We start from the raw sequence: 72,089 nt of genomic DNA, 5'->3' as shown, positions 1-72,089 counted from the left end.
AAGTGAGAGAAAACACGTAAAGGAGAGAGAGAGAGAGAGAGAAAGGAGAGAGTGCTGGTCCCTTTGGGGGCCGTCCCAGACTGACTCATTTCTGCCAGATCTATCTAAATGGATCTGGTCTCTGTGAAAAATCCCCGGTCTGATGGGAGATGGGAGGCACAAAAAGGATGAGAAAGAAACCATAAATACAGAAAATAGTTGAGGCTGAAAACTAGGCTGGCTGAGAGGATCTAAACCGATTGACCTGACTGAAATGCAAAGGTGTCGTCAGAGTCAGTGCTGCGGCAGTTGAGAACATAATTACTGGTACTGACACAAACTGCTGACACAAACTGCTTTAAACTAGGCCTATCTGTCAACATGGCTTACTGTAGATACTGTAGCTGTCCTGTTTAGCAACATGGGTACTATATCACAGTTGGTACAGTATGTGAGCTCAGGTATAATTTCTTTGCTGTTAGAGATAATATTACGACATAAGAAACACTCTACAATAGCAGGTACACTTCTCTGGCAACATGCTGTATTGAGAATCATTTTAAGCTAGTATTTCTCTATTTCGTTGTTCTTTAAAATAGCACTATAATTAAAGGGAGAAGTTATTCAGGTCTGAGTGCAAGGTTATGAGGTCACGTCTCGGCCACTCATCACACACATAGAACCAGAGGAGAGTACAGGTACTCAACAATAATGTCTCATTAAAGAAATGGCTCGTAATGGCTTATTAGAAACATAGTTAGTGGTTGACCCAGTGTGGAGAGTGCAATGTGAAGAAGAAAAACAGGGATATAAAATACCTGATCTGTTTCTCTGATGTAAAGAGAAACAGAAACTTATTCTTAATAACAAATATTTAGAGTAAATATTGAGTTTCTGAAGTAGTCATCAAATATTGATATATGCAAATATCAGCAGAGGAATACAAGGGGGTATGGACAGCTTCTGGCAAGGGTATTGCTAAGGGAATGAGTCATTCTGAGAAAATGAATGGTCTGACCACCAGAACCATGGTATGTACTGGAAACGACACCGACTGAATCACATTCACACCAAAGCCGTTAGAGGCTGACCACCCTGTCTAAACATGAATGTAGGACTTCTCCGCACCTATTACTAACTACATTCTCTCTCCTCTAGGATTTCCACCCTGCACCTATCGAGCTGTCTGACAGATCTGCTCAGGCCTGGCCTCCAAGGCTGTGGAGATCAGATGCTGTGCAATGCTCCCTTAGCATCTGCTTTGAAAACAACACATTATTGCAAAGCCTCATAAATGATGTTGTTTACTTGCGTAAGTCCAAGCCAGAAGCAACTACCAGCATCTTTTCTGGCTTACATAGAGCTGTATTGGCGAGAGAGCTAGTGACTCAATTGCCTCAGAGCTATGGTTCCAACAAGTGAGGACCACTAGAATTGGATAGGGACCGATCTCAAACCGTCTCCAGATCCATAAATGAATGATGAATGGCATACAAGTATCAATACCAGTTTTTTTTACTAGATTAGGGCCACACAGAATGAGAGGTTGGAGTGAGTAGCAGATGTGGCAAGGTCTTTGGGCATTGTGAGTATTGTCTCCTCCTAGACCCCCCTTTAAAGCCTCCTCAGGGGGCCCTTAATGGAACAACAGCTGTGCCGGCGCTATTTCTCATTTAGTTCACTTAGAGGCTGCCTCCTTATCAACGGCTCAGAACAACAACACAAGGTTGCCCTTCCTGCTCTCCTCTCTTTTCTCTAAAGCTCCCCTAACATGATTGTAAACTTTTTAAATTACATTGTGCTTCTGGAGAGTTGCGACATTGAATTTGATAAAACCCTCTAGAAACCAAATGCAGCGTTTTCTCTGAGGCAGCTCCCTGATCTCCCCAAACCAACGGCACACACGCACACACACAGACCACACAAAGGAATGCGTGCGCACACAGCAGCACACACACAGCAAATAAAGTATGGATCTAAATGTATAGAATGGTTAGCTGGAGGAGAATGGGAGAGTGTCATGCTTTTTCAATTTCAGACAAGGGGGGTTTAGTTTTTTTTGTTATCTAGTCCAGGGGAGAGTCATGTAATTTGTAATGAATGAAATGTCAATATTTCTCAGTTTAAAAATTGGTAACTTATTAGGCTATATATCGATGTGTGCTCAATGCTGACCCTCGTCTCTGATTTTCCTCTGGGCCTGCAATATCAAGTGCACCTATAGGCTATTTATTGTGGTCTCAATCAAATTATCCATAGCCTATAAGCTATAGGCTATGAAGTGAATGATCGGAAAACCACAGAGCAAAGTTATATTTCTAAGACAGCTGCTGGAATGGTGTAAATACAACTAGGCTGCATTATTCCAACCCTGAGCCGCAGCCTGCTCTGATCTTGCTGATCAAAACATGTTTTTGTGTGCTGCCTTTCCAATGCTGTGCTGTGTAGGCCTACATTGACAGTTCAAGAGGAGAGACAAATAGTTCATTTTTTTATTTTTTTATTAGGCCTATTCCCAAAAATGAAATAGCTTGTGTGCGGACTAGACTATAGCCTATGTTCTGTTACATTTTAAAAGGAGAGGGTGCAGCAGCCGTGGCACCATCGATCAGATATTGGACAGGTCATGGTGCTGAAATTTGAAGCAGCAGCCGTGGCACCATCGTTCAGATATTGGACAGGTCATGGTGCTGAAAATTGAAGCAGCAGCCGTGGCACCATCGATCAGATATTGGACAGGTCATGGTGCTGAAATTTGAAGCAGCAGCCGTGGCACCATCGATCAGAAATGGACAGGTCATGGTGCTGAAACTTGAAGCAGCAGCCGTGGCTCAATCGATCAGATATTGGACAGGTCATGGTGCTGAAATTTGAAGCAGCAGCCGTGGCACCATCGATCAGACATGGACAGGTCATGGTGCTGAAACTTGAAGCAGCAGCCGTGGCACCATCGATCAGAAATGGACAGGTCATGGTGCTGAAACTTGAAGCAGCAGCCGTGGCACCATCGATCAGATATTGGACAGGTCATGGTGCTGAAATTTGAAGCAGCAGCCGTGGCACCATCGATCAGACATGGACAGGTCATGGTGCTGAAACTTGAAGCAGCAGCCGTGGCACCATCGATCAGATATTGGACAGGTCATGGTGCTGAAATTTGAAGCAGCAGCCGTGGCACCATCGATCAGACATGGACAGGTCATGGTGATGAAACTTGAAGCAGCAGCCGTGGCACCATCGATCAGAAATGGACAGGTCATGGTGCTGAAACTTGAAGCGGCAGCGTGGCACCATCGATCAGAAGTGGACAGGTCATGGTGCTGAAACTTGAAGCGGCAGCCGTGGCACCATCGATCAGAAATGGACAGGTCATGGTGCTGAAACTTGAAGCGGCAGCGTGGCACCATCGATCAGAAATGGACAGGTCATGGTGCTGAAACTTGAAGCGGCAGCCGTGGCACCATCGATCAGATATTGGACAGGTCATGGTGCTGAAATTTGAAGCAGCAGCCGTGGCACCATCGATCAGATATTGGACAGGTCATGGTGCTGAAACTTGAAGCAGCAGCCGTGGCACCATCGATCAGACATGGACAGGTCATGGTGCTGACACTTGAAGCAGCAGCCGTGGCACCATCGATCAGACATTGGACAGGTCATGGTGCTGAAATTTGAAGCAGCAGCCGTGGCACCATCGATCAGATATTGGACAGGTCATGGTGCTGAAATTTGAAGCAGCAGCCGTGGCACCATCGATCAGACATGGACAGGTCATGGTGCTGACACTTGAAGCAGCAGCCGTGGCACCATCGATCAGATATTGGACAGGTCATGAAAGTAGCCAAGGCATAATTCATTTCAACGTCTTCATTTTAATCAGACTTTACTAATGAAAAGAGAGCTTTTGTTGGAGCCTATTTCTTCTTATTTAAGAAAATAAGAGGTAGGCCTACAGAACAAATTAGGCTATAGGCTGCTATATCCATAGATTTGTCTGCCAATTCCTCCACCCAACATGCACTCTTTAAGTAGTCTACCTCAATGTCAGTGAAGGGTTGTTAAGTTAAAACCAGGACTTGAATTGAGTTGTGATAATAGGGTATGCCATAGAACTACCTTTTATTAAAGTAAAGAAAATGGCCTACCCAGAGTTAGGTTAAGATTTAGAAGAAAATAGAACAGATCCAATTATTTAAAGAGATCTATAACAGCGCTTTGGTCTGCGATGCTTTATGCTAGACACATCTAATTTTCGCTATCGATTGATTAAGCTATTCACTTTGTGTACAAAATAATATGCTTAAACCCACTTGTGACCTCTCGTTGGGTTAAGCCACGGAAAAAGAGTAGCCAGCAGTTACATTTTTCTGCTTTGGTAGGTTCTCCGTCTGGGGTGGAAAGGTAGGCCTAACTTGTTAAGTACCATGCTCAGTTTACTAATGACGTCTCAGATTAAACCATTTGCAAACAGAGACAGTTTCGTTACAAAAAAAGCCATACTGATTTGGTATTGGAGAAATAAGATAAAATGAACACGTAGGCTAATACAATGCAAATACAATGATATTCTTGCAATGCTTTTACTATAAATGAAATCTTTCCACTCCTACTCTTGTTCACGGTGGTCTGTGAACCTACAACCTCCTGGCCCACTGTCATGTGCCTATCAAATGCCTGTGTTGCCATGCAATGCATACAGGACGAAGAACATTTTCCAAAACATAAAATCTAAAGCTCTGGTCTGTCCAAGAAGCGAGGGTAAATGGTAGGCATGTTCTCTGCTATCTACTTCATGTTTTCATTATTATTTGGGGTATAGTAGAGGGTCGCTTTTTCAAGGGTTCAGGGAGTGTTTAGGTAAAATGTATTTTGCTGAAGGGAGGTCCATCAGAGGTCAGATTTTCTCCTTGTAACCCTTATAAATTATATATTATAAATCCACTGTTCCCCGGCAGGCCGTCATTGTAAATACAAATTTGTTCTTAACTGACTTGCCTAGTTAAATAAAGGTTCAATTTAAGAAATGTTTAAAAAAAAACATTCACTCCCTAAGCATACCCACACAAACCCAAGAGGACACTCTAATACAATTAGCTGCAAAGCAATTATTCAAGCACTGAGTTTAGGTTTGATGATGTGTCAAAATGCTTGTCAATGCTTTTTCCCTCTCTCATTCCCCAGGTTGCAGCAGTGATCATCCAGCATTCTGTTCCTTCGATATCACACATTGCAGACCTCCTAGTCTCCTAAATCCGTATACTTATAGCTGCAGCAGATGGTCCGGTGGAGAAGAGGTCAAACATTTCCTAAGTGAATATGATGACACAGCAGATTTATCACAGGAAGCATTGAGGAAACTATATTGGCTATGAAGTGTTCCATTCACAATTAGGATGCAAGTCTGCATGACTAAGAGGCGGACAGAAGAGAAGAAGAGAAATATACTGGACATAAATATCAACGCAACATGCAAGAATCTCTGAGATTTAACTGAGTTACAGTTCATATAAGGAAATCAGTCAATTGAAATAAATTCATTAGACCCTAATCGATGGATTTCACATGACCGGGCAGGGGTGTACCCATAGGCCCACACACTTGACAGCCAGGCACACTCACTGGCGAGCCAGGCCCAGCCATTCAGAATTAGTTTCCCCCCACAAAATGGCTTCATTAACAGACAGAAATACTCCTCAGCACCACCCCTCCTCAGATGATCCCGCGGGCGAAGAAGCCGGATGTGGATATCCTGATCTGGTGTGGTCACACGTAATCTGCGGCTGTGAGGCTGGTTGGACATACTGCCAGATTCTCTAAAATGACTTTGGAGGCAGCTTATGGTAGAGAAATGAACATTAAATTCTCTGGCAACAGCTCTGGTGGACATTACTGCAGTCAGCATGCCAATTGCATGCTCCCTCAACACTTGAGACATCTGTGGCGTTGTGTGACAAAAATGCACATTTTAAAGTGTAATGATCACGCTGTTTAATCAGCTTCTTGACCTGTCAGGTGGATGGATTATCTTGGCAAAGGAGAAATGCTCACCAAAGGTGATGTAAACAAATGTGTGCACAACATTTGAGAGAAATAAGCTTGGAAAAGCTATTGGATTTTTTATTTCAGCTCATGAAACATGGGACCAACACTTTACATGTTGTGTTTATAGTGTACAGTGTAGATAGTGCCGTTTGAAACCAGGACAGTGTAGATAGTGGTGCTTGAAACCAGGACTGTGTAGATGCTGGAGTTTGAAATCAGGACATTGTAGATCAGGCCTGGAAATATATTTCTGCCATCGCGGGCCAGAATCATATTACAGGATTATACATCATGTGTATGATTGTGTTGACAGATATATCTACTGTAAATCATGTCCAGAAATAACAATTATTTTACTTTTTTAACATGCCACAGAAATAAACCACATCCATGTTCTCCTTTTGGTATGGTAGGTATTTTCATTATTAAACATGCAATGAACTACACAGAGAGAAAAGTAAACTGTGCATTCATCACCACGGACAGCACTCTTGTTAACGGGTATGCACAAAAACACAATGAAGAGAGAGAGCTCAACATTACATTTAAACTACTCAATCAGTGTGAGGAGTGAAATCTCTGATGGGCATTGACTAGAGCAGCAAAGTCAGGTATTGTATCCGACTATGCGTCGGAATGCTGAGAGGTGAGAGTCAGTAAGAGATGATCTGTGCCTTGACTTGTTATATTTCATCACTGAACATGTCTGTTCACATACATAGGTTGACCCAAACATCTTCTGAGCATGACTTATAATCTTTGAAATGTTTTGTTCATTGAGAGATGCATAGAACCTGGTCCGTGACGTTGTTTTGAATAGTTCTCCAATCACTGCATCAGACTGAAGATCGATATGCTCAAGTTGCAGGTCAGTGGGAGCGTTATCCACATTGAAGTCGGTTAGGACATCTAATCTGTGCATGACACAAGTAATTTTTCCAACAATTGTTTACAGACAGATTATTTCACTTATAATTCACTGTATCACAATTCCATTGAGTCAGAAGGTTACATACACTAAGTTGACTGTGCCTTTAAACAGCTTGGAAAATTCCCAAAAATGATGTCATGGCTTTAGAAGCTTCTGATGGGCTAAATTACATCATTTGAGTCAATTGGAGGTGTACCTGTGGATGTATTTCAAGGCCTACCTTCAAACTCAGTGCCTATTTGCTTGACATCATGGGAAAATCCACAGAAATCAGCCACAGAAAAAAAAGACTCAAAAGAAAACAAATTGTAGACCTCCACAAGTCTGGTTCATCCTGGGGAGCAATTTCCAAACACCTGAAGGTACCACGTTCATCTGTACAAACAATAGTACACAAGTATAAACACCATGGGACCACGCAGCCATCATACCGCTCAGGGAGGAGATGCGTTCTGTCTCCTAGAGATTAACATACTTTGGTGCGAAAAGAGAAAATCAATCCCAGAACAACAGCAAAGGACCTTGTGAAGATGGAAACAAGTACAAAATTATCTATATCCACAGTAAAACGAGTCCTATATCGACACAACCTGAAAGGCCGCTCAGCAAGGAAGAAGCCACTGCTCCAAAACCGCCATAAAAAAAGCCAGATTACGGTTTGCAACTGCACATGGGAACAAAGATCGTATTTTTTGCAGAAATGTCCTCTGGTCTGATGAAACAAAAACTGTTTGGCCATAATGACCATTGTTCTGTTTGGAGGAAAAAGGGGGAGGCTTGCAAGCTGAAGAACACTGTCCCAACCGTGAAGCACGGGGGTGGCAGCATCATGTTGTGGGGGTGCTGTGCTGCTGGAGGGACTGGTCCACTTCACAAAATAGATGGCATCAAGAGGAAGTAAAATTATGTGGATATATTGAAGCAACATCTCAAGACATCAGTCAGGAAGTTAAAGCTTGGTCGCAAATGGGTCTTCCAAATGGACAAAGACCCCAAGCATACTTCCAAAGATGCGGCAAAAGGACAACAAAGTCAAGGTATTGGAGTGGCCATCACAAAGCCATGACCCGAATCCTATAGAAAATGTGTGGGCAGAACTGAAAAAGCATGTGCGAGCAAGGAGACCTACAAACCTGACTCCGTTACACCAGCTGTGTCAGCAGGAATGGGCCACAATTCACCCAACTTATTGTAGGAAGCTTGTGAAAGGCTACCTGAACGTTTGACCCAAGTTCAACAATTTAAAGGCAGTGCTGCCAAATACTAATTGAGTGTATGTAAACTTCTGACCCACTGGGAATGTGATTAAAGAAGTAAAAGCTGAAATAAATCCTTCTCTCTAATATTATTCTGACATTTCACATCCTTAAAATAAAGTGCTGATCCTAACTGACTTAATACAGGGAAGTTTTACTAGGATTAAATGTCAGGAATTGTGAAAAAATTAGTTTAAATGTATTTGGCTAAGGTGTATGGGGCGGCAGGGTAGCCTAGTGGTTAGAGTGTTGGACTAGTAACCAGAAGGTTGCAAGTTCAAACCCCCGAGCTGACAAGGTACAAATCTGTTGTTCTGCCCCTGAGCAGGATGTTAACCCACTGTTCCTAGGCTGTCATTGAAAATAAGAATGTGTTCTTAACTGACTTGCCTAGTTTAATAAAGGTAAAAAATAAAGTATGTAAACATCTGACTTCAACTATATATGTGCCTTCAACATAAATGTCTCACGAGCAGTGGGAGTGAGATCAAAACACAAAGGTGTGTATCCATTGGATTTAAATAACACATAAGTTTTTTCAAAACTTTACTAACGCAAATTCTTTGTGATCTGAGCATGATTCCGCAGGTCATATTGAATCAGGTCACGGGCTGCATACGGCCCCCGGGCCAGCCTTTGCCCAGGCCTGGTGTAGATAGTGGGGTTTGAAACCAGGACAGCTATTTTGGAAACAGAAATAGAAAGACGGAGGAACGTGGGTGGGAAAATATAGATAAGGAGGATATTATCTGAATAGGGAGACAGAGATATAAAATGGGGGGGAAGACTGAATAGAGATTTAATTTGATTTATTAGGATCCACATTAGCCAACGCCAATGGCGACAGCTAGTCCTACTGGGGTCCGACAAAGAGATAGCGAGAGACTGAGGAAGCAGGTTGAATGGTAGACTACAGTACATGACTAGAGTTGAAACCTCCCACACGTGGCATGGCGCATCTCAGACCTGCCAGAGGGAGCAGGTTATCCAAGTTATCCAAATTTCAGAGACCATTCCCTTGACTACATGACCATTCCCAAGTCTTTATTGTAGGAAAGTGCGCTTTTGGATGGAAAGTCTTTCATGATTTTATCCAGCTCCCCCTGAGTACAGCCCTCAATGACCGGTCGATTTCTGGTCAGCCAGGAGATAAGCAGGAACTGCCATTAAAAATAACTTTTCCCTTCTTTTTAGACAGTCACTACCCACTGTATTTGTTTCTTTTTTTCTTTCTTTCTCTCTCTCTCTCTCTCTCTCTCTCTCTTTCTTTCTGTCTTTCTTTCTTTTTTCCCTTCTTTCTTTCATTCATTCATTCATTTTTCAGTCTGAAGTTTTACTACCTTCTCTGAACATTCTAAATAAGTAAATAATAATGTCTTGACACTTGAGGTGTACATCAACATTTATACTCATTAGTAGGATAAAACGTTCTGAAAGAGGTTAGTGGCTTGAAAGCATGAAAGTTAAATTACAGAGAAAATTAAACATGCAAAGTAGCCTCAATGTATTATTTGTGGTTAATTACATTTCCCTCCAAAGGGGACAACCAAAAAGCTATATGCTCAGACTGCCATATTAGCCACCTTCAGCAAGTCAAAATATAAATGGCAGATACTTTGCAGCAGGTGGATGTCAGCACCCAACCACTCACCTAACTAACCCTGAAGAGACAGCAGGCCAGCAAAGATTACAGCAGCAGAATAGCACGGGGCTCTCCTATCAGTGACCACAGAGAGACTGGGGCTCTGGTGCTTGATTGGCATGTCTGCAGTCCTATCTCTCCGTCTGTCCCACCCCCTCCCCATCTTTTCAACCCTTTGCCCCTCTCCCCATTTCTCATCCCATTAATGCCTGAATTATTCAAAGCAGAATAAATTGATTTCTTGATAGTTGATAGTCTCAAATCAAAACCAAATCCTAGGCCCGTCCATTCGCTAGGCAATTTTTTGACAATCAAATATTCATAGAGGAATAAACGTTAGGAGATCATTTGGCTTCTGGAGAAATAAAGTCGACACATTGGAATTTCAAATGAGGAGAATCAGGAAACACACAATTAACTATGACAATATGCAGGTCCAGAGTAATGAAAAACTGAAAAGTTATTTTACATTTCATTCTACTCATGATCCCTTTTACCTTCAGTTTTATGAATCACAAAACACCAGACATTATGCTTTAAAGGCGCAATCTGCAGTTGCAACATCTAATTTTGGACTTCAAAATGTATGATATGTAGGAGCCCAAAATGTAAACTTGTTTTACTCCAATGTTTGTAAACAAAGTAAATGTCAACAAACACTGTGTAACCTCAAGACATGGTTAATAAGAGAAAATGAGCACGAGCAGGAGAGAAAGAAAGAGGAACGGAGCGTGAGATCAAACGGCAGCCAACCCCATCACAGGGAATGAAGGAGTAAGAATTAGTCAAGAGACTGTGGTTTTGATTTCCCAGAGTGCACTGCTAATGTACTAATGAACTCTCCCGGTCTTCAATGAGAGGCCAACGCTGATTGATTCAACCAGGATATAGAGGGAAAAACACCAGAGATATTAATCATGCTGATAACATCAGTACTCAAATCAAGAGAACCTTTGTGCAATTATATGAAATTGCTGTTTGCGTTTCACATCTTTCCCTCCTCGCTGTGCATGACGTCGAAATATTGTGTCTGAAATTAGAGCCATATTCCAGTCATGTTCAACTGGGGTGACAGGGTAGCCTAGTGGTTAGAGTGTAGGACTAGTAACCAAAAGGTTGCAAGTTCATATCCCTGAGCTGACCAGGTACAAATCTGTTGTTCTGCCCCTGAACAAGCAGTTAACCCACTGTTCTGAGGCTGTCATTGAAAATAAGAATTTGTTCTTAACTGACTTGCCTATTAAAATAAAAAATGACCTACTGTAAGTAGTACTACTTAAGTAGTTTTGGGGGGTATTTGTACTTAACTAATGATATTTTTGAGTAGTTTTACTTTTACTTCACTACATTCCTAATTAAAATAATTTACTTTTTACTCCATACAATTATTGTGGCAGCCAAAAGTACTCGTTACATTGTGAATGCTTAGCAGGACAGGAGAATGGTGCAATTCACACACTTATCAAGAGAACATCTCTGGTCATCCCTACCGCCTCTGATCTAGTGGACTCATTAAAGACAAATGCATTGTTTGTCAATTATGTCTGAGTGCTGGAGAGTGCCCCAGGCTATCCGCAATTATTTAACAAAATGTTCATTGTGCCGTTTAGTTTGCTTAAAATAAGCCATTTGAAATTATTTATACTTTTACTTTTGATAAAATCGTGCCGTTTGGTTTGCTTAATATAAGCAATATGAAATGATTTACACTTTTACTTGTACTACTTACTATAAGTATATTTTAAAATGAAATGCTTTTTGACTTTTACTCAAGTAGTATTTTACCAGGTGACTTTCACTTTTACTTGAGTCACTTTCTATTAAGGTATCTTTACTTTTACTCCAGTATGGGAGTTTTTCCACCACTGGACCTAACTGGATGGCATTTAATTAACAGAGAGTCTTCTCTCCTGGGAACTGAATCCATGACATAAGCCCTTTAATAATGCAAAATCCATGAGATGGGACACTCCTGTAGGCTGTGCTCATAGTTGTGAGAATAGAGTATGCAATAGCTATGGGATCATAAGATGCATTAGAGGAAAAAAGTTCTAGTGGGACAGTGATTTCACATGGTTACAAAGAGGGTTCATCATACTGCAGCAACTGTTTCCTACCGTAAAGCTAGGAGGACTGTGATTTCACATGGTAACAAAGAGGGTTCATCATACTGCAGCAACTGTTTCCTACCGTAAAGCTAGGAGGACTGTGATTTCACATGGTAACAAAGAGGATTCATCATACTGCAGCAACTGTTTCCTACCGTAAAGCTAGGAGGACTGTGATTTCACATGGTAACAAAGAGGGTTCATCATACTGCAGCAACTGTTTCCTACCGTAAAGCTAGGAGGACAGTGATTTCACATGGTTACAAAGAGGGTTCATCATACTGCAGCAACTGTTTCCTACCGTAAAGCTAGGAGGACTGTGATTTCACATGGTAACAAAGAGGGTTCATCATACTGCAGCAACTGTTTCTTACCGTAAAGCTAGGGGGACTGTGATTTCACATGGTAACAAAAAAAGGATTCATCATTCTATAGCAACTGTTTCATACCGTATAGCTTGGGGGACTGTGATTTCATAATATGAAACCATTTTACCACACCATATACTGTTCTATTAATAATACACTGTAAAAACAGAATATGGGCTTTATATGATATGAATGCACAATACGTACTGTAGGTTGCAGATTGCATTTAGTGTCTCATTGCTGTGCTTTGTACCCACCTTTATGAAAGAAGCTGCATCATTCCCCGTATAGAACTGCTTCATACCACAGTACAAATAACTGTTACAGTATACAACACAAGAGCAATGGGCATGCTATCAATAGAAACTGTTATTACTGTCTTGCAATTGTTTGGTTGGCATGGTATTGTCGCAAACGGGGAGCAGGGAAGCGAACCCGAGTCCAAGGCCGGCGCTATAGGGTGGCAAAGCCGGGCATGGCCACCACAGATAGAGTTTGTGCCACCCCAATCATAATATTACAAATAAAAAAGTATCTGTCGCTGTGCACTTGAGCAAGCCACCCTAATTGCTCCAGGGGCGCTTTACAATGGCGACCTTGGCCGTGACCCCACTCCTTGCAGGTGTCTCAGGGTGACTTGGGATATGCAACAACAACAACAAAAATTCCAGGACAAATATAAGCACCCCCCCAAATAATAATAATATTAATTATATTAATTATTATTATTATTTAATGACCATGCCCGGTTTTGCCAATGTAGCGCCTCCAGGCCTGCCAGGAGGCAGGCCTGCAGACCAGGACCAAGGCTATATGCTGGCGTGCACACATGATCTGAAGAAGAGGGGGAGGATGAAATAATGTAATATTTAGTAGTTCAAATCAAAAAGATGCATTATGATTGGGCATCTAGCCATGCAATGTCATAGGGTACCATCTTCATTCCCTTGTTTTCTCACAGAGAGGGAAAAAGTTGTTCATTTTAGCTACAGCTAGCTTCGTTAAGTTTTGGTAGTGGCGTAATTATAGCTAGTTGGCTAAGCTTTGATCAGCATGGTTATCTGAAAATGGCTGGGCACTTCCAAAAGCAAAACTACTGAGGACCACTATGCCGAAACCGATGCCTAGCTCACCGAGCAGCCTGCTAGCCTGATAACCAAGATTCCTATGCCTAGCAGCAAATGCAATGCCAGCCAATCCCCCACACCGCCTGCTGACATACAAGAGCACGAGGGTAACATTTACAACTCCTGGGCTCCCTAGTGACGCGGCAGTCTAAGGCACTGCATCTCAGTGCTAGAAATGTCACTACAGACCCTGGTTCAATTCCAGGCTGTATAACAACTGGCTGTGATTGGGAGTCCCATAGGGCGGTGCACAATTGGCCCAGCGTTGTTAGAGTTTGGCCGGTTTAGGCCGTCATTGTAAATAAGAATTTTTTATTAACTGACTTGCCTAGTTAAATACACCTGCACATCTGTTGCCACAAGCACCTGACGACCTCAATGATAATGAGCCAACGCAGGATTATCTTGATACTTACCCAAGCTGCATTTTCAGTGGAAGAAAGCGGATCTTTTGTAGCAGAGAGTGGCTTGAATATTCCTGCAAGTCAAATGCAGACTTCTGCCATCCTTTTAGCATCGGCTCCAATGCTAATTCAGACAGCGCTTTCACTCAAACTGGCTACTGAAATTGGAAACATGTCATTGACAACACTAAAGGGCTGGGGTAGCAAGCCTCTTGTATAGAGCATTTGAAATGCATGATTTTATGGAAGACAAGACAAACACGAAGTACAATGGGAAAAATGAATGTCTCACTCTTGTGAATACTGAGCAGCTAGGAAGATATTATCTTTATCTGTGGACAGTAAATGAGCTTACATTGTGAGGGAGTTTGGATGCGATTGACTCGAAGGGAGAAGGAAGCAGTGGACTTTTTCTGTCAATGTTGGAATACACGCTGAGAAAAGACAAGGAACTTGCAAAAGCATTTAGCACAATTCCACATAATGCCACACATACATCCCATGACATTCAGAACGAAATCATAGCTCTTATGGGTAAGATTTTCATAGAGGAAATTGTGAAGGAAATTGGTGATTCATGGTATACACTGAAAGTAGATGGAACCAAAGACCCAACTGGATGAGAGGACATTTATATTGTCTTTTTTTTATCACTAACCTTGTTATCGCTAACTAACTAACTAACTACTATCGCTAACTAACCTTGTTATCTCAGCGCTAACAAATGTTGGCCTCAGGACTGAAAATGTTCCAAATCAATGCTACGAGCGGGCTAGTGTTTCCCTGTGTCCAGGAAACACAGGGGTGTGCAGAAAATATTTCAAGGTAACTTTAATTGCAAAGTGCCATTGTCGACTGCATTTGGCTGCGGTGCACGTTATGTTGTATGAGGAGGCAACATAGGACTTTTACAATATTTACACTGTACAATTTCTTGAGGAAACCAACGGTGGCGGCAGAGTACACTGGGGAAAGATGTAAAATACCTATTGATCAGAGATGGACTGGCCTCCTCGCCATGGTGTCAGTTATTTCCAAATCAAGTGACCACATCACAGAGACGATCTGGGAAATCGAGTATACTCGCGCATGAGGCACAGAAGTGAGACTTACAGTGCATTCGGAAATGATTCAGACCCCTTGACTTTTTCCACATTTTGTTAAGTTACAACCTTATTCTGAAATGGAATCAATTTCCTCATCAATCTACACACAATACCCCCTAATGACAAAGTGAAAACAGGTTTAGAAATGTTGGCAAATGTATTAAAAATAAAAAACAAACAGACATACATTATTTACATGTGTATTCAGACCCTTTGCTATGAGACTCAAAATTGAGCTCAGGTGCATCCCGTTTCCATTGTTCATCTTTGAGATGTTTCTACAACTTAATTGGAGTCCACCTGTGGTAAATTCAATTGATTGGACATGATTTGGAAAGGCACTCACCTGTCTATATAAGATCCCACAGTTAACAGTGCATGTCAGGGCAAAAACCAAGCCATGAGGTAGAAGGATTTGTCCATAGAGCTCCGAGACAGGATTGTGTCAAGGCACAGATCTGGGTAAGGGTACTAAAATTGCAGCATTGAAGGTCCCCAAGAACACAGTGGTCTCCATCATTATTACATGGAAATAGTTTGGAACCACCAAGACTCTTCCTAGAGGTGGCCGCCGGCCAAACTAAGTAGTCGGGGGAGAAAGGCCTTGGGTCAGGGAGATGACCAAGAACTCGATGGTCGCTCTGACAGAGCTCCAGAGTTCCTCTGTGGTGATGGGAGAACCTTCCAGAAGGACAACCATCTCTGCAGCACTCCACCAATCAGACCTTTATGGTAAAGTGGCCAGACGGAAGCGACTCCTCAGTAAAAGGCACATGACATCCCGCTTGGAGTTTTCCTAAAGGCACCCAAAGGACTCTCAGACCATGAGAAACAAAATTCTCTGGTCTGATGAAACCAAGATTGAACTCTTTGGCCTGAATGCCAAGCATCACATCTGGAGGAAACCTGGCACCACCCCTACGGTGAAACATGGTGGTGGCAGCATCATGCTGTGGGGATGTTTTTCAGCGGCAGGGACTGAGAGACTAGTCAGGGTTTAGGGAAAGATGAACAGAGCAACATACAGAGATCCTCGATGAAAACCTGCTCCAGAGTGCTCAGGACCTCAGACTGGGGTGAAGGTTCATCTTCCAACAAGACACCGACCCTAAGCACACAGCCAAGACAACACAGGAGTGGCTTCGGGAAAGTATCTGAATGTCCTTGAGTGGTCCAGCCAGAGCCCGGACTTGAACCCGATCTAACATATCTGGAGAGACCTGAAAATAACTGTTCAGTGACGCTCCCCATCCAACCTGACAGAGCTTGAGAGGATCTTCTGAGAAGAATGGGAGAAAGTCCCCAAATACAGGTGTGCCAAGCTTGTAGCATCATTCCCAAGAAGACTCGAGACTGGTGGGGTCTGAATACTTATGTAAATGTTATATTTAAGTTTGTATTTTTAATACGTTTGCAAAAAAATATAAAAACCTGTTTTTGCTTTGTCATTGTGTGGTATTGTGTGTTGATTGATGAGGGGGGGAATCTATTTAATCACTTTTAGATTAAGGCTGTAATGTAACAAAATGTGGAAAAAGTGAAGGGGTCTGAGTACTTTCCGAATGCACTGTAAGACCACAGGCATATTGAAAGCTACACCAGAGCCAAGCTTTAAGTTTATTGCTGACATGAATCAAGATCCTGGGGCTCCTCGACCCTCCTAACAAGTTACTTCAGTCAGAAGCTACTGATTTGCACACTGGTGTCAAACGTGTCCGCTGTATGTATGGGTGCTTGAAAACTGTGATATGAACCAGAATTCGAAAAGTTTTGGGAGGCATGCCAGGAGGGCACGAGTCACCAGCTCCAAGCAAATGACGGAGACTCCTGAGTAAAATGCTGCAAGAGTATGTAGTTGAAAGCACAGTGGGTCAGCATGATGATGGAGACGAGAGGGAGTGTAAACAACAGTTTTTCAGCACTTTGGATGCCGTGCTTGGGGGAAATGTCATCACGATTTAGCAAAGGAAATATTAAACTGGTGTTAGCTCTTACTGCCATGGATCGGAAGCGGAGTTTTTTGTGGCTTTCACATTCTTGCAAAGTGAAATCGCAACCACAGCCAGCGACAACAAATGGAGCCCAGTCAGTGTTCTTCAAAGATATGGTGGGCCTTTGTCAGCAATGCCAAATGTGCTGTTGGCACGGAAACATAAATTAACATTTGGGGCATCTACAGCAATGTGCGAAAATTCCTTCTCCACCCTGAAGAACGTATTCAGTGAACACAGAGAATCATTGTACCATCTGAACCGCTGTGAAATACATTTTCTTTAACCAAAAATATTGTATTTTCAGTTGTTTGAAGCTGGTGTACAAAACCGAAATTAAAAGACTCAAAAACAAAACTTAACAGGAAGCCTAGAAAGTCAGACTTGCTTCTTAGACTTGCTTTCAATGAGAATGAGATCTATAACATACTATAACACATGTGAATTTATTCGGGTCGCTAAAAAAGTTACAAATTGCAGCTTTCATTTATTGGTTTTCCCTCATGTAAGACTGGTTGTTTGGCAGATTTTTTATGTAATGTATAGTTACTGAAGGCCTTTCCTTTTTACTTCAATGCACATTAGATTTATCAGTGATTCTTAATGTCATTGCTTGTTTTTGCGGGTCTAATTTCTATTTATAGATATACTGCTTGCGCTATTTTATGGATATAGGGATAATGACCAATATAGCCTATTGGTTGTGCTCTGAGGTGAGGCCTGGCGTGGTGCTCTTATTGTCCTGGCTGTCCATTTTGGTGGTGATGAAATTGGCAGCGCATCCTTTCATCACGCTGACTGGCAGTGCCTTCTGTCCATGGTCCTGAATCAAAATCAAATCAAATCAAATTGTATTTGTCACATGCGCCGTATACAAGCCCTTAACCAACAGTGCAGTTTTAAGAAAAAGAGCTAAGAAGAAGTAACAAATAAAAGTAACAAATAATTAAAGAGCAGCAGTAAAATAGCAATAGCGAGGCTATATACAGGGGGGTACTGGTACAGAGTCAATGTGCTGGGGCACCTGTTAGTCAAGGTATTGAGGTAATATGTACATGTATGTAGAGTTATTAAAGTGACTATACGTAGAGATTAACAGAGAGTAGCAGCAGCGTAAAAGAAGAGGGGGGGGGGGGGGGTAATGCAAACAGTCTGGGTAACCATTTGATTAGATGTTCAGGAGTCTTATGGCTTGGGGGTAGAAGCTGTTTAGAAGCCTCTTGGACCTAGACTTGGCGCTCCGGTACTGTTTTCTGTGCACTAGCAGAGAGAACAGTCTATGACCATGGTAGCTGGAGTCTTTGACAATTTTAGGGCCTTCCTCTGACGCAGCCTAGTATAGAGGTCCTTGATGGCAGGAAGCTTGGCCACGGTGATGTACTGGGCCGTATGTACTACCCTCTGTAGTGCCTTGCGGTTGGAGGCTGAACATTTGCCATACCAGGCAGTGATGCAAACCATAAGGATGGTCTCGATGGTGCAGCTGTAGAACCTTTTGAGGATCTGATGACCCATGCCAAATCATTTCAGTCTCCTGAGTGAGAATAGGTTTTGTTGTGCCCTCTTCACGACTGTCTTGGTGTGCTTGGACCATGTTAGTTTGTTGGTGATGTGAATGCCAAGGAACTTGAAGCTCTCAACCTGCTCCACTACAGCCCCGTCAATGAGAATGGGGGCATGCTCGGTCCTCCTTTTCCTGTAGTCCAGCAGTCCCCAAGCACTGGGCACATTTTCTACTGGGTCTCATGAAAAGGATGAATAATAAAACATGTATTTTTTTAATCGGTAAAATAAATTAATAATTATATACAAATATAGGCTATTTGTGCAGTAATTAAATTGAACTTGGGTGCAGTCTGTTCTGCTGGTCCTTTTCTCACCACTCTTTAGTAATGCGAGTGCCGCGAGTTCATCACGGTCTGCTTGAGTTGTGTTGCTCGCCAACTTTGTACTAGCTAACTATGTTAGCTGACATGAATGAAAACAAACATAGCTGGAGAGCTTCAGAGGGGGTAAGGGAGATAAAAGGCCCAACAACAATGTCGATAATGCAGAGACAGCAGAGCCAGAGACTGCAAAAAAATAAAGCCTCATTCGATAGAAAATATGATGAATCCTACCTAAAATATAGCTTTATTGCGACAGGTGACTTGCATGTTCCAAGCCCCCTGTGCGTAGTATGTGGCGATAGGCTATCTAACGAGGCAATGAAGCCCTCAAAACTGCTTTGGCACATCGAATCCAAGCACCCTGCACTTAAAGACAAACCTGTTGAATTCTTTGAGCGAAGAAAACGTGAACAAGAAGGACAGAAGCAAGACTTGAAAGCTACCGCATCAACAAACGTGGTTGCACTGAGAGCGTCATACTTAGTGGCTAGCCATATTGCTAAGGTCAAGAATCCTTTCACTATTGGCAAGGAGTTGATTCTACTTGCTGCTAAGGATATTTGCCGTGAACTCTTAGGAGAGGCTGCAGCTAAAAAAGAGAGCACAGGTTCCTCTTTCGGCTACCACCGTCACTAGGCGAATTGATGAAATAGCGGAGGACGTTAAGGCACAATTGTTAGAGAGGCATAACGAGTCACCGTGGCATGCAATCCAGGATGGCGAATCTACCGATGTCGACAACAATGCAATACTTCTTGTTTATGTGCGATATATATTTCAAGATGATGTGCATGAGGACATGTTGTGTGCGCTGACTAACACAACAGGACTTATTCAAGTTTTTAGATGATTACATGTCAGGAAAATTGGATTGCTCATTCTGTGTTGGCGTATGCACAGATGGGGCTGCTGCCATGACTGGACGGCTGTCTGGTTTCACTACCCGGTTTAAAGAGGTTGTGCCTGAATGTGAGTCTATGCACTGTGTCATTCACAGAGAAATGCTGGCTAGCCAAAAAATGTCCTCTGAATTTAACGTCGCATTGAATGATGTTATTAATGTTATCAATCACATCAAACCACACGCGCTTAACTGACGTCTGTTTGGCAGCTTTGTAAGGAAATGGAGCACAAATGCCTTCTCCTATACACAGAAGTCAGATGGCTATCCAGGGGGAGATCGCGTGCCAGAGTGTTTGAGTTACGAAAGCCGCTGCAGAGATTTCTTTCAGAAAAAATGTCACCTCTGGCAGCACAATTCAGTGTCGAGGAATGGGTCGCAAAACTTTCTTACATGTGCGATATATTCAACCTGCTCAACGAACTCAATCTGTCACTTCAAGGGAGAATGACAACTGTCTTTAAGTTGGCCGATAAAGTGGCTGCATTCAAAGCCAAACTGGAACTGTGGGGATGGCGAATGGACAAGGGCATATTTGACATGTTCCATACCTTAGCGGGGATTTTGGGAGAGACTGAGCCTGGGCTGTCTTTCTCCCAGCTGATGCGCAATCAACTAGCTTCGCTGTCAACGGAGTTCGAGCGTTACTTCCCAACCGCCAAAGACCCACGAAGAGCGAGGGAATAGATCCGCGACCCATTTGTGAATGTCCCAGGTGAATTGTCCATGTTTTGACGGTGGCCTTAAAAGTATGTTTGAGATAACTTCATGTCTGTCGACCTTTTGGTTTAAAATCAAGGCTGAATATCCTGAGATAGCCATAAAAGCACTGAAAAAGTTGCTTCCATTTCCAGCATCCTATCTCTGCGAAGCAATGTTTTCCACAATGACGGCAACAAAAACAAAATTACGGAGTAGACTGGACATAAGGAACACCCTTCATGTCACCCATCACCCCTAGATGGGTCCGTCTTGTTGCCGGGAAACAAGCTCAGTGACATGGTGAGTTGCAATGTTTTTATTATATGGTCTTTGGAGAAAAATATGCACTTTCTGTTTTTTATAATATCATCAAGTTAGACCTACTTAAACTAAAATGTTATGAAAAAAGCGTCTATACTAAACTTATCGGCCTAATCGATATTCCGGTTGTGTTTGAGGACACTATGGTGTTGAACGCTGAGCTGTAGTCTATGAAAATCATTCTCAGATTGGTGTTCCTTTTGTCCAGGTGTGAAAGGGCAGTTTGGAGTGCAATAGAGTGGATATGTTGGGGTGGTATGCAAATTGGAATGGGTCTAGGGGTTCTGGGATAATGGTGTTGATGTGAGCCATGACCAGCCTTTCAAAGCACTTAATGGCTAGAGATGTGAGTGCTACAGGTCGGTAGTCATTTAGGCAGGTTACCTTAATCTTCTTGGGCACAGGGACTATGGTGGTCTGCTTAAAACATGTTGGTATTACAGACTCAGACAGGGAGAGGTTGAAAATGTCAATGAAGACACTTGCCAGTTGGTCAGCGCATGCTCGGAGTACACGTCCTGGTAACCCGTCTGGCCCTGCGGCCTTGTGAATGTTGACCTGTTTAATGGCCTTACTGAATCAATGGTTACATTGTGTGCTGTTTTAATGAGCGCATCATAGGCTATCAGTCTTTGTGGGGCTTCTCTTTAACATTGCTTGCTTTCTTGTGTGCAAAATGACAGATGTGAGAGCTTTCAAGGAGCAGGACATTATTCCGGACACTTACAAGAAATCTTGCTACGCCCTCCGACAAACCATCAAACAAGCAAAGCTTCAATACATGACTAAAATTGAATTGTACTACACCAGCTCTGATGCTCGTGTGGCAGGGCTTGCAAACTATCACAAATTTCAAAGGAAAACCCCGCTGAGAGCTGCCAAGTGTTGCAAGCCTACCAATAGAGCTAAATGCCTTCTATGCTCACTTCTAGGCAAGCAACGCTGAACCTTGGGTGAGAGCACAAGCTGTTCCGAACGACTGTATGATCACACTCTTCATAGCCAATGTGAGTAAGATTTTTAAACGAGTTAACATTCAGATTTATTACCAGGACGCGTACTCAAAGCATTCACTGACATTTTCAACCTCTCTTTGACCCAGTCCGTAATACCTACGTGTTTCAAGGAATCATAACCTGTCTAAATTACTACCGCCCCGTAGCATTCACATCTGTAGCCATCAGTTGCGTGTATTCATGAATGCCAAGGAAAGCCAGGCTACCACAAATATTTGACCAATATTATTTTGTAATTATAAAATAATTCATCTTTTGTCTCTGTTCTCACAGTTTTTCTGTCAATTCGCAAGTGGCTAAATTTCACCAGAGCGCGGCTAAATTATCAGAGCGCGGGAAACAGTGCCACTGTCTCAGTATGTGCAGCACATGTATCTGATGCTGTCTGGAACAAACAAGTATGACATGTTGCCGCCGTAGCATTTGATTGATTGATGCCCGCAAGCACTTGGTCTCCCTTGATTTAAAACCTCTTGCGGCTCAGTCTCCGCTAGCGTTCCACTACGACAACATCTGGTGAAATTGTAGAGCGTCAAATTCTAAATTCAAAAATGGTAATATTAAACATTAATTAAAATAATTAAAATAAAAGTGTTGTACATAATTTAAAAGCTTAACTAATTCAACCGCATTGTCAGATTTCAAAAAGGCTTTATGGCGAAAGCATACCATGCGATTATCTGAGGACATAGCCCCACATCAAAATACTTTTTCAAACCAGCACAGGTGTCACAAAATAACAAATAGCGATAAAATAAATCACTTACCTTTGAATATCATACTCTGTTTGCAATCCCAATGTCCCAGCTACACAATGAATGGTAATTTTGTTTGATAAAGTTCTTCTTTACATCCAAAAAAGTCAGTTTAGTTGGCGCTATTGATTTCAGTAATAAACTCGTTCAACTTGCAAACAAATGAATCCACAAAGTTACCGGTAAAGTTTTCCAAACATGTCAATTGATGTTTCTAATTAATCCTCAGGTACTCTAATATCTAAATAAACAATAATATTTAAGATGGAGAATAGTATGTTCAATAGGGAAGATAAATAACGAAGAGTGCACACCTCATTCACGTACGCAACAAGACTACTTTTCTAATGAGGGACACCTTGGATAAACTACCACTACTTGTTCGTCAAGAAACAAGCCTGAAACCCTGTCTAAAGACTGTTGACATCTAGTGGAAGCCATGGGAACTGCAATATGGGTCCTATTTATTTGTATATCCCATAGGCTAGCATTGAAATGGCCTGTGACCTCAAAAATACATTTTCCGGATGGATTATCCTCGGGTTTTCGCCTGCCATATCATTTCTGTTAAAAACTCACAGACATTTTTTTTATTAGAAACATCAGAGTGTTTTCTATCCAATGCTACCAATTATATGCATATTCTAGTTTCTGGGACTGAGTAACAGGCAGTTTTCATTGACTACAGCTCAGCGTTCAATACCATAGCACCTTCCAAGTTCATCACTAAGCTAAGGACCCTGGCACTGAACAGCTTTCTCTGCAACTGGATCCTTTACATCCTGACGGGCCGTCCCCAAGTGATGAGGGCAGGCAACAACACATCCTCCATGCTGACCCTCAACACAGGGGCCCCTCAGGCTTGCATGATCTGTCCCCTCCTGCACTCCCTGTTCACCCATGACTGCATGGCCACACACGACTCCAACAGGCTCAACATTAATGGTGGTAGGCCTGATCACCCCCGACAATAAGACAGCCTATAGGGAGGAGGTCAGACCTGGCAGTGTGGTGCCAGGACAACAACCTCTCCCTCAATGTGGGCAAGACAAAGGAGCTTATCTTGGACAACAGGAAATGGAGGGCCGAGCACGCCCCCATTCACATCGACACACCTGTTGTGAAGATGGCATGACAATGCCTCTTCCCCTTCAGGAGGCTAAAAAGATTTGGAATGGGCCCTCAAATCCTCAAAAGGTTATACGGCTGCAACATTGAGAGCATCTTGACTGGCTGCATCACTGCTTGGTATGGAAACTGCGTAGCATCCAACCACAAGGTGCTACAGAGGGTTGTGCGTACAGCCCAGTACATCACTCGGGCCAAGCTCCCTGCCATCCAGGACCTCTATACCAGGCGGTGTCAGAGGAAGGCCCTAAAAATTGTCAAAGACTCCAGCCACCCAACTCATACACTGTTCTCTCTGCCAAATTCTCTAAAATGACGTTGAATGTAGCTTATGGTAGAGAAAATAACATTCAATTCTCTGGCAACAGCTCTGATGGACATTACTGCAGTCAGCATGCCAAATGCACTTTCCCTCAAAACTTGGCGTTCTGCATTAGCATTGAATAGCCCCTGTGATATGCAACTTTTCAGGGAAGTCAGGAACCAATATCCTCAATCAGTTAGGAAAGCTAAGGTTTGCTTTCAAACAGAAATTTGCTTCCTTTAGCACTAATTCCAAAACGTTTTTGGACACTGTAAAGTCCATTGAGAATAAGAGCACCTCCCCCAGCTGCCCACTGCACTGAGGATAGGAAACACTGTCACCACGATAAACCTGAGATAATCGATAATTTCAATAAGCATTTTTCCACGGCTGTCCATGCTTTCCACCTGGCTACCCCTACCCTGGCCAACCTCTCAGCACCCCCTGCAGCAACCTGCCCAACCCTCCCCCCCGCTTCTCCTTCACCCAAATCCAAATGTTTTGCAAGCCATATTACCAGCCTATTCAAATTCTCTTTCGTATCGTCTGAGATCCCCAAATATGGGCAAACTGCTGGGGACAGCCCCCTCTTCAAAGGGGGTGGCACCTATATCCATCCTGTCCTGCCTTTCTAAAATCTTCGAAAGCCAAGTTAATAAACAGATCACTGAACTTTTCGAATCCCACCACACCTTCTCCACTATGCAATCTGGTTTCCGAGCTGGTCATGGGTGCACCTCAGCCACGCTCAAGGTCCTAAATGATATCATAACATGCATCGATAAAAGACAGTACTGTGCAGCCATCTTCATTGACCTGGCCAAGGCTTTCGACACTGTCAATCACTGCATTCTTATCGGCAGACTCAATAGCCTTGGCTTCTCAAATGACTGCCTCGCCTGGTTCACCAACTACTTCTCAGATAGAGTTCAGTGTGTCAAATCGGCGGGCTTGTTGTCCAGACCTCTGGCAGTCTCTATGGGGGTGCCACTTGGTTCAATTCTTGGGCCGACTCTTTTCTCTGTATATATCAATGATGTCGCTCTTGTGGCTGGTGATTCTCTGATCCACCTCTATGCAGACGACACCATTCTGTATACATCTGGCCCTTCTTTGGACACTGTGCTAACAAAGTCCAAATGAGCTTCAACGCCATACAACACTCCTTCCGTGGCCTCCAACTGCTTTTACATGCTAGTAAAACTAAGTGCATGCTCTTCAACCTATTGCTGCCAGCACACTCCTGCCCGACTAGCATCACTACTCTGGATGGTTCTGACTTAGAATATGTGGACAACTACAAATACCTAGGTTTCTGGTTAGACTGTAAACTCTCCTTCCAGTCTCACATTAAGCATCTCCAATCCAAACAATTAAATCTCGAATCTGCTTCCTATTTCGCAACAAACCCTTCACTCCTGCCGCCAAACTTACCCTCGTAAAACTGACCATCCTACCGATCCTTGACTTCGGCGATGTAATTTACAAAATAGCTCCCAACACTCTACTCAGCAAACTGGATGTAGTCTATCACAGTGCCATCCGTTTTATCACCAAAGCCCCATATACTACCCACCACTGCGACCTGTATGCTCTCATTGGCTGGCCCTCATTACATATCCGTCGCCAAACCCCCTGGCTCCAGGTCATCTATAAGTCTTTGCTAGGTAAAGCCCCGCCTTATCTCAGCTCAGTGGTCACCATAGCAACACCCACCCATAGCACGAGCTACAGCAGGTTGAAGTTGAAGTCAGTTTTTCACAATTCCTGACAATTAATCCTAGTAAAAATGTCCTGTCTTAGGTCAGTTAGGGTCACCACTTTATTTTAAGAATGTGAAATGTCAGAATAATAGTATAAAGAATTATTATTTCAGCTTTTATTTCTTTTATCACATTCCCAGTGGCTCAGAGGTTTACATACACTCAATTAGTATTTGGTAGCATTGCCTTTAAATTGTTTAACTTGGGTCAAACGTTTCAGGTAGCCTTCCACAAGCTTCCCACAATAAGGTGGGTGAATTTTGGCCCATTCCTCCTGACAGAGCTGGTGTAACTGAGTCAGGTTTGTAGGCCTCCTTGCTCCCACATGCTTTTTCAGTTCTGCCCACACATTTTCTATAGGATTAAGGTCAGGGCTTTGTGATGGCCACTCCAATACTTTGACTTTGTTTTCCTTAAGCGATTTTGCCACATCTTTGGAAGTATGCTTGGGGTCTTTGTCCATTTGGATGACCCATTTGTGACCAAGCTTTAACTTCCTGACTGATGTCTTGAGATCTTGTTTCAGTATATCCACATAATTTTCCTAACTCATGATGCCATCTATTTTGTAAAGTGCACCAGTCCCTCCTGCAGCAAAGCAGCCCCACAACATGATGCTGCCACCCTCATGCTTCACGGTTGGGATGGTGTTCTTCGGCTTGCAAGCCTCGCCATTTTTCCTCCAAACATAACGATGGTCATTATGGCAAAACAGTTTAATCAGTTTAATTTAATTTGGTTTCATCAGACCAAAAAGTACGATCTTTGTCCCCATGTGCAGTTGCAAACCATAGTCTGGCTTTTTTATGGCGGTTTTGGAGCAGTGGCTTCTGCCTTGCTGAGCGGCCTTTCAGGTTATGTCAATATTGGACCTGTTTTACTGTGGACATAGATACTTTTGTACCAATTTCCTCCAACATCTTCACAAGGTCTTTTGCTGTTGTTCTGGGATTGATTTGCACATTTCGCACCAGAGTACGCTCATCTCTAGGAGACAGAACACGTCTCCTTCCTGAGCGGTATGACGGCTGCGTGGTCCCATGGTGTTTATACTTCCGTACTATTGTTTGTACAGATGAACGTGGTACCTTCAGGCGTTTGGAAATTGCTCCCACGGATGAACCAGACTTGTGGAGGTTACTTTTTCTTCTGAGGTCTTAGCTAATTTCTTTTGATTTTCCCATGATGTCAAGCAAAGAAGCATTGAATTTAAAGGTAGGCCTTGAAATACATCTACAGGTACACCTCCAATTGACTCAAATTATGTAATTTAGCCTATGAGAAGGTTCGAAAGGCATGACATAATTTTCTGGAAGTTTCCAAGCTGTTAAAAGGCACAGTTAACTTAGTATATCTAAACTGCTGACCCACTGGAATTGTGATACAGTGAATTATAAGTCAAATAATATCTGTAAACAATTGTTGGGAATCTACATTTCAGATCCATTTTCTTTACATTTGAACAGCAGTAGGACCAATCTACCTTATTTTATTTTTGTTCAGTATATGTATAAAAAACAGAAGTTACACCACTCTTACAGCCTACATTTCAGATCCATTTTCATTACATTTGAACAGCAGTAGGACAAATCTACCTTATTTTATTAGGGCTCTAAAGCAATACTAGTTGTGCCTCCCCATGGATTTAAAATGCAGCCTCTGGCATGTCATCTGGAGCCGGGCCTTCCTGGCATTAATAGCAAACACCCTACGCATTGCGCCAATAGGGTTAACCCACTGGGTGGGAATTATAGAGTGGCATACAGCAAGGATTGCTACAGTATAATACTCACACTATTTGAATTCAATGTCTCATTTCAGTCAAGTACAGTAGTACCCTACCAGCAGCCTATGTAGGCCTACAACATGACAGCATTACACAGTTAAACCCTCAAATTACTGTTCGATTTGAGCAGGGCGCACCTCCCTATCCGGCTTCACCTGGTCATGTGACAGACAATAGTCCTGTTCAACACGGCCAACTTAATCAAATCCCCTCTATGTTCCAGTTGCCCTAGTGCTGGGATTTCCATAGAGATAGATAGAGGACTCTTGTGCCCAAAATACCATTTCAGTATGGGCAGCGCCATTAAGGACTTACACCATTTTGGGTGGGACTTCCTATGGGTCGAGGAAGGATGACATAATTCCATCGGTGTCATAAGGAGGGATCAGTCAACCTTGGCGTTATACCTATACAAACAACACACTCCAGGTGGGAGTTTACCAACTCATAGAAGTAGAAGAAGAAGAAAATGTACTACTTCAAAATGGGGATGGCCTCAATGGCGCTGCCAATGCGCTCACAGATGACACAATGGGACAGATATAATGGGGCATCCTCTAATTATTTCTATGGGGATTTCTGAAATATCAGCTGGTGGACATATTGGATTTCACCGGAAGTCGCATTTCATAATAATAATTATAATACATTTTATTCATGCCTTTCAAGATACCCAATAAAATAGTAAAAATAAACATGACAATAATTAAAGTAAAGTGCATTACAACTAGAGTGGCAAAGCTTAAACATTTGAAGTAATAATTACTTTTCATTGACTTTGAATTCAACTTACTATAAGTATTTGGGGTTTTCAGTCAGCATGATGCATCGTTCAGAAATCTCTTTCCATAAAATATTTTCTAATTTTCAAACAAGGTTTAATTGGGGATGTAGATAAAGCATTTTTATCAAAAGCAATCACTTTTGTATGTGAAAACCTGGTTGCAAAACAAATGCCATCATTTTTCACCCAGTGTAAAGTCCTCCCACCCAGGCGCCCAAGCCAGCTTAATCGAATCCCCTCAATGGTTATATTGTGGGTTGAAACCAGTCACAGGAGGTTGGTGGCAACTTAATTGGGGAGGACGGTATTTTATTTCCTCATTTCCTCATTTCCTCAAGCTGACCCTGAAGTCAACGATTCCCAGGCAAGGTCATTTGACATGGAGCTCAGTCAGCTGTCTCTGCTCCAGCATCTTTTCATGGTGTTTATTAGGCTTGGTTTTAACATGATGAAGGTGCTGCTAACTGTGAGTCATTCCAGAATCTGTATCATTCATTTATGAGATGGGAGGAAACCAGTGGATCTTGGCACTGAGTTTTGGAAGAGAGTGCCAGTAAGTAAACAACATATTGCCTAGTTGATTTCTGAGAGAATGAATGTGTGCATATAGCTACAGGAAATGTGAAGGTTATGGTCAGTGAGTGAGGAGAGTGAGTGACACTGACAGACAAATGCACTTGGTTGCTCTGTCAATCCACACACTGAGCAGTGACTCTCTCACTAGCCAGGATGGAGAGGTTTAGGTCCAGTGCTTGGCAACATGGTCCTATGCTGGTTTTCTTTCAGGGCAGGGTAAAAGGGTGAATTTTTACTGCAAATATTTTAAGTGCTTCTATCTTTCTGTCTGTCTGATGCCAGATGGAACATGATACAGACATGGGCAGTGGTCCAGTGATTTAAGCTCTCCTTTTTAGAAAGGTAACATTTGTTGTATGCTTTTTCTTGTGTGCACACTGCATCACGGAACCAACTCCACTGCTTGGCAGTTTATAATATATCCCATTTGCTGTCAGGATATTCAAAGCTAGTGCTTCAGCGCCATCAAGTGGAGCTACATTAAATTACACTTAAACAAACAAAAGATCATTGAGATTTCAGTAAATCCTCCAAAGTGTAGACCCCACTCTGTACATAATATCCCCCATAATACAACTTGCTGAAAACCGTACCGCAAAATCACATAATTTTGTAACAGGAAATGAGAAGCATAATGGATATACATTTTTTTTAAACAACAACAAAGAAACACCATCCATGGACCTTGATTGAGATGATGAATGTTCTATTTAAAACTGCAGATAGTATCCCCACACACACACACACACACACACACACACACACACACACACACACACACACACACACACACACACACACACACACACACACTAATGACTTACACCCACACACATGAACACACACATGCACATTTACACTCTATCGTTAAGTGGTAATTTAGTATATGGGCTCACAGAAATCAATGATTTTCAAATATAAAACCGCCTTGTAATCAATTGCATTTGCCGGTTAAAGTATATCAATGGGGATTACTTGACCAAATTTGGAACATCACTTTGGCTCAAGAGATACATTCTGTTATCTGAGAATTCCAATTTACTGATAGAACCATGTGGGCTCATCAGGGCCAATGTCACATTCCCTTTATTCAGGTCCTCCTAATTGTTCTTTTGACCACTGACTGCAATTACTGTACCTGCTCTTCTGTTTTGATCATGTCATATTCATTTTGCTGTGGTTAATATTGGTACTTTTCTTTTTTCACTTCTCTTTAATAACAAACCCAGGTTTTCTTTTATGCAGTGGTGTTTAAAGCCAGCCCCTAACAATGTGATCAATCACATTTACAAACATCTACATCCTATTTGTTTGTATTGCTCAATAATCTTTCACTTATCTCTGATTTACAGCTAATTGAAACCTGAACATTAGTTCCAGACTTTCAGGGATGGTTGTTTAAGGACATGTATTTTCTTTGTTATCGTGAACTGTGTGATGAATCTGGCACCTCTAGGGTCACGCCTGGTATCACCTCTGGTATCACCTGCCACTGTCCATCTTGATACACTATTCCACTTCTCTATTGAAGGTTGAGATATCAGAGAGCAGATACTCTATCAGCCTTTAGTGAGATTATTTATGCCCCCAATTTAACTTTGTGTGACTCGTTTGATTCAGGTTGAAGGTGAAAGGTTCAGCTGTCTCCTCTACTGTCTGTGTCTATTGAATAAAATGACCCAGCAATGCTTTGTTCTGGGAAGAGTCTTTTTGATCCCAGTGCAATTTACAGTTAATTTATACATGTAAAAAAAACAAATATCAATGACCAGTTCTGATATTCAGAGATGGATAAACTATCTCGGGAGATACTAGAGATACGCCTACTTTCCTCCTATTCTTGCCAGCTATCCGTCATCTTTGAACCACATACTGTATTGGGAGAGAAAGAAAAATATGATTTTTTTCGCCTGGAACTATAACCAGCTTTCCCCTGGACAAATGAGGCTCAGAGGCTGGCATGCAGGCAGACAACTAGGAGGATCGGCAGACAGATGAATAAACATAAAAATTATAGACAGATTGACAAACTAACCTTACTCATTGACTACTGTGTGAGTTTACCAGTGAAAGTGGCCATGCAGTAGATATGCATTGCATCAGCCAATGATGTCACTTCACCAAGACCTTTAGAACAGCTATTGAAAGACTCCTATGGCTGTGGGGAGAAAATAAAGGTTGAAATAAAAGATCCCATTTAATCTGATTGCAAAAAATCTGTGCAACAGACCTTTCCCAGACACGCCCAACAGCCCTGTGAAAAACCTTTACGCTTTTAATTAGCAACATAACTCGTTTTTAACTGGCATAAATAACTCCATCTGTATCATAGGAGACACCCTGGAAGTATAATTGTCTAAATTGGCATCATTCACACAAACATTTGTTTTTATTGTATCATGTTTAAATGGCAATGCCATTTTTAATAACACATGCCCTACAGCACAAAAGCTGATGCATCCTTGTCTGAACCTGAATGCAGGGTTTGATTTCACTTTGACAATGAATTCCTAATGACAATGTGCCCGGTTCAATAATATTGTGGTTTTGTTTCTATGCCTATCTTATAATCCTGTGTTGTGTAAGACAGTTCAGCCTGGGTCATTTCTGTGGGGCTTACCCTTGTAGACAACCCTATAACCAGAGCCATGCAGTCACATGACCCAGACTGATCTCCTGGTAGACTGGGTCAATAGATGGGTATGTCCCTCTACCTCTGTCTTGAGGATGTGCTTGCAAGTCGCAACATGGGTGGGGGCAACAGTAAAAATGTAGTAGTTTGTAATCAAACACACTGTAAACATTACTATGGCTGATTCAATTGAATTCCAGCCATTCCAAGTGAGAGGATTAGACTAATCCTTTGTATTTATGTGTACGCTGTGTACAGGATTACTTTATAATGTATCTGTAATGCACAGTGGACACTGCGGTCCAACTCATCCCAAACCATCTCAAATGGGTTGAGGTCGGGTGATTGTGGAGGCCAGGTCATCTGATGCAGCACTCCATTTCTCTCCTTCTTGGTCAAATAACCCTTAGACAGCTTGGAGGTGTGTTGGGTCATAGTCCCACTAAGCGCAAACCAGATGGGATGGCGTATCACTGCAGAATGCTGTGGTAGCCATGTTGGTTAAGTGTACCTTGAACTCTAAATAAATCACAGACAGTGTCATCAGCAAAGCACCACCACCCCATCACAACTCTTCCTCCATGTTGCACGGTGGGAACAACACATGGGGAGATCATCCGTTCAACTACTCTACGTCTCACAAAGACACAGCGGTTTTAACCAAAATCGCAAATTTGGACTCATCAGACCAACGGACAGAATGTCAATTGCTCGTGTTTCTTGACCCATGCAGGTCTCTTCTTATTATTGGTGTCCTTTAGTAGTGGTTTCTTTGCAGAAATTGGACCATGAAGTCCTGATTCACGCAGTCTCCTCTGAACAGTTGATGTTGATATGTGTCTGTTACTTGAACTCTGTGAAGCATTTATTTGGGCTGCAATTTCTGAGGCTGGTAATTCTAATGAACTTCTATGCAGAGGTAACTCTGGGTCTTCCTTTCCTGTGGCGGTCCTCATCATGAGAACCAGTTTCATCATAGCGCTTCATGGTTTTTGCGACTGCACTTGAAGAAAGTTTAAAAGTTCTTGAAATGTTCTGCATTGACTGACCTTCAGGTTTTAAAGTAAGGATGGACTGTCATTTCTCTTTGGTTATTTTAGCTGTTCTTGCCATAATATGAACTTGGTCTTTTACCAAATAGGGCTCTTCTGTATACCACCCGTACCTTGTCACAACACAACCGATTGACTCAAACGCATTAATGAACTTTTAACAAGGCACACCTGTTAATTGAAATGCATTCCAGGTGACTACCTCATGAATCTGGTTGAGAGAATGCCAAGAGTGTGCAAAGCTGTCATAAAGGCAAAGGGTGGCTACTTTGAAGAATCTCAAATGAAACATATGTTGTCCAATTTGTAAGTCGCTCTGGATAAGAGCGTCTGCTAAATGACTTAAATGTAAATGTAAATGTAAATGTTTTGATTTAACACTTTTTTTGGTTACTACTTGATTCCATATGTGTTATTTCATAGTTTTGATGTCTTCACTATTATTCTACAATATAGAAAATAGTAAAAATAAAGAGAAATCCTTGAATGAGTAGGTGTGCCCCAACTTTTGACTGGTACATTATGTCTGACTTTAAGCACTGCAGTCCGTTTCACGGGCGTAGGCGGGAACAAAGTGATTCATGGCTACATCAAGATTAGGGAATGCAGTTTTTGCTGGCTAGACAACATAAATCTCATTTGTGTCTATAGCACTTCCAATTGTTTTTATAGAAACAAGGAAGTTGTGTTTATAATGTCTTCCCTAATGCTGCTTTTTAAAAATATGTTTTAAATTGGCTCACAACAGAGGGTGTGCGGTAATAGTATTGATTAATGACATGAAATGTCACACCTAGCTGCTCTGATTGGCCAGGGTGGAGACTGGAAACATTTGATTGGTTAAATGCGACACGGATCACATGAAGAATCAAAAGCTAGTGGTACGAGTAGCATCTCATTAAAATAGCACTTAAATGTCTTGTGAGAGAAATCATTCACATTGAGCGTCGAAAGGTGTGATCGATACCATAAAAATATTTCGAATGGAAAGAACTGGGAGGTGATTTTCACATGCAGACACACACTCATGACTCACACATGCACACGAAGACACACACACACACACACACAGACATTTACACTCTGTCGGTAATTTAGTCCAATCTAGTACAGGCTTAACAGAATGGACAGCAGAGACAGAATACAATATGACATTTTATTAAATAGTTTAGGCAATGGCCTCGTCTCCGAGGGAAGATCCTCGGAGCCAGATGATATGATGGCAGGTAGCCCTATGCGGGGCTGCTGGCATCGACACCCTGCTGGGAGAAAGGAGTTCCAATGACAGGCCTTATGAGGTTATTATAGCTGGTGGTGGTAGGGAGGTGGAGGGTTGTATAGGCTCTCAGAAATCAATAATTTTCAAGTGTAAAACTGCCTTGTAATCAATTGCATTTGCCGGTTAAAGTGAATCAATGGGGATTACTTGACCAAATGTGGAACATCGATTTGGCTCAAGAGACACAGTCCATTCTGTTATCTGAGAATTCTAATTTACTGAAAGAACCATGTGGGCTCATCAGGGCAAATGTCATATTCCCTTTATTCAGGTCCTCCCAAGTTCTCTATTGATCACTGATTTTGCCAGTAGACCTACCTGGACTCCCATTATGATCATGAGTCATATTCACTCTTCTGTGGTTAATATTGGTACGTTTTCGTTTTTCACTTCTCTTTAATAACAATCCCAGAGTGTTTTATTGCTGGGGTGTTTAGAAGCACCCCCCTAACAATGTAATCAATCACATTAGCAAACAGGGGCACCGGAAAACGTGTGGCGAGGCAACATTTGCCACAGCACTTTTCAATCAGGCGCCACACCACTTTGATTTAGTTTAATCAAATATATAGACGCAATGCGTTAAAAAGAGGGGCAGAGTTATGTTTTTTATTGTACCAATTTTGTCATGATGTGTCTAATTGCACACAATTTCTCTGTCCTTCACATCGGAGTGCTGCTGCAGGCTCTTTGCTTTCTTAACCAATGATTTATATATGCAATAGATGACTTACAGGGGGCTCTGTTTTGAAGCCACCATGCTTCCATCTTGGCACTCCTCCACCGTTGTAAAACATATTTTGGAAGCTGTAGAAATGCATTTATTAAAGTATACATTTGTTTTTGCCACGTTTATTCTATTACAGACTCCTTAATGGATACTTTTAAGTGATATTGTGTGAGCTAAACATAAAAATAGAACATTTAAAAAATGTATTTTGGAAGTTCTAATGTTACTGTCCCCACTACAACAACAAAAACAATTCAATTAATGTAATTTTATCCTTATAACATTTATTTTAAATACTGTAGAATTCCATTAATTCCTATGAAACACGGTTTCCGTGTGAAACTCGGTCTAGGGCCCCCCCGGGTGCACGTTTTGGTTGTTGCTCTAGCACTACACAGCTGATTCTTATAATCAAATCTTGACGATGAGTTGGTTATTTGAATTAGCTGTGTAGTGCTAGGGCAAAAACCAAAATGTGCACCCAAGTGGGGCCCCAGAACCAAGTTTGGGAAACTCTGCCATGGAGGATTGCCAACATGGCCAACCAGTAGCTTTAAAGCATTTCACTGGCCAATACACAGCATCATCAATCCAGGGTTTATATACATCATTGGTCTTGACCAATATGATTCACTGAAATAGCAGGTTACGCGGGCATGCACAAATCTCAAGGTGCACTTTACACTTCCCCTCTGTATTTATTTAGCAAACATGATAGCACATTACCCCTGACAGACACAAGCAAAAACTATTACAGAAATTTAGCAGCCCTTACACCTAAACATTAGCGATCTGACATGCTGTATTGGTTTCTAAGCTGACTTATGGAATTGTTTTAAAATGGTCAGATCATGGATCATTTAGCTATTGGATTTAGAATTTTAGGACCCATTTAGCACCACATACACCATCACACCTCCTCCATGCTTCACGGTGGGAACCACACATGCAGAGATCATCCATTCACCTACTCTGCGTCTCAAAGACACAGCGGTTTGAACCAAAAGTCTAAAATTTGGACTCATCAGACCAAAGGACAGATTTCCACCGGTCTAATGTCCATTGGTGGTGTTTCTTGACCCTCTGTTGCAGAGGTAACTCTGGGTCTTCCCTTCCTGTGGCGGTCCCCATGAGAGCCAGTTTTCCTCATAGTGCTTGATGGTTTATGTGACTGCACTTCATGAAACTTTCAAAGTTCTTGACATTTTCCGCATTGACTGACCTCCATGTCTTAAAGTAATGATGGACTGTCGTTTCTCTGGTTATTCGAGCTGTTCTTGCCATAATATGGACATGGTCTCTTACCAAATAGGGCTTTCTTCTGTACATCACCCCTACTTTGTCACAACACAACTGATTGGCTCAAACACATTAGAAGGAAAGAAATTCCACAAACTAACCTTTAACAGGGCACACCTGTTAATTTAAATGCATTCCAGGTGACTACCTCATGAAGCTGGTTGAACGCTAAGAGTGTGCAAAGCTGTCATCAAGGCAAAGGGTGGCTACTTTGAAGAATATAAAACATATTTTGATTTGTTTAACACTTTTCTGGTTACTAGATGATTCCATATGTGTCTTCACTATTATTCTACAATGTAGAAAATAGTCAAAATAAAGAGAAATCCTTGAATGAGTAGGTGTGCCCCAACTTTTGACTGGTACATTATGTCTGACTTTAAGCACTGCAGTCCGTTTCACAGGCGTAGGTGGGAACAAAGTGATTCATGGCTACATCATGATTAGGGAATGTAGTTTTTTCTGGCTAGACAACATAAATCTCATTTGTGTCTATAGCACTTCCAATTGTTTTTATAGAAACAAAGAAGGTGTGTTTATAATGTCTTCCCTCATGCTGCTTTTTAAAAATATTTGTTTATTTGGCCCTGGAATGAGTAGGTGTGTCCAAACTTTTGACTGGTAGTGTCAATTTTTAATACACATTTAACCGTTTTGGGGCAGGCACAAAACTACCTCCATACTTCCATTCGTTTTTTTCAAACAGTACCAGTTACCTTCAGACGAGTCACGTGACACTTGTGGGGGTTGTAGAGCAAAATTGATAACACTACTGTGCCCGTGATTATCTCCCCTTTCCACAGTGGGGAGATTCGGAAGCTAAACAAAAGTGAAAAACACCGCTGTAGCTCAGCCACCTTCCACCGCAGATGTGGAAGTCCGCCATAGGCAGATGCGATAGATTGAGATGCAGCCCATGAAAACAAAAGCTCTAGCTTCATTTGATGGATTTTGATGGGGATTTTTGTATTATGTTACTTAGATTGATGCATCTGTGTGTCAATAGACTCATGTTTAATTAGGCCTACAGTTGCATAGGGCAGGACTACACGATGTAAAACTGCATAAAGCAAGCTCAGCGTTGTGAGTTGTATTGTCCAATCATGTTGCTTTCTCTGTGTATAGGAAACCGACCTCGTCCCCTTCTTTAAAATATAATTCATAAGAACAAGTACAAGTTTTCTGCAGTTTTACAGGGTTTTCATCCTCCTCAAGGCCAGGAGTTTTTTTTAACAATGTGACCTGATTAGAAAAACTCTGGTCCCATCATAGCCCATATTCAAACTTTTTACAACAGATTTATCACGTGATAGAGTATAAGGTCCAAGGTTTTACCTGGTTAGGTTACTAGATCAGGAAAAACAACTGCCCCAGAATGTTCAGTTTGCCACACCACTCTGGGACCTGTGGTGCCATCTCTGTTAGCAAGCATCTACATCCTGTAAATAGTCAACTTGTTTGTATTGCTCAATAATCTTCCCCTTATCCATGATTTGCAGTAAATCCCCAGTGCCCAGCTAATTGACCCGGAACATCCGTTCCAGACTTTCAGATATGATCGCTTAAGAATTTTCTTTGTCTTTATAAATCTGTCACTTCTAGTATCACATCTGGTATCACCTCTGGTATCACCTGCCACTCTCCATCTTGATGCACTATTCCACTTCTCTATTGAAGGTTGAGATATCAGAGAGCAGATACTCTATCAGCCTTTAGTGAGATGTAATGCTTTGTTCTGGGAAGAGTCTCTTGGATCACAGTGCAATTTACAGTTAATTTATACATGTAAAAAAACAAAAATCAATGACCAGTTCTGATATTCAGAGATGGAGTAATCTATCTAGGGATATAAGTGGGATAAGACTACTTTTCTCCTATTCTTCCCAGCTATTCGTCATCATTGAAACATACTGTATTGGGAGAGAAAATAATTGTTTTAGCCTAGAACAAATTACATTTTTCCCAGGGCATATTAGGCTCAGAGGCTGGCACATAGGCAGACAAGTAGGAAGATCAGCAGACAGATGGATAAACATAAATAATATAGACAGATTGACAGACTAACCTTACTCATAGACTAGGTGTGAGCTCACCAGTGAAAGTGTCCATGCAGTAGACATGCATGCATCAGCCAGTCACTCCGTCGAGACCTTCAGTGCAGCTGTGCTTCTATGTCTGGGGGTGAGAGGTCAGCTGAGGTAAGGTTGAAATAAAAGGTCCAGTTTAATCTGAATGCAACCAATCAACTCCCTCAAAGATCTTGCCCAGACACACCCAAAAGCCCTGTTAGAAACGTTAAGCCCTTAATAAGCATCAGGTTTTACATGACTAGTTTTTAATTGTCATAAATGACTACATATCTATCCTAGAAGTCACCCTGGATGAACAGTGCCTTCGGAAAGTATTCAGACCCTTTCACCTTTTCCACATTTTGTTACATTACAGCCTTTTTCAAAAATTGTTTTTTTTTTTTTATTAAAAAATCCTCAGCAATCTACACACAATACTCCATAATGATGAAGGGAAAACAGGTTTTTAGAAATGTTTGCCAATGTATTACATATAAAAAACAGAAATACCTCATAAGTATTGAGACTCTTTGCTATGAGACTTGAAATTAAGTTCCGGTGCATCCTGTTTCCATTTATCATCCTTGAGATGTTTCTACAACTTGATTGAAGTCCACCTGTGGTAAATTAAATTGATTGGACATGATTTGGAAAGGCAAACACCTGTCTATATAAGGTTTCACAGTTGACAGTGCATGTCAAAGTAAAAACCAAGCCATGAGGTCAAAGGAATTGTCCGTAGAGCTCAAAGACAGGATCGTGTCGAGGCACAGATCTGGAGAAGGGTACCAAAAAATGGCTGCAGCATTGAAGGTCCCCAAGGACACAATGGCCTCAATCATTCTTAAACAGAAGAAGTTAGGAACTACCAATACTTCCTGGAGCTGGCCGTCCGGCCAAACTGAGCAATTGGGGGAGAAGGGCCTTGGGAGAAGGGAGGTGACCAAGGAGCTCTGGAGTTCTTCTGTGGAGATGGGAGAACCTTCCAGAAGGACAACCATCTCTGCAGCACTTCACCAATCAGGCCTTTATGGTAGAGGGGCCAGACTGAAGACACTCCTCAGTAAAAGGCACATGACAGCCTATTTGGAGATTGCCAAAAGGCACCGAAAGACTCTCAGACCATGAGAAACAAGATTCTCTGGTCTGATGAAACCAAGATTCAACTCTTTGGACTGAATGCTGAGCATTACATCTGGAGGAAACCTGGCACCATCCCTTTGGTGAAGCACGGTGGTGGCAGCATCATGTTGTGGGGATGTTTTTCAGGATTGAGGGAAAGATGAACGGAGCAAAGTACAGAGCGATCTGATGAAAACCTGCTCAGAACCTCTGGAGAGACTGGGGAGAAGGTTCACCTTCCAACAGGACAACAATCCTAAGCACACAGCCAAGACAATGCAGGGGTGGCTTCTGGACAGGTCTTTGAATGTTCTTGAGTGGCCCAGCCAGAGCCCAGACTTGAACCTGATCGAAGATCTCTGGAGAGACCTGAAAATAGCTGTGCAGCAACGCTCTCCATCTAACCTGCCAGTAGCTAGTAGTGTCATACCCAATACGACTCAAGGCTGTAATCGCTGCCAAAGGTGCTTCAAAAAAGTATTGAGTAAAGGGTCTGAATACGTATGTAAATGTGATATTTGATCTTATTTTTAATAATTAGCAAACATTTCTACAAACCTGTTTTTGTATTGTCATGATGGGGTATTGTGTGTAGATTGATGATGATGGGGGACTATTAAATTCATTTTAAAATTGGCTGTAACTAGGGCTGCCAGGAACATGTGATACAGCGGCCCAGTGAAGCAAGTGCAACTGCTGCCCATTGGGAAGCAATAGTGGAAAACACCTTGATACAACACCGTTGCAATGGTCATTCACACATGTTAGCTACAGTAATTGGAATTTCAATCAAATGTATTTATAAAGCCCTTTTACATCAACCAATGTCACAAAGTGCTGCACAGAAACATGTCTTTCCAAAATCATGGGTATTAATATGGAGTTGGTCCCCCCCCCCCCCCCCTTTGCTGCTATAACAGCCTCCACTCTTCTGGGACGGCTTTCCACTAGATGTTGGAACATTGCTGGGGGCACTTTCTTCCATTCAGCTCCAAGAGCATTGGTGAAGCTGGGCTCTGATGTTGGGCGATTAGATATTTTTAGCTGTTGTACATATGTATCTTATGGTGTTTTATATCGTCTATTTTACGAGTGTACTGAGAAGTAACTGATTCCAGCTGCATCAGAAACCAGTAAAGTGTTGACTTCAACTTCTGGATCAATTCATTGTGATATTCATGAAATGTATTTGGATAAACTAGATACAATCTTACTTCTAAAACAAGTCATGCAGGGAGCTGGTGTATCATTTAAACTTTAATTTGTTGGCAAATAAACATGCTTTAATAAAACAGATTAGTCTGTCAATATAGCAAATAAGTAGATATGCCTTGTATTCAAGACAGTTTATTTGCTCCGGAAACCGAGGCGAGTTTACACAGCAGTATGAAGGAACAGTAATGTATGACATATATACAGTAGAAGAAAAATATACTACTAACGTTTATAATAAATTATAAAAAATATTAGCTATAGTGGAATAGTTATGTCTGAAACACCCTCTCATCAATCAGAATTATGTAGTGAGATTGGAAAAACACCCCAAATAATGTCTAGCGGTGAAGTATCCCTTTAATTAACCAGAGCCATGCTGCTGTTGTTGCCAGCTAGCCAGCATAAACTAGCTAGCTGGGAAGAGCATGGTTCATCAGGACAACTGACTGAACCGAATCCATTCATCTCCACTCGAGTCTCAGTTGCGCAACATACGTCATCAATTTGGGAACCAGGCGTGTCCATATAGCTGCTCCCATGTTCCCTGAAAACTGGAACATCTGGTTGTTGGGTATGTGGAACATACTAGACAAAGATGGATATACTGACAAGATACACTACATGACCAAATGTATGTGGACACCTGCTCGTCGAACATCAATCAAATTGATTTGTAAATCCCTTTTTACATCACCCTTTTACATCAGCCAATGTCACAAAGTGATGTACAGAAACATCTCTTTCCAAAATCATGGGCATTAATATGGAGTTGGTCCCCCCCTTTGCTGCTATAACAGCCTCCACTCTTCTGGGACGGCTTTCCACTAGATGTTGGAACATTGCTGAGGGCACTTTCTTCCATTCAGCTCCAAGAGCATTGGTGAAGCTGGGCTCTGATGTTGGGCGATTAGATATTTCTAGCTGTTGTACATATGTATATTATGGTGTTTTATATCGTCTATTTTACGAGTGTACTGAGAAGTAACTGATTCCAGCTGCATCAGAAACCAGTAAAGTGTTGACTTCAACTTCTGGATCAATTCATTGTGATAGTCATTAAATGTATTTGGATAAACTAGCTTCAATCTTACTTCTCAAACAAGTAATGCAGGGTGTCACGATCGTCGTACTGAGGAGACCAAAGCACAACGTGGTGTGAATGCATGATTTCGTGAAAAGACAGAAAAACCACTAAGTACAACTAACTAACATAGAAAACGATTGCTAACATGCAACATCACATAGACAATAACCCACAAACCACAATACAAAACAGGCTACCTAAATATGGTTCCCAATCAGAGACAACGACAAACACCTGCCACTGATTGAGAACCATATCAGGCCAAAACACATAGAAATAGACAAACTAGACATACAACATAGAATTCCCACTCATATCACACCCTGACCAAACAAAACATAGAAACAAACAACGCAAATCATGGTCAGAGTGTGACACAGGGAGCTGGTGTATCATTTAAACTTGAATTTGTTGGCAAATAAACATGCTTTAATAAAACAGATTAGTCTGTCAATATAGCAAATAAGTAGATATGCCTTGTTTTCAAGACAGTTTATTTGCTCCGGAAACCGAGGCGAGTTTACACAGCAGTATGAAGGAACAGTAATGTATGACATATATACAGTAGAAGAAAAATATACTACTAACGTTTATAATAAATTATAAAAAATATTAGCTATAGTGGAATAGTTATGTCTGAAACACACTCTCATCAATCAGAATTATGTAGGGAGATAGTAAAAACACCCCAAATAGTGCACTTGCTTCCATTCAGCTACAAGAGCATTAGTGAAGTCGGGCACTGATGCTGGGCAATTAGGCCTGGCTTGCGGTCGAGTTCCAATTCATCCCAAAGGTGTTCGATGGTGTTGAGGTCAGGGTGCTGTGCAGGCCAGTAATGTTCTTCCACCCCGATCTCGACAAACCATTTTTGTCCTGGACCTTGCTTTGTGCACGGGGGCATTGTCATGCTGAAGCAGGGAAAGGCCACCAGGTTGGAAGCACAAAATCATCTTGAATGTCATTGTATGCTGTAGCGTTAAGATTTCTCTTCACTGGAACTAAGAGGCCTAGTCCGAACCATGAAAAACAGCCCCAGACCATGGTTCCTCCCCCACCAAATTTTACAGTTGGCACTATGTTTTCGGGCAGGTAGCGTTCTTCTGGCATCTGGTGAAGCGTTATTCATCACTCCAGAGAATACATTTCCACTGCTCCAGAGTTCAATGGCAGCGAGCTTTACACCACTCCAGCAGAAGATTGGCATTGCGCATGATAATCCTAGGCTGCTCGGCCATGGAAAACCTTTTCCATGAAGTTCCCGACAAACAGTTATTGTGCTGATGTTGCTTCTAGAAGCAGTTTGGAACTCGATAGTGAGTGTTGCTACCAAGGACAGGCTATTTTACACGCTACGCTCTTCAGCACTTGGCAGTCCCGTTCTAGGAGCTTGTGTGGCCTACCACTTTGCGGCTGGGCCATTGTTGCTGCGAGATGTTTCCACTTCACAAAAACAGCACTTTCAGTTCACCGGGACAGTTCTAGCAAGGCAGAAATATGACTAACTTACTTGTTGGAAAAGAGGCATCCTATGATGGTGCCACATTGAAAGTCTCTGAGCTCTCCAGTGAGGCCATTCTACTGCCAATGTTTGTCAATGGAGATTGCATGGCTTCGTGTTCGATTGTATACACATGTCAGCAATGAGTGTGGCTGAAATAGCCGAATCCACTAATTTGAAGGGGTTTCCATATACTTTTGTATATATAGTGTACATGAATCTATGCCCTAACAATGGGAGCCATTGTTCACAAAGCAGCACGGCAGGCTCTCTAGCTCCCAACTATCCTTTATATGGATTGGTGGATACATCTAATCATTGTAATCCTTTTTTGAATATTCGATGAGGATTGTTGACATCAACCGACTGTATTAAATGGAGAAAGATGCTATGCTACTAGCCTCATGCCATGAATATGCATAGCCTTCTCGAGACAAAACTGTTTTTTCTCAAAGTTGCCGGGATATCACGTGTCCTACTTTTATCAGTACACACGTAACAATTTAAGCATTATGAAACGTCTAATAGATCAAGTAAACCTCACATAGCAAATAAGCCATTCATTTTTTTTGGTGACCAAATTTGACACTTTCTCATTGACCTCCCCCCAAAAAATCCTTGCTTGGTGGGTGAAATGTTGGGGTGCCCTTGTTGCTGGGAATTGGAAGTGTCCACTGTAAGAGAGGCAGGTTGAGGTGGCCAGAGTCAGAGTAGTGCAGAAGGTGTAGTATGCTGAGGCAGTGATGAAAGCGGAGGAGGATGGGTCAAGGGTGATGGATCCAGAGAGGATCCCTGTGACTAGCAGATCTGTGCCAGCACAGAGGGCTAGGCCAACGAGTGATATATGCTTCAGTAAGGTTGGCTTCTTAGCGTTCATAGCAATGGTTATCAACTGTGCCGCAGAAATGGAACTTAATCATAGAAAATAGATGTAGGCAGCTGCAGAGAAGTATTTGGTATACGAGATTTGACTTCAGAAGAGTTACAGGGTGTGTTGAGTGTTGGTGTCCGGTCCTCTCAAGCCGTTGGCATGGTGCAGGAGCAGATAGACACTACTGTGCAGCCGTCTTCATCGACCTGGCCAAGGCTTTCGACTCTGTCAACCACCATATTCTTATCGGCAGACTCAGTAGCCTCGGTTTTTCTAATGACTGCCTTGCCAACTACTTTGCAGACAGAGTTCAGTGTGTAAAATCGGAGGGCAGGTTGTCCGGTCCTCTGGCAGTCTCTATGGGGGTACCACAGGGTTCAATTCTCGGGCCGACTCTTTTCTCTGTATATATCAATGATGTTGCTCTTGCTGCGGGCGATTCCCTGGTCCACCTCTACGCAGACGACACCATTCTATATACTTCCGGTCCGTCCTTGGACACTCTGCTATCTAACCTCCAAACAAGCTTCAATGCCATACAAAACTCCTTCCGTGGCCTTCAACTGCTCTTAAACGCTAGTAGAACCAAATGCATGCTTTTCAACCGTTCGCTGCCTGCACCCGCACGCCCGACTAGCATCACCACCCTGGATGGTTCCGACCTAGAATATGTAGACATCTATAAGTACCTAGGTGTCTGGCTAGACTGTAAACTCTCCTTCCAGGCTGATATCAAACATCTCCAATCCAAAATCAAATCTAGAGTCGGTTTTCTATTTCGCAACAAAGACTCCTTCAATCAAGCTGACCATCTTAGCCTAGTAAAACTGACTATCCTACCGATCCTCGACTTCGGCGATGTCATCTACAAATTAGCTTCCAATACTCTACTCAGCAAACTAGATGCAGTTTATCACAGTGCCATCCATTTTGTTACTAAAGCACTTTATGCCACCCACCACTGCGACCTGTATGCTCTAGTCGGCTGCCCTCGCTACATATTTGTCGCCAGACCCACTGGCTCCAGGTCATCTACAAGTCCATGCTAGGTAAAGCTCCGCCTTATCTCAGTTCACTGGTCACGATGGCAACACCCACCCGTAGCACGAGCTCCAGCAGGTGTATCTCACTGATCATCCCTAAAGCCAACACCTCATTTGGCCGCCTTTCCTTCCAGTTCTCTGCTGCCTGTGACTGGAACAAATTGCAAAAATATTCAAGCTGAAGTTGGAGACCTTTATTTCCCTCACCAACTTTAAACATCTGCTATCTGAGCAGCTAACTGATCGCTGCAGCTGTACACAGTCCATCTGTAAATAGCCCACCCAATTGACCTACCTCATCCCCATACTGTTTTTATTTATCTACTTTTCTGCTCTTTTGCACACCAGTATCTCTATTTGCACATGTTCATCTGATCATTTATCACTCCACTTAATCTGCTAAATTGTAATTATTCACCTACCTCCTCATGCCTTTTGCACACAATGTATATAGACTCTTTTTTTTCTAAAGAGTTATTGACTTGTTTGTTGTTTACTCCATGTGTAACTGTGTTGTTGTCTGTTCACACTGCTATGCTTTATCTTGGCCAGGTCGCAGTTGTAAATGAGAACTTGTTCTCAACTAGCCTACCTGGTTAAATAAAGGTGTGAAGAAAAAAATATATATATAGGTTCAAAGTAGTGGAATTGGGTAGTGGATATTTAATGAGTGTAGGGTTAGTTGGAACTGTATTTTTTTATTTGTATTATTTAAAAAAAAAATTTTTATTGTGTGTGACTTTTTTCCGTTTTGTTTGTCAAAGTATAATGGATTTAAATTATAGTCCAGTTGGGGGTGGTAATGCAACATGTTGGATGCCAACTGCTGTTAAACCCCAAAGAAGAATGCCCCGGTATGTAGGGGATCTTGTTTCTGACATGTATTTTTGCTTGCTAGCTGCAACATGGACTCATGGATAGACATAACATAGTAAATGTAAATCTGTGTGTAGTCCAATTGGTATGTATATATTTGTTGATGTTCATCATCTATTTTATATAATATGTTACAAATTACAATTTGTTGTGACTAAAGTTAACTAGGTGTCTAACGTTAGGGTTAATGTTAGAGTTAGGGGAAGGGTTAGCTAACACACTAAGTAGTGAAAAGTAGTAAGTAGTTGCAAAATGTCTAATTAGCTCAAATGCTTCAGTCGTCCTTCATTAGATTCAATATGCGTGTTACACATAATGTACGTTCACGTTATGTAACCATGCCAAACATAACATATTTCATTTGATTGTCTCGGATTTACATTTAGTCTATTATGTTACGTCTAGTCTATTAGACCAGTCTGCTACATTAGATTAATTTGATCATGCCACACTTCATTCATACCGGAAGCTCACTTTGACGAAGGTGGAGACAGGAGACATTTGATTGGTTAAACCACACGGTTCACGTGAAGACTCAGGGGGCACGACTCAGGAGCAGTATCTCATTAAATAGCCCTTGGATGTCTTTAGAGAACATTCACATGAGCCGTCGAAAGGGGTGATATAGTAACAACGTTTAGAATGGAAACAACTGGAAGGTGATATTCCGAAGGTATTCAGTGTGTTTATTCTCTGTTCTTCAAGCCAATTACAGATGGACATTATTAGAGTGATTTTGGAGTGAGTATTCCGTAAGTAACCTACGCGTATTCTTATTTTTTACGTTTATTTTTTGGGCTTTTCACAAATTAGGGCTACTTCGAATGAAATGTGTTTTGTCCATGTGTTTAGTTTTTATAGCTCGTTAACTGGGTCGTTCTACGAAAACGGTGGCTTTCCTGTCCCACAAGAAGTGTTTGCCTGACAATGTTTTTTTGTTTAAATTGAAGTGTTTTAAGTTCAATTACAAACATTTTTATTTATGTTGTAGAACAGGATCAGTAGCATTAAATTAGCTAATTTCTGGGGTCATGAGTTGAGGTCTAGAGACCTACTTGTGTTTTTTTGTTTCTCTTTAAATGTCGTACAGAAGTAATTAGCTTTGTTTAGTTGACTACTTAACTATTACTAATGTACAAAATAATTTCAGGGAAAAGCTGCCTCTTCCATATTACTGGGGTTAGCATACCCTTTTATAAAAATAAAAAAACGTTTTTATTTTTTTAAATATCACTGAACAAATTCAACATCCCTTACAACTTTTTCCTGGGTCAAATGTTCATTGGAGGCAGGGCCATTGTGCTAAAAAAAAAAACATGCTAGGTGTGCGTTCTAGAAATTTGGTTATTTTATGCAAGGCCTTAAGATGTCAGTGGTTTTATAGTCAGGGGAAAGGACATTTTAATTAAAATCCTATGATTAAGTGATTTTATTTACATTTTAAGAATTGTGGTTCAAGCTACTATGGGTTCCATTTTAGCTATGCATCTTGTCTGCAGATTTGTCAGTCACTGGTGTTTATAGTGTTACCTTCACTGGTGTTACTTTAAAAATAGGCATGTGTAAAGTTAGTGTAAGTTATTACTAATCAAAACAGCTTCTTAAAATGTATATTTCCTGTCTTTGGTTTATATTACATTACATTTAAGTCATTTAGCAGACGCTCTTATCCAGAGCGACTTACAAATTGGATATATGCAAATGTACGCTGCATCCTAAACTTCCATAGTGTAGTTTGGGTTTTAATCTTCTCAGAAACTCAAAAAATGTAATCTTGTATAATTGTCAGATGCTCATTCCAGTTATTTCTGTCTGTCCATGACATTAGGGTTTTAACAGTATCAGTATAGATTGAGTATTACATTTGGTGTTTTTCTTGTTCACAGATATCATTCTGGTCTTTGCTAGAACAACTTTTAGCTCTGCTCCATACAACGTCCAGTCCGAGAATGAACTGTACACAGTAAGTGTTCACTAATCCATTGGATCTCACCAACACATTTGTAGATGTTAGATATATATTATTATTTCTTGGGGGGGGGATGCATCCCCATTTCTCAACATAATTTTATCCTTCCATCCTCAGAATGCTTCAAATGTTTGTCGGCCACTCCATACCCCAGCAGTCTGCCATGCCAGTGGACCTCGCCATGCGACTGTGCCTGAGCCAGAGCCTGCCCCTCTGTCGTCTACAGGGTGTGTCCCCTCTGAAGGTCCTGAGACCTCACCTTCACACCAAAGACTACCGGTCTCCCAGAGCCAGCCTTCACACTGCTGCGCCGCACTCCTCATCTTCATCCTCCTCCTCCCCAGAGCGGTCTGAGACCAAGAGCTGTGTGCGCAGGAGCAGTGCCAGCCCTAAGAAGAAGCGTGTAGTGTTTGCTGATACTAAGGGGCTGTCTCTCACTGCAGTGCGACTATATATCCCAGACAACTCCTTTTCCACAACCCAGAGGGCTGACTCTTCTTCCCCCTCTACCTCCTCCCCTCCTATCAGACCGCAGGGCCTGTGGCCGGGTCCTGTCGGTGGGAAGCAGCAGCTCTTGAGATTAAGTCTGGCCTTCCCCCAACCCATGGCAGACTTCAAGACCTTCCAAGCCCGCCTGCAGGAGGTCCTGGTGCAGCTGGAGAGCTGCAGTGTGACTGAGCGATCACTGAGTGGCACCGTGCGTGTCTGCAATGTCAGCTTTGAGAAGACTGTGTACGTGCGAGTAACCTTTGACTCGTGGCGAAGCCACCAGGACATCCCCTGTTCCTACCTGCAGCAACGCTACGGGGCCACAGAGACTGACGTGTTTGCCTTTGATGTCCCCCTCCCCCAAAACCTGGATCCCAGCGAGCGTCTGGAGTTCTGTGTGTTGTTCCGGCCAGGCAGTGGGGCCGCGCTGCGTTGGGACAACAACGGGGGACAGAACTACTGTGTGTGTGTAGAGCCTGAGGGGGCTGTGTATAGTAAAGCCCCGGTACAGCGCCGCATCACCACTCCCCACTCCCTCCAACGTCCCCCCTCATGGCCAAGGAGTGGGGGAACCAGCCTGAAGAGCCCTCTTTTCCCTGAACTCTCCCACCCCTCAGCCTTCATCAGCCAGAGTTCAGGGTGACTGGATAACTGTCACTTTCTGGTAGAGTGAACTCTCCCTAGTTTGGTCAGGAAGCGAGCCAGCCTTGCCATTTCTGATTCAGGTGTGGATCAAAGTAGCTGTCTCAACTGCCAACTGGGCAATCTGTTGCTTAGAAAATGTGCAATGTTAAACCTGATTTTTAATCTTGATCGAGGAAGTGACTCATTGAATTGACTGTTAAAATGGAATGACCCCATCTCATGGTAGAGGTTAGGAGGACTATAATGTGTTCCTTTGTAGTGGCCCTTAACGTCCATGGCTCATCTGGGCCCCAACTAATGTGAAATTGATTTGCACCATTGTATTTCTTACAGATTTTAGTCCTGTGTTACTTTATTTTTTTTACCCATTTCAGTGGGTGAGTTTCCCAGCACCAAGATCATAATAAGTTATTATTTTACTGTATGTTGGCTTCTGGGAAACGTCCAGAGGTTTTTGTTTCAAGGTGTATATGATGGACTAATTGTACAAACTCAATGCCCTCCCACTGAGGCTGGATGTTGTTTATAGCTGCCATGCAGACTCTAACTTCAGCCACCCTGACTGGCCTTTGTACAAATGTAATATGTGCTTTGAGTTTTTATTAAACATTTGAAAATAATATTAAGTTCTCATTCTAGTACTTGCACATATCACTTGTCAACTACTAAATTGTAATTACTTTGCCACTACGGCTTATTTTTTATTTATTTTTTTTATTGCCTCCTTACTTCATTTGCACACACTGTACACAGATGTTCCAGTGTTATTGACTGTACGTTTGTAATCGTTTTTGTCGCTCTGCTTTTTCTTGGCCAGGTCGCAGTTGTAAATGAGAACTTGTTCTCAACTGGCCTGCCTGGTTAAATAAAGGTGAAGTAAATCAATTCTGACTTCATGGATAGCTAAACAGACAACATACCACCCTCCAGTTTCCTATACTAGTTATTAGACATCTAAGCTAACCCCTACTATAAGCACGTATACCAACATGAGCAACTCAAGTGAGCCTACTTTGACAAATGTGGATGGAATCTTCCGCATTCTTTCTGTTGTCACATGAACAGAATGCAGTAGGAGCAGGATTTTGTCCAAAACTGATTAACAGCAGCGTTTTGAAACTAATCAAGCTTTTTAAGTTTAAAAAAAGGTAACATTGAAGTATTAGAACATGAAGGACAAACCATACGGCATCAATACACTATCAAACATGTATCAGTCTTTCTGCAACAGCCATCCTTGTGAGGGTGTGTGTGCATGATAGTGATAATGTCCGTTTCCTTTTTCATGATCACAATCTTGTGAAATCCAAACCCTCCAAGATGTTCCCCAATAGCTGTCCCTCAATCATTCCAGACCCCTCCCACCCCCCCCCCCCCCAGAAGAAAGACAATTCCATTCCCCACCCCCAAGAACCCGGAACTAACAAGGAAACGACAATGTAAAACAAAATGCATTTAAAACAAAGGACATCAAGGACAACAAATCATAACAGCAATGCCAACTGTATATGTTTGTGTGCATGTCTGGCACTATTACATGTGTATTCTTGTATGTGTTTATTTGAATGAGAGTGTGTGTATATGCATGTGTACAAACACCTGCATGGCATCAGCCTCAGGCAAACTGACATTAGTTGTAAAAACACTGCCACTTAGTCATTAAAATGTACTTTTATTTTGACTTTTTTCCCCTTGATCTTTTGACCATCATGCTCTCTCACACAGCAACTCCACTCCCACTTGTCTCCAATTCCACATACCCAACCCTCAGCTTCACTCAGACCATCCCATCTATCTCTGCTGGGACACCCACTTTGTGTTTCTATGCAACACATGTCTTTCAACTATGCTATGATTAACATAGATTTAAATCTATCTAATCGAATAGAATGTACAGATTGCGTGTTGAATATAAATACTTTTAGGAAGAGTATTAGTATATTAGTAATTGACTGACCCGGTCTCTTCAAATCTCCTAACAGTACTATTTCTAGGATCAATTTTAGATCAATGATATGCATTTTCAGCCATTCCTGGACCAGAAACAGGCTACCTGAGGGCAATACCAAAATAAATGGTCTATTGATTCTGTATCCTCACAACAAAATCTGCAGAGCTTCGATGATTTTATGCCCCAAATATTCATTTTGTTGGTGGCAAGGATTCTATATAATTTTAGCTGAAAATCACGAAGTCTTGAATCTTGCGTTGTTTATATCAACTCATACACCCTGTTACATGGAATCGGTACATCAAAAATCTCTTCCCAACTATTTTGCAATCTGTATGGCACAGTTGTCAACATCCTAACTAATCACGCTTTTGAGTTGTGTCCACATTAGTATATAAGTCAGGTGTGCAGTTTGCTCATGCTTCCACTACCGAACACTATCTAAAGGCTTGTTATTGTGCTCTACATCAACAAGGCTCAGATTTCCCTGGGTGTCTTCCTATCTGCCACATCATGCATTCCAAACAGGCCAATGTCAATGGATGTTCTGGGTGTAGGAGTGATACAATGGCATGCCTCCACATGAGCCACCTTGACTGACACGCCCAACTATCTGCAGTACTGTTGGGTAATGCTGTAGAGCCTCCGGCAACGTGAACATCAGCTCACTTGGGCGGTAGAAACACAGCAAGTGGTTTGTAACCATGGCAGCATTGGAGCCTGTGTTTGTTTACATGCTAGGGTGGAGTCACCATGTGTTCGGAATAGAGAGTGATGTGAGTCTGCTTTCATTTGTTCTCTCTTACCCCCCCCCCCCGGACTATAATGTCCTTGGACTTAAGATGTTGTGAATTGTTCCAGGTAGATAGGTCAGACTGAAACTAGTGTGTGGATCTCACATTGTATGGTCATCATGAAAGGTGATGCCATGTGTCATGACCCCTCCCCACAAAACATAAACATGATAGTTCTCTATTTCCAAATACAACTCAAAAGGCAGCATGTGTCCGCTATTGTATGTTCTGACCAGCATGGACTTGGAGCATTTCATATTATTCTGTATGTATATCCGAGACACTCCATTTAGTATGATATATGTTTCCTATTGTATGTATTCATTTGTGGATATCCATCAGCCATTTCATATGATATGTTGCAAATTTGCAAAACATACAATATGTTATGACTTGGCAAAACGTACAATATGTTATGACTTGGCGAAACGTACAATATGTTATGACTTGGCGAAACGTACTATATGTTATGACTTGGCAAAACGTACTATATGTTATGACTTGGCGAAACGTACTATATGTTATGACTTGGCAAAACGTACTATATGTTATGACTTGGCGAAACGTACTATATGTTATGACTTGGCGAAACGTACTATATGTTATGACTTGGCGAAACGTACTATATGTTATGACTTGGCGAAACGTACTATATGTTATGACTTGGCGAAACGTACTAAAAGTTATGAATTTGCAAAATGTATGATATGTTACAAATTCTAGCTAGCTGGCAAATGTTAGCTTGGCTAGGGGTTAAGTTTAGGAGTTAGGTTAAATGGTTAGGGGAATAGTTAGCTAAATGCAAAGTAACTAAAAGTAGTAAGTAGTTGAAAAGTTGCTAAAATGGTAAAGTTGTCCGTGGGCCTCCCGAGTGACACAGCGTTCTAAGGCACTGCATCACAGTGGCATCACTACAGACCCGGGTTTGATCCCGGGCTGTGTCGGACAGAACCATGAGGGGGTACACAATTGGCCCAGTTGTCTGTGATGAGATTCTAACTTGTGTTGTATTTTCCCACCCATCCACCTCGACCAATCGCCCCACTAGATTTTGCCTTAAGGTAACCATCTGTCTTATGTAACTAAACATAACATACAGGTATCATACTAATTTGAGAGTCCTGGATTTACATTTCCTGTGTTATGTCTGACGTCTGAGACCAGGCTGTTCTGGCAGGCTGGTACAGGTAGGCCTACATGTTGTGGAATGTTCCAAGTTCCAACCTCACAATGAAACGGCACATGCTGTTCCAAAGAACAGAAACACTACATATTACCCAATAACTATGCCAAGTTAAAATGTCTGGACATGTGTAAAGCTCTCCCAATGAAATGTCAGTCGCTGGTCTTTTTCTAAAATGCAGGCCAGTAATTTGCCGCCAACCAATTTGCTTCACAGTGCCATTCTGAAAGCTCCCCAGTTGAGTCTAGTGTTGTCCCACCTGAATGCTTCTAACATTTAGGAACCACTCGCTAAACAGAGGGTTTATGTTGCTGTGTGAAGTGTTTTTGTCGCTTATTGCTGCCGCTCTTCACCATGACAAGAGGAAGAGGGGGAACACTTTTGTCTGTGAGCTCTTTTGTCAGCAGCACACCTGAAATGTTCCTGAGCAGACAAACAGAGAACTGGTAACATTGCGTTCCACAGTTTGGCAGATGTTCAAATATGTTGTGCATGTTCCTCTCAAAGTGGAGGACTTGTCACTAGGACATATGAAAACATTGGTTCCCTCTACTGGGGGTTTGAATGTTGGCCTGCATAGTACAATATTTGGGCCCTGTTTGAATTATAATCTCTTTGCCTCCCTCTTTCTTTACTTCCATAGTGGACAGTTATGTACTTGTCCTCCTGCTCAGTTGTGCAACGGGGCCTCACACTCATCTTTCTATTCTGGTTAGAGCCAGTTTGCGCTGTTCTGTGAAGGGAGTAGAACACAGCGTTGTACGAGATCTTCAGTTTCTTGGCAATTTCTCGCATGGAATAGCCTTCATTTCACAGAACAAGAATAGACGGATGAGTTTCAGAAGAAAGTTCTTTGTTTCTGGCCATTTTGAGCATTTAATCGAACCCACAAATGATGATGCTCCAGATACTCCACTAGTCTAAAGAATGACTCAACTGTATATATATATATATATATATATATATATATACATACATATACATACACACTCTGGACTCCGACATTGCTCATCCTAATATTTCTTAATTCCATTATTTAACTTTTAGATTTCTGTGTATTGTTAGATTTTTCTGCGCTGTTGGAGCTAGGAACACAAGTATTTCGCTACACCCGCAATAACATCTGCTAAATATGTGCGACCAATCAAATTTGATTTGATTGATATACATTTATTCGAAAAGTAATGTACGAGCTATAGTACAGTAGTTTTAGTGGATATATAGTGTCCCAGACTCAGGCGGATGTGTTCCCAGAATAGCTTTGAGATAACATGGCATGACACAACGAACAGACACAATACTAGATAAGAAGACAAGGTAACACTGTTGAATTTCCACCAATTGGGTGAGTGTTCGGAAACATATGACAACTTTCACTGCAATTGAGCTCAGGGCAAACCAAAGAGTCACATTACTAGTTGTCCAAATGCTGTTTTTTTTTTTAAGTTGATGCAACAATACATCAAAATCACACATTTATGCTCATGTAGATTAAACATATATGTTGTGGTTGTATGGAGAAAGACATGGTGAGAAATATGTGTCTGGGAATTAGGGCTGTGTGTACTCCTGCAATGACTCTCAAGGTCTCTATCCTTTTCACCCCAAAACATGTCCAGGAAAGAAATGTTCATATTGCATTGGGGAAGATAATTTTTTTCCGCTGACATATTGCTATCTTCACACTTTTAGAAAGCCATCTGGCTCCTTCCCCTAGGATTAATAGGGCCATGCCTCAACAAAATGTTACCTATTACTTGAACATGAAAGAATACTAGTATAACACTTTAATAGATTCACAATATTTTGGTTCAACGAATACTGTGGAAATCAGATCAAACAAAGGGGAGGAATACATTTAGATTAGATCTCCCATATTCCCATATGTGACACTCAAATTGATAGTCAAGGGGCTACGCCCATCTACAAGGGTTGTATTCCTATCCATACTGGTAGACCCTTTATTTCAGAGATACCACACAATAAGAATGCTATAAAATCAATTATCTTTATTGGGATAGAAATCTGGAAACAAAGAAGAAAAAATGTACACAACATGGTCCAAGAGGGTTACATTAACAAGGATGTCAAAGGAGCTTCAAGCCTCATTAATCCATCTCCAACTCTGCTTGTCTGTCACCGCACTGAGTTGGTCCCTTGGATTCACATGTAAGGGAGGTGTTTTAGACCATATATAGTCATTTAGAAAATATACACAGCACTATCTAATGATTACTTAACTTACTACTATTTAAATAAAACATGTGCACTGATACGCAATCGGATATAGCTGGTGAGGCATAATGATACAAAGGGCAGGCACACTGGCCAAATGGCAAGTAACAGAGGCTGAAGAGAAAATCACAATAAAAAGGCAGGAAAATAACTCCACTGGCAAAATCAATGATTATTACTACTGTACAGCAACACTGGGGCATCTGTCCAAAGTCAATGATTATTACTACTGTATAGCAACACTGGGGCATCTGTCCAAAATCAATGATTATTACTACTGTACAGCAACACTGGGGCATCTGTCCAAAATCAAACACTGCATGGTTTTCCATGATACTGCATCTTACCTACTACTTCCTGTTATACTATTTCCTGTTCTTGTCTGATGAAGGGACCTCCTGTCATCAAGCACAGGTCACAACACAACCCTTACGTATTATCAGTCAGAATTCACCACCACCCCCAAAACGTTTCTCTCCTTCCTATGCGTAACTATTCTGCTACCTAGTACTCCTCTATGTCTATAACAAAGCAAGGTTAGTGATCAGCAAATGGGATGGCAGTCATTGAACAAGAGGAAAGGCAGACTGATTTTTATCACCGCAATCTTCCTCATTCTAAACTGAGATATGTACAGGTGTAATGCTGGAGGCTGTGCTGTGAGAAGCTGTGGTGTCTGCGGTGCAAAGGCAGAGACGCCATAGACCTCTGGTCAGATAAACTTATACAGCAGGGTGGTGACATACTTCTTCTTGTAGCGATGAGTCGCACTAAGCACCATCACACCATCCTAAGAGGAGAGAGAGAGAGAAATATACAACTCCATTAGCACATACTTGACATTTCCCTTCACCTCTCCAAAAGCAACTCTTCTGGGAGTCCTTCTGTTACCTCTTGCAGACGTTGAATCAATCTACTAAGGCTCCATGGCTTTGATTTAATCTTTCTGATCTCCCTGTGGTCTTACCTTGATGGACAAGGCGTAGAGGTGATTGAGCATGACATGATTGGGTTCTGGGAGCAATGCAGGGTCACACTGAAGAGGGAGAGAGAATACATCTTACTCCAGTGCATACACATTACTGTCAATTACATGAATAGCTCTCGTGTCTTCATCATTGATATTCCCATGAGGGTTTAGATTCAGTTGTTAGCGTCTTGTACTCACAGAGATGCCTGTGTCCTTGTTTAGGATGACCTGTAGCAAGTGAGGTGGGAGAATGGGCGGAGACTTGAACTTTTCTTCCTGCTTGGGTATGTAAGGGTCCTGATGGTACGGTCCGGGAGGAGAGCTAGACAGGTCTAACTCACAAACAGATGGGAGGAGGGGCAAGTTAATAAATACAATGGGAGAGCAAACACCAAGATTTGTCTAGTTAATATTTTGCTATTGCAAGTTGAAATCTAACTTTCTAACACCATGGAGACATTTTCCAATACAGTAGCATAACTTGAATGGATGAACACGTTATGGATACTGACCTTGACACTGACCTGACATATCAGAGCATTTCTGTGAGTCCACCATAAGTGCATCAAACACCTCAAAGTCAGTCTTCTTCACTTGGATGACATTGTTGACTGTGCCTAGCTGGTTGGTTACAACAGGCTGGAGGACCACAAAACCAGCAATGAAACAGAGAACTCATAAACATCAAATCTGTTCCAGTCATTCACTCCCATATGCTTGTGTAAATAGCTGAGGAGACAGTTGTTCCTATAAAGCCATTACAACATGTAAAACAGAGGTCGTTCTGGTCCCCAAAACACGCTGCTCACCTCAGCTGGGTCATGGGTCCACGTGCCGTCCACATAGAACTTATACTGATGCTCTCCTTCAGGCAGATCCACAATTGCCACAAAGTTGTTCTGACTGAAATAGAGAACAAACTAATATTAAAGCGTTATGAATTCGGGGCAGAAATGATTACATATTTAAGCATTATACCTCTCACTAAAGGTCTTCATTCATACAAAAGCTGGTTCTCTATCAGATAGGTAAGAATGGCTCACCCAGTGTTCAAGAATGGCCTTTTTCCCTTGATTCAGATTACAACCTCTCACTTGTTTGAAAATGAAATAATTTCCAAAATATCACTATTTTTAGAACAGGCCATAGAAAGTTGGTTGCAATTTCAGTTTAATCCACCAGAAAAGACAGAACAAATATTACAACAAATATTATAGTTAAACTCAAATATATTAATTCATAATTTTTTTAAATGGAAATATCTGCTCTGTCCAAAATTACAACCAACTGATTGCAGCATTACCACAAAAATGGAGGAGGAAAGTGAAAGGGGGAGAAAGTAAGGAACTTGTTTAATCGGCCCTGAATTAAAGACCATAATTGGTTAAAGAAAACTGTGATAAATAAAATGTATACCAGTTTCATTAAAGGACCAAAGAATTGACAGCTGTGTTGTATAGATGGTATAGATTCCATGGCACATGGTTCATGAACTGATACACAAAAGGATGCGGATTCAAAACCTAAGAGTCATTCAATTTAAATGATTTGACAAAACTCTTGCAACATATATAATGTTATATATATGGGGGATTCAACCATCCCAGCTCTGAAGATTTTGCAGCGAATAGACAGAATCATCAGATCATGTGTTTTGGTACTGTCCATATGTAGCTTGTTTTTGGTCTCAGGTATGGCTGAAGAATTTAAATCAAATTGTATTTGTCACATTACACCTTACAGTGAAATGCTTACTTACAAGCCCTTAACCAAAAATGCAGTTAAGGAAAAAATGTTAAAGTATTTACTAAAATAAACTGAAGTAAATGTATAAAATAAATAAGAAAAATAATTAAGGACCAACAATAAGATAACAGCAACGAGGCTACATACAGGGGTACCGAGTCAATGTGAGGGGCACGGTTAGTCCAGGTAGTTGAGGTAGCAGCATAGAAATGGGGGTGGGGGGGGACAATGCAAATAGTCCAGATAGCAATTTGATTAGCTGTTCAGGAGTCATATGGCTTGGGGGTAGGAGCTGTTAAGAAGTCTTTTGGACCAAGACTTGCCGCTCCGGTACCGCTTGCCGTGCGGTAGCAGAGAGAACAGTCTATGACTAGGGTGGCTGGAGTCTGGCCATTTTTTGGGCCTTCCTCTGAAACCGATTCTTAAAAAGTGGACACCCTTTGCCTTGACAGCTTTGCACACACTTGGCATTCTCTCAACCATTTCAGGTTGTCACCTGAAATGCATTTCAATTAAAAGGTGTGCCTTGTTAAAGTTAATTTGTGAAATATTTGAGCCAATCAGTTGTGTTGTGACAAGTTAGGGGTGGTATACAGAAGATAGCCCTATTTGGTAAAAGAGCAAGTCCATTATTATGGAAAGAACAGCTCAAATGAGTAAAGAGAAACAACAGTCCATCATTACTTTCAGACATGGTCATTCAATCTGGAAAATTCAAAGAACTTTTAAAGTTCCTGCAAGTTGAGTCGCAAAAACCATCAAGCTCTATAATGAAACTGGCTCTCATGAGGACTGCTACAGGAATGGGAGACTCAGAGTTACCTCTGCTGCAGAGGTAATAAATGCTTCACAGAGTTCAAGTAACAGACACATCTCAACATCAACTGTTCAGAGGAGACAGCGTGAATCAGGCCTTCATGGTCTAATTGCTGCTGTCATGACGTTGCCCTCTTTGGGTACAGCAAGCCCCATCCCCCTCTCCCTGCCTCCTACAACTAGGCTGCTGTGGTCAGAGAGGTCGTAAATTCCAGGAAGATCCTGCCTCATGGCCATACAGTATAGAGACAGAGTGAAGTTTCATAGAGAACAAAGGAATTTCTTCCACCTCACAGAACTTGAGGTCCGAACAACATTTATGTTCCGGAGAAGGTATAAAAGATCGGTGAAGATCGGTGAAGAACTACGAACTTGTCCGTTTGGTACAAGTTTGTAAAACCCAGATTACCATAATGCTGTTTATATAATAGCCTCAGATATGAGGTTTACATCTAATTGTTGTATAAGATGAATGAGTGAGGATGATACTGTTTGTAAAATTGTGTAATGTGATTTTGGACTTTTTAAATGAAGGAAACTCCCATTCTCTTTTGAGTTTAACTAAATCAGAGAACCGCCCATGAGCCCAGTTATGGTCGGGCATCCTGGGACAGGCCCTTTTCTGCAACTCCTGAATAAAACCCCAACTTTGAGAAGTTCTCACGAGACCATGTTTTTCTCCATTACGAGAGGACAAAGGTAACAGACCATGTTTTCTCTCAATCACGAGAGGACAAAGGTTGCAGACCATTGCTGAATCTTTTAACCATACCACGTGGTTAAACTCTGATGCCGACAGAATAAGAATAAGTCTTTGATATTAATTACTAGTCTGCAGCTAGGAATTTGGTATCATTGAACGCGAAGAATGACAACCGCCGAAACATCCATTCTACAACAACATGAATGAATGTCACCCTGAACTATCCCCTCTAACCATGAGAGAGAGAGAGAGAGAGAGAGAGAGAGAGAGAGAGAGGACGGATACTCTCCAACAGAAACAAACTTTTCAGCAGAGATCCCAACGACACCCTGAGCGTAAATATATATATATTGATTGCAAATGTTCCCGAATGAGTGAGCGTTCATGTGCAAAGGATTAGCATTTCAATGATCAACTGTGTGTTGTCTTCTCAGTCGACCCCCACTTCCCTTTCGTACATTCCCCTATCATTTCTTGTAACCATATTTACTTTGTTAGTTTGTATATGCATTTCTGTGATTGTTTAGTTAGTTAATAAATAAATTATTTAAGACAATTGATGTATGGATAACTCATAGTGAAGACTGGGTTCATGCAGATAACCAACAAATTCCAACGTTTGGAATGAGACTAACATGAGGTAAAATAAATAATTAATTAATCAGAAGACTATTGATCAGATATGAAAATATCGGAAAAGTTATATTCGGAAAATTATAACTTTAATCTCAATATTTTCCTTGGTGCCCCGATTTCCTTGATAATTACAGGTACATGATTAATCAGTTTAAATCGCGTAATAATAATTACAGGGAATCTTTGACAAAAAACTAAAAGTCTTCATTTAATGATAGTAAAGACACGACACTGCTAAGAAACCACTATTAAAGGACACCAATAAGAAGATAATTTCTTGGGCCAAGAAACACGAGCAATGGACATTAGACCGGTGGAAGTCTGTCCTTTCGTCTGATTTGAGACTTCTGGAGTCGCAGAGTAGGTGAATGGATGATCTCTGCATGTGTGGTTCCCACCGTGAAGCATGGAGGAGGTGTGATGGTGTGGGGGTGCTTTGCTGGTGACACTGTCATGATTTATTTAGAATTCAAGGCATACTTAACCAGCATGGCTACCACAGAATTCTGCAGCGATACACCATCCCATCTGGTTTGCGCTTAGTGGGACTATCATTTGTTTTTCAACTGGGCAATATTCCAACACACCTCCAGGCTGTGTAAGGGCTATTCGATCAAGAAGGAGAGTGATAGAGTGCTGCATACGATGAACTGGCCTCCACAATCACCCGACCACAATCTATCTGTAATTTTAAAGCTGATCTACCCCCTAAAATAAAATTAAAATAAACAGTAAGGGCATACATACAGTATACACTGAGTGTATAAAACATTAAGAACACCTTCCTGATATTGAGTTACACCCCCTTTTACAAGGTGTCGAAAGTGTTCCACAGGGATACTGGCCCATGTTGACTCCAATGCATCCCACAGTTCTGTCAAGTTGGCTGGATGTCCTTTGGGTGGTGGACCATTCTTGATAAACACAGGAAACTGTTGAGCGTGAAAAACCCAGCAGTGTTCCAGTTCTTGACAGAATAAAACCAGTGCGCCTTGCACCTACTGACATACCCTGTTCAAAGGCACTTAAATCTTTTGTCTTGCCCATGGCACACATACACAATCCATGTCTCAATTGTCTCAAGCCTTAAAAATCCTTCTATAACCGGTCTTCATCTACACTGATTGAAGTGGATTTGACAGGTGACATCAATAAGGGATCATAGCTTTCACCTGGTCAGTCGATGTCATGGAAAGAGCAGGTGTTCCTAATGTTTTGTACATTCAGTGTATACTCACTCACAACACTGTGTGAATTGCACCAAAGGCAGGTCAACGATATTGTTATAAGTATGATGCCCTTCTCATGGCTGCTAACCCACCTCCTGGTTAGGGGAATCTTGTTGGCCCAGTTGTTGAAGGAACCGGACAGAAAGACCTCCTTTCCGCTTCCAGTCCAGCGGAACACAGTGGGGCGGTCCAGTGTGGGCCCCTTATCAGCCTCCAGGTCCTGCCGCCATGCAAGGTACTCCTCTTTCTCTAGTGGAGCCTAGGAGACAAGGGAAGAGGGAGAGATGAGTCTCTGTGTGTGTTTTGACCAAGGGGTAAAATACTACGTTAATACTGTAGACAATCCTCTAAGAAAACCAATGGTCCAAACCTAATGCCTCCATCATAATCCATTCAAAAGTTATTGAAGTTTTTACCCTTGAAAGACAGACAGAATTAGTTTGGTATCCTACAGTACAGGGTGACTAAATGGAGGACAGAGAAAATAAGTGGTAATAAATCTGGAAAAATGGCATCAAGTCAGCTAGGCGGGATTCTGTGCAAGAATTAAGGCTACTGTCTACCTGACAATCCACAGGACACAAAACAATAGGAGGTAAGATGGATAGGACACATGATATGTAGTATTTTCTTTTAAGATTCACGTTCTTTTTAGAATATTTCTCACAAAAACAAGCGTATCTCTGTGAAATGTCAACAGAGCTCATACCCAGCTTTTTATTTTCAAAGCCTTTTACATTTCATTCAGCTCATGTCGTGCTCAATTAGCTTTTTAAGACCCACTGAAATAACTTTGAAGTTGATGACCACAAAATGTAAAATCCTCAACAGTTATTACGAGAAACCTGCACCACTGTCAACAGAGCTCCGTGCTTATTATCGGATGTATTAGGTTATGAAATGTTTTTTTTTGGATAGAATGTTAATGATATGATAGAGAACAACCCCACTTGAACAATTCAGAACATGAATAATCATATTTGTCTTGGTAAAATGTATTTTATAAACATAAGGAAGTTACATTTTATCACCAAAGCACGTTTTCTCTGGGGCAGAGTGGTTGGACACCCTACATAATTACAGAGGTTCACTCCTGTAAAACTGACCTTGATGTCCTCTCCATGGAACATATCAGCATCCTCTGGACTGTCCATGAGAATTTTAGGCCTGTCGCCCTCCTTGGCACGGCTGTCCCGCCTGTGTCCCGTACCCATACCGGTGTTAGTGTTCCCCATGGTCCCCTCTGTGTCAATAAGCCAAAATCACTGTGGACAAAGGTTGGAAAATTGCTTAAACTAATGGAACAGTAAAATAAACTAAAATCAATAAGAGACATCATGGACAGAGAACGTGGGCACATCCAAAGACTATGCGTAGAGTAAATGCATTTGAATTCAATCATTTTTTCACTGCATCCCTTTTAATTTAAACAAAACTTTGCATACATGTTTTCCCATGGAAGAAGTGGACAGAAAGATTATTTTTGGACATGAATGCCAAAACATTCAGGAGATAAAGATGCCGGCGAATGTCAATTTAAATGGTCATGTCTATTCTATGATCTATATTTCTATGATTCAATGTCAGAGTGACCATCGGGTTCTTGGTCACCTTCATGACCAAGGCCTTTCTCCCCCGATTGCTGTTTGACCAAGCGGCCAGCTCTAGGAAGAGTCTTGGTGGTTCCAAACTTCTTCCATTTAATAATGATGGTACCCTTCCCCAAATATGCGACTCGGCACAGTCCTGTCTCTGAGCTTTACGGACAATTCCTTCGACCTCATGGTTTGGTTTTTGCTCTGACATGCACTGTCAATTGTGGGACCTTATATAGACAGGTGTGTGCCTTTCCAAATCATGTCCAATCAGTTGAATTTTACCACAGGTGGACTTCAATCAAATTGTAGAAACATCTCAAGGGTGATCAAAGGAAACAGGATGCACCTGAGCTCAATTTCAAGTTTCATAGCAAAGGGTCTGAATACTTATGTAAACAAGGTATTTCAGTTTTTTATATTTAATAAAATTGCAAACATTTCTAAAAACCTGTTTTTGCTTTGTCATTATGGGGTATTGTGTGTAGATTGATGAGTATTTTTTTATTTTCTTTATCCATTTCAGAATAAGGCTGTAATGTAACAAAATGTGGAAAAAGCCAAGTTGTCTGAATACTTTCCGAATGCACTGTGTATATACATATATACAGTACCAGTCAAAAGTTCAGACACACCTTCTCATTTAAGGAAATTTATTTAATTTGACTATATTCTACATTGCAGAATAACAGTGAAGACATCAAAACTATGAAATAACACATATGGAATCATGTAGTAGCCAAATAAGTGTTAAAAAAAATCTAAATAGATTTTAGATTCTTCAAAGTAGCCACCCTTTGCCTTGATGACAGCTTTGCACACCCTTGGCATTCTCTCAAAGCTCTTCACCTGGAATGCTTTTCCAACAGTCTTGAAGGAGTTCCCACATATGCTGAGAACTTGTTGGATGCTTTTCCTTCACTCTGCGGTCCAAATCATCCCAAACCAATTCAATTGGGTTGAGGTCAGGGGATTGTGGAGGACAGGTCATCTGATGGAGCACTCCATCACTCTCCTTCTTGGTCAAATAGTCTGGAGGTGTGTTGGGTCCTGTTGAAAAACAAATTATAGTCCCACTAAGCGCAAACCAGATGGATGGCGTATCGCTGCAGAATGCTGTGGTAGCCATGCTGGTTAAGTGTACCTTGAATTCTAAGTAAATCACTGACAGTGTCACCAGCAAAGGACACCCTGACAATCACACCTCCTCCTCCATGCTTCAAGGTGGGAACTACCCATGCGAAGATAATCCGTTCACCTGTTGAAACCAAAAATCTCAAATTTGGACTCAGACTAAAGGACATATTTAGCCCAATGTGGACTTGGTCTTTTACCAAATAGGGCTATCTTCTGTATATCACCCCTCCCTTGTCACAACACAACTGATTGGCTCAAACACTTTAAGAAGGAAATAAATTCCACAAATTAAGTTAACAAGGCACACCTGTTCATTGAAATGCATTCAGGCAACCTCATGAAGTTGGTTGAGAGAATGCCAAGAGTGTGCAAAGCTGTCGTCAAGGCTAAGGGTGGCTACTTCGAAGAATCTCAAATATATTTTGATGTGTTTAACATTTATGTTTTGGTTACCACATGATTCCATATGTGTTATTTCATAGTTGTGATGTCTTCACTATTATTTTACAATGTAGAAAATAGTCAAAATAAAGGTGTCCAAACTTTTGACTGGTACTGTGTGTGTGTGTATATACATACATACATACATACATACATACATACATACATACATACATACATACATACATACATACATACATACATAGTGGGGCAAAAAAGTATTTAGTCAGCCACCAATTGTGCAAGTTCTCCCACTTAAAAAGATGAGAGGCCTGTAATTTTCATCATAGGTACACTTCAACTATGACAGACAAAATGAGAAAAGAAATCCAGAAAAATCACATTGTAGGATTTTTTATGAATTTATTTGCAAATTATGGTGGAAAATAAGTATTTGGTCACCTACAAACAAGCAAGATTTCTGGCTCTCACAGACCTGTAACTTCTTCTTTAAGAGGCTCCTCTGTCCTCCACTCGTTACCTATATTAATGGCACCTGTTTGAACTTGTTATCAGTATAGAAGACACCTGTCCACAACCAGTCACACTCCACTATGGCCAAGACCAAAAAGCTGTCAAAGGACACCAGAAACAAAATTGTAGACCTGCACCAGGCTGGGAAGACTGAATCTACAATAGGTAAGTAGCTTGGTTTGAAGAAATCAACTGTGGGATAAATTATTAGGAAATGGAAGACATACAAGACCACTGATAATCTCCCGCGATCTGGGGCTCCACGCAAGATCTCACCCCGTGGGGTCAAAATGATCACAAGAACGGTGAGTAAAAACCCCAGAACCACACGGGGGGACCTAGTTAATGACCCGCAGAGAGCTGGGACCAAAGTAACAAAGCCTACCATCAGTAACACACTACGCCGCCAGGGACTCAAATCCTGCAGTGCCAGACGTGTCCCCATGCTTAAGCCAGTACATGTCCAGGCCTGTCTGAAGTTTGCTAGAGAGCATTTGGATGATCCAGAAGAAGATTGGGAGAACGTCATATGGTCAGATGAAACCAAAATAGAACTTTTTGGTAAACTCAACTCGTTGTGTTTGGAGGACAAAGAATGCTGAGTTGCATCCAAAGAACACCATACCTACTGTGAAGCATGGGGGTGGAAACATCATGCTTTGGGGCTGTTTTTCTGCAAAGGGACCAGGACGACTGATCCGTGTAAAGGAAAGAATGAATGGGGCCATGTATCGTGAGATTTTGAGTGAAAACCTTCTTCCATCAGCAAGGGCATTAAGGATGAAATGTGGCTGGGTCTTTCAGCATGACAATGATCCCAAACATACCACCCGGGCAACGAAGGAGTGGCTTCGTAAGAAGCATTAAGGTCCTGGAGTGGCCTAGCCAGTCTCCAGATCTCAACCCCATAGAAAATCTTTGGAGGGAGTTGAAAGTCCATGTTGCCCAGCAACAGCCCCAAAACATCACTGCTCTAGAGGAGATCCGCATGGAGGAATGGACCAAAATACCAGCAACAGTGTGTGAAAACCTTGTGAAGACTTACAGAAAACGTTTGACCTCTGGCATTGCCAACAAAGGGTATATAACACGCTAGATAAACGAGTAATATCATCAACCATGTGTAGTTATAACTGGTGATTATGATTGAATGAATGTTTTTTATAAGATAAGTTTAATGCTAGCTAGCAACTTACCTTGGATTCTACTGCATTCGCGTAACAGGCAGGCTCCTCGTGGAGTGCAATGAGAGGCAGGTGGTTAGTGTTGGACTAGTTAACTGTAAGGTTGCAAGATTGCATCCCCCGAGCTGACAGGGTGAAAATCTGTCGCTCTGCCCCTGAACAAGGCAGTTAAGCCACCATTCCAAGGCCGTCATTGAAAGTAAGAATGTGTTCTTAACTGACTTGCCTAGTTAAATAAAGGTATATACACAAAAAATATATATTTGTTTTTAAATCGGCGCCCCAAAATACTGATTTCCGATTGTTGAAATCGGCCCTAATTAAATCGACCATTCCGATTTAATTGGTCGACCTCATATATATATATATATATATATTAAATAGTTTGACAACCCCGTTTGTAAGCTTTTAAATTCTATAAATCTCAAATGTGATTTTTGCAGTGATTAAGACATGTATGTATGGTGGGGTATGCAAAATAGGTCAACTGGGCAGCTTTATCCCTTGAACGTTTTGGCATTCAGGTCCCCCCAAAACATCGCTTTCTGAGCATTTCTAAAATTGGAAAGGTTTCATTCAAATAAAAAGGGGTGAATCAAAAAGTGATTGAATTAAAATGGATTTAATCCATAATGATAGCTAGGTACAGTGCCTTCAAATATTCACACCCCTTGACTTTTTCCACATGTTTTAGTGTTTTCACTGGACAGTTACTTTAAGCTGCAATATTTAACTTTAGGCAACCCTACCAAATTCATAGAAAATGTGAGTTATAGGCCTCTCATTCTCCTTGAAAGACAGTCTAATTGGTAGATATGTCCTATGTGAACTATGTCTATGATTCACGTTCTAAATACTATATTTTCAGTTATTGAAAATATATTTCACAGTAGTTTAGATGGTACAATGATTCTCTACGCTTGTTTTGTCACATACACCAAAATCAGGCAAATTATTAGAAATTTAGCAACCAGGAAATGGCAGAGCGATTTCTGCCAAAAAATGATGGCTATACTGACAAGATGCTTCTCCCCCCCACCCCAAACAGCCCAATACCATGAATATGCATGAACTTGTCGAGACAACTCCGATAAAAATAGCAAATAAACCATTTGTTTTTTTGTTGTTGATCAAATTCAACAATCTCATTGATCTCTATACAAAAACAACTTGCTTGGTGGGCGAAAACACCAACTGCTTGAGGGAGACAGATTTTCCATCAAGTGGAGCCTCGCTTTGTCGCTTCCTGTTTGTTTCTGCATAGTTCACCTTTAAAACAGGCTGACGTTTTTTTTGATCAATGGATCAACTTCCAATTCCGGGAAACGCAGTAGACAATACGGGAATGACGCTTTTTATAACCCTTAACGTTACTTGCAGGTTAATGGATAAATTGTTTTGAGATAATTTAACTCTTTATATTCTACTATTTTAAAAAACGAAAATACATCCGCAACAGGGCCCAGATACGCTACATAATTGCAATTTGTTTTTTGGAAGGAAAATTATTTAACTCGTATTGTAATTAATCATTGGTTATATTTCATGCTAGACATCTGGAAACACCGGACAGTTTAGTATCCATGGTTAGGGTGCTGTGTTAACGTAGCTAGCTAAAAACATTAGCTAACGTTCGCTTTACGTTACCAAGCAATGTTTAGTATCTATGTCAAATAATTTGTGTTTGCGTCCCTGGGGTAAAACTTTTCCACATGGTCGGATATTAAATGTTTTACCGGGAACAGATAATAGATGCGTGCTGTGTAAGAAATCGGGCAAGCTCATGATGGATCATAGGATGCTATAGTTACTAGCTAACGAGCTAAAGTAAACAGCTAGCTCCCTCTGTGGCTATATCTGATTTAACATTGACAAGAACCACAAACTGAGAAGGAAATATGAATATTGAAAACCATACCTTAGAATTGATGTCAGTTTACACCACTAAAATGCTCGTCTTTTATTTGACAATTTTCCCACGTTCTGTTGTTGACAACACAACCTCCCTCATCATTCCAGAGGGCCCCGCCTCTTTTCTTTCTTGACGGTCAGAGAGCGCATGCAGTTTCACTTTCTTACCACTTGGTGGAAGTGTCGACCTTTAATGGGCTATCAAGGCTCAGTTCAGCAGGGAAAGCAAGATTTCTAGGACATAAAAGTTAGAACCATCCTAGCTAAACACTCATTATTTAAGCATTATTTAGACATTATTTCAAACATGTTCCTTGTGTATTTCTACAGTCACATAATGTATAATCCCTGTGCTGAAAGTCAAACTATTAGTCTTTCAAGTCAACTTTAACAATCATGATGACAGGCAGTCAAACAAACAAGAATGGTCACTTGCTTAGAAACTTCTGATATGGTTTTTCCAACACCCTACAGCTCTCAGCAGCTTGTGAAATAGCCCTGGCTGCACTGTCTGGTGGCTCCCTATCTTCAGTCCGTCTGAGTGTGACGAGAGCTACAGAGGAGAGTGCAGATTATTCTGTCCCTGTTTTATCCTCACCTTCTGCATGTCCTATATGCCAGTACCAATTACTCCCTTTCCAGCCTCCCTCCATAATACACAAACAGAAGGCTAGTGAGGGGAGGATGTCTCATAATGATGCCTGAAATGGAGAGAATGGAATGGTATCAAACGCATGGAAACCATGTTAGATGCATGATACCAGTCCATAGTATTCCGTTCTAGTCATTACTATCATTACTATGAGCCCATCAGCCCAATGAAGGTGCCATCAGCCACCTGTGATACACACACTCATCCACTCATTAACAGACACAGTCATTATACACAGTAACACATATCTCTGGAGCTGGAGTCATATCTCCCTCTCGAACTTTAAGCATCATCTGTCAGAGCAGCTTACCAATCACTGTACCTGTACATAGCCAATCTGTAAATAGCACACCCTCTTGCTCTTTTGCACCCCAGTATCTCTACTTGCACATCATCATCTGCACATCTATCACTCCAGTATTATTGCTAAATTGTATTTATTTTCACCTCTAGGGCCTATTTATTGCCTATTCTTCTACATTTGCACACACTGTACATAGATTTTTCTTTGTTATTGTTATTGACTGTAGCTTTGATTATGTGTAACTCTGTGTTTTTGTCCCACTACTTTGCCTTATCTTGGCCAGGTCGCAGTTGTAAAAGAGAACTTGTTCTCAACTGGCCTACCTGGTTAAATAAAGGTGAAAAAAATAATAATAATAAACGCACTTATCAAGACATAGACACGTACACTCTCTCTCTCTCTCATGCATAGGTCAGGTACACATATACATAAGGCATCCTCACAAACATACGGATACCCTCCAGTTTTGCTTGCTATCGCACAGGGAGCCTGTGCCCTTTGCTGTGGCTCATAATGAGGTCTCGGATCAAAGTGCTGTTCAAAGGGATGCTGGGTTGTGATGCCCACAGACAGTAGGAGGCTAATTATTACCAAGCTATCTAAAAACATAATCATTATATTATAGTAACATGGCCCCATGTTTAGAATTCAATCTTATTTCACCCGAATGCCTTTTAGTCAAATAATGAGCTTTACTTTCTAGCTGGGAGCAGGATGGTGCTGATGGTCCAGCATCCCTGTGGTGCCCTGTCTGTCAATCACACGGCACAGCATGCCCCTAGAGGCCAGGCCAGTCAGCAGTCCTTCCTCTGAGCTCAGTGGGACGTTTGTTACCCTTCACATTGATTTACACTGACCTTCATTCAGTCACACAAGAGACTCTGCATAGACACACTCTCGCTTGAATGGGCCCTGACCCTGCTGTCACTGAGTGGATCATTGCTGTTGTAAAGAATAGCAGTGCTGTGAGTTATTTTTGAGACAAAGGCTAAATCAAATTCAACTTCAAATGAAATTGTATTTGTCACACTTTGTAAAAAATTGTGGAAATGCTTACTTGCCAGCCTTTCCCAACAATGCCAAGATATTATTATTTTTTTATATATAATAGAAAAATAATAACATGAGGAATGCATAATGAGTAACAATAACGTGGCTGTATGCACAGGGTACCAGAATCAAGTTGATGTGCAGAGGTATGAGGTAATTAAGGTAGATCCAGTTGAAGTCTGAAGTTTACATACACCTTAGCCAAATATATTTAAACTCAGTTTTTCACAATTCCTGACATTTAATCCTAGTAAAAATTCCCTGTATTAGGTCAGTTAGGATCACCGCCTTATTTTAAGAATGTGAAATGTCAGAATAATAGTAGATAAATCACTCTATTTCAGCTTTTATTTCTTTCATCACATTCCCAGTGGTCAGAACTTTACATACACTCAATTAGTATTTGGTAGCATTGCCTTTAAATTGTTTGACCCAAGTTAAACATTTCGGGTAGCCTTCCACAAGAAGTTGGGTTAATTTTGGCCCATTCCTCCTGACAGAGATGGTGTAACTGAGTCAGGTTTCAAGGCCTCTTTGCTTGCACACGCTTTTTCAGTTCTGCCCACAAATTTCCCATAGGATTGAGGTCAGGGCTTTGTGATGGCCACTCCAATACCTTGACGTTGTTGTCCTTAAGCCATTTTGCCACAACTTTGGAAGTACGCTTGGGGTCATTGTCCATTTAGAAGACCCATTTGCGACCAAGCTTTAACTTCCTGACTGATGTCTTCAGATGTCTTCCTTCCTCATGAAGCCATCTATTTTGTGAAGTGCACCAGTCCCTCCTGCAGCAAAGCACCCCCACAACATGATGCCCCCCGTGCTTCACGGTTGGGATGGTGTTCTTCGGCTTGCAATCCTCCCCCTTTTTTCTCCAAACATAACAATGGTCATTATGGCCAAACAGTTTGATTTTTGTTTCATCAGACCAGAGGACATTTCTCCAAAAAGTACGATCTTTGTTCCCATGTGCAGTTGCAAACCGTAGTCTGGCGTTTTTATGGTGGTTTTGGAGCAATGGCTTCATCCTTGCTGAGCTGCCTTTCAGGTTATGTCGATATAGGACTCGTTTTACTGTGGATATAGATACTTTTGTACCTGTTTCCTCCAGCATCTTCACACGGTCCTTTGCTGTAGTTCTGGGAATGATTTGCACTTTTCGCACCCAAGTACGTTCATCTCTAGGAGACAGAACGCGTCTCCTTCCTGAGCGGTATGACGGCTGTGTGGACCCATGGTGTTTATACTTGCATGCTATTGTTTGTACAGATGAAAGTGGTACCTTCATACCTTCAAATTGCTCCCTATGATAAACCAGACTTGTGGAGGTCTTGGCTGATTTCTTTTGATTTTCCCATGATGTCATGCAAAGAGGCACTGAGTTTTAAGGTAGGCCTTGAAATACATCCACAAGTACACCTCCAATTGACTCAAATGATGTCAATTAGCCTATCAGAAGCTTCTAAAGCCATGACATAATTTTCTGGAATTTTCCAAGCTGTTTAAAGGCAGTCATCTTAGTGTATGTAAACCTCTGACCCACTTGAATTGTGATACAGTGAATTATAAGTCAAATAATCTGTCTGTAAGCAATTGTTGGAAAAATTACTTGTGTTATGCACAATGTGCAAAAACTTGCCAAAACTATAGTTTGTTAACAAGAAATTTGTGAAGTGGTTGAAAATGAGTTTAATAACTCCAACCTAAGTGTATGTAAACTTCTGACTTCAACTGTATGTACATATAGGTAGGGATAAAGTGACTAACCAACAGGATAGATAAACAATAACAGCAGCGTGATGAGTAAAAAGAGTTTGTGCAAAATAGTTCCCCGGGCTAACTATTTAGCAGTCTTATGGCTTGGGGGTAGAAGCTGTTCAGGGTCCTGTTGGTTCCAGACTTGGTACATCGGTACCGCTTGCCGTGCGGTAGCAGAGAGAACAGTATGAATTGGGTGGCTGGAGTCTGACAATTATTTTGGCCTTGCTCTGACACCGCTTGGTATAGAGGTCCTGTCCTGGATGGCAGCGAGCTCGGCCACAGTGATGCAAGTTGCCATACCAAGAGGTAATGTAGCCAGTCAAGATGCTCTCAATGGTGCAGCTTTACAACGTTTTGAGGATCTGAGGGCCCATGCTGAATCTTTTCAGCCTCCTGAGGGGGAAGAGGCATTGTCATGCCCTCTTCACAACTGTGTTGGTCTGTGTGGAGCATGATTATTCCTTAGTGATATGGCCACAGATGAACTTGAATCTCTCAACCTGCTCCACTACAGCCCTGTCGATGTTGATGGGTCTCTGACCCTCTCCTTGTAGGTCTCATT

At 41.5% G+C, this 72,089-nt stretch overlaps 2 protein-coding genes across 6 annotated transcripts; one reads left to right on the top strand and one right to left on the bottom strand.

The window, feature by feature from the left end:
- The first annotated feature begins 46,131 nt into the window (after positions 1-46,131).
- On the top strand, positions 46,132-50,436 carry LOC135517908 (protein phosphatase 1 regulatory subunit 3C-B-like). 3 transcript variants are annotated; one of them, XM_064942612.1, is made up of 3 exons: positions 46,132-46,325; positions 47,539-47,615; positions 47,739-50,436. In XM_064942612.1, exons 2-3 carry the CDS (start codon positions 47,602-47,604, stop codon positions 48,751-48,753), a joined length of 1,029 nt encoding a protein of 342 aa, XP_064798684.1. In that variant the 5' UTR covers positions 46,132-46,325; positions 47,539-47,601; the 3' UTR covers positions 48,754-50,436. The 3 variants fall into 3 exon arrangements, with proteins under 3 accessions (XP_064798684.1, XP_064798683.1, XP_064798682.1); XM_064942611.1 differs by having other exon boundaries at positions 46,132-46,393; XM_064942610.1 differs by having other exon boundaries at positions 46,132-46,404.
- Positions 50,437-54,672: 4,236 nt separating this feature from the next.
- On the bottom strand, positions 54,673-67,880 carry prkab1a (protein kinase, AMP-activated, beta 1 non-catalytic subunit, a). Of its 3 annotated transcripts, XM_064942608.1 has the most exons (9): positions 67,768-67,880; positions 63,463-63,663; positions 62,125-62,283; positions 61,111-61,277; positions 56,698-56,791; positions 56,401-56,527; positions 56,087-56,220; positions 55,886-55,954; positions 54,673-55,708 (listed from the first exon to the last, which is right to left on the bottom strand). In XM_064942608.1, exons 3-9 carry the CDS (start codon positions 62,251-62,253, stop codon positions 55,631-55,633), a joined length of 798 nt encoding a protein of 265 aa, XP_064798680.1. In that variant the 5' UTR covers positions 62,254-62,283; positions 63,463-63,663; positions 67,768-67,880; the 3' UTR covers positions 54,673-55,630. The 3 variants fall into 3 exon arrangements, with proteins under 3 accessions (XP_064798680.1, XP_064798679.1, XP_064798681.1); XM_064942607.1 differs by lacking the exon at positions 63,463-63,663; XM_064942609.1 differs by lacking the exon at positions 63,463-63,663 and having other exon boundaries at positions 56,413-56,527.
- Positions 67,881-72,089: the final 4,209 nt, after the last annotated feature.

The sequence above is a fragment of the Oncorhynchus masou genome, chromosome 28 (genome assembly GCF_036934945.1).
Source record: "Oncorhynchus masou masou isolate Uvic2021 chromosome 28, UVic_Omas_1.1, whole genome shotgun sequence".
Taxonomy (NCBI): Eukaryota; Metazoa; Chordata; class Actinopteri; order Salmoniformes; family Salmonidae; genus Oncorhynchus; species Oncorhynchus masou.
The sequence above is the reverse complement of the archived record's forward strand: the minus strand, read 5'-3'. Positions and strand labels throughout refer to the sequence as shown.

Excerpts from the sequence above, each read along its gene's own strand:
- prkab1a (XM_064942608.1), bottom strand. The coding sequence starts at position 62,253 with ATGGGGAACACTAACACCGGTATGGGTACGGGACACAGGCGGGACAGC. Across the intron at positions 61,278-62,124 it reads TCCATGGAGAGGACATCAAG|GCTCCACTAGAGAAAGAGGA; the intron begins GTCAGTTTTACA and ends CTTGTCTCCTAG. Across the intron at positions 56,221-56,400 it reads TATGTCAGGTCAGTGTCAAG|ACCTGTCTAGCTCTCCTCCC; the intron begins GTCAGTATCCAT and ends TTTGTGAGTTAG.